Source organism: Carica papaya, chromosome 6 (assembly GCF_054855325.1).
Source record: "Carica papaya isolate Zhongbai chromosome 6, ASM5485532v1, whole genome shotgun sequence".
Classification (NCBI taxonomy): Eukaryota; Viridiplantae; Streptophyta; class Magnoliopsida; order Brassicales; family Caricaceae; genus Carica; species Carica papaya.
Genome location: NC_142314.1, coordinates 24001983 through 24074071, shown reverse-complemented (window position 1 = coordinate 24074071; position 72089 = coordinate 24001983). Strand labels below are relative to the sequence as shown.

Below are 72089 nucleotides of genomic sequence, written 5' to 3'. Positions count from 1 at the left end.
CCTATTAGTTTAAAATTTTAAGATAAATGTTTCATCTATAATTTAATGATTGTACTATTTTTAGTAGTAATTTCAATCCTCCTATGAATAAGGGCTTGTGTGGTCTCAAAATTTCTGCTTTGAGGAGGCTAATTCATAAATAGGTCTGAGTTGATGCATGCAACTGATTATAGCAGAATCTTTGGTGGTTTCTCCATGTTGATTTTCTTTCGTGCTCTTAATTTATTGTTGGGTTTTTCTAGCTTTGTGATTACCTGGACTACCAACTGTATATATGATGCACGTCAATTTTTTCGGCTCTTCATAGTGGTGAGGTGGCATTGTTATGTAGTTTTTTTTAATGTCTTTAATTTTACATGGCTTTAATTAATCCTTAGTGTTTTCACTTTTTTCTTGGCCTTGTTTTTCTATCTATATATGTGACCTTTAATGTATGATTTTTTTCTCAATAAACTTCTCTTTATCCTCTTTTTTGAAAAAAATATTTTTTCTTCTTGCACGAGATTGTTATTTTTTAGTTAATAAATGTAATATAAATATATTTTATCTTAGGCGAATAAAAAAATTTATTATATACACAAAAAAACAAAAAAAAGTGGTATTGGAAGTTCTAGGAAACATATTTTTAAATGTTAGATTGCTTGTAGGGTTGCTTTTCATGTGAAGCTCCCTCATGTGTACATATCGATCATAAAATTTGGGATGCAAAAATTAGCCTTAACTTCCTTAGCCAGAAGATTCAAGATGTTATATTTAGGAAATATAATTTCAAAGTATCTTCTTATAAATAGTTCGTGTTATAGGTTTTAGCTATTCATCACTATTTTACATAAATAATGAAGTATATATATATGTTTGTTATTATAGCACTTCATAATTTTTTAATTATCGTGAATCTTTTAGAAATGTAAGATAACCTTTATTTATCAAAGAAAATAGCCATACAACATCATCTTAATCTTTATTCATCTTATTATGTTACTCTATTAGTTCATTTTATACAGGACATTGTTAATTAATGCCAAATAATTAGCTTTTTGTTGGTAAAGTAACCTACAATTTCTTTGGGGGTTAATCTTTTTAAGGGTTTGGCTATAGGTTACATATTGCATATTTTTTATTAAGTAAAAGATACATTTATTAATAAAAAGGTAGTCATATGTCCTTTTCTCTTTGAAAAATAAAAAATAATTTTATCAATAAGGATAGTTCCATTTTTATTAAAGAGAGAATTACAAGAAAACACAAAACAACAGGTTTTAAAAAATGAAAAGCACAATTTAAGAATAAAATTATATGGTAATATAAGTGATTCAAAATAGAATTTAAATGCGAAAAGAACATATTCTTAAAATATCTGTTATATGATCCCCCTTCATAACCCGATACAGATACATCAGAAGGTAAGTTACAGTTCAACAAAGAATTCTTTCATGAGTTAGATATAGTTTTTTATGTTTTAGTTATATATATATATTTGCTTATATGTACTTATACTGAGATTTTTATGTTTTTATCTTGCGTATTTCTAAAATAATTTAATTTGGTTTATCTTGTAACAATGAACTATTTCGATATTTTAGAAATTATAAAAGAAAGTGAATGGAAGAATATTAGAGCTAATGTACATTTGAGATAGTCAATTGATGAAGATTGCAAAGGCTTAAAACACAACCCAATCTTTAATAGTTGTCGAATCCACCAAAAATAAAATCCTAATTAACCAATAAACCTGAATCGTAGAATGGTAAGCAGGGTTGAATCCATAGGGAATTGGAGCTTGACTTTCTTTATTAATTAGTGAATGAAAAGCAACAATTGGGGATGTTTGTAAGATCCAATTTTAATATGAATTTATGCAAAGATATAGAATAATAATATAATGGAATAATCAATAAAACTTTTAGCATTAAATTGGAAAGTGGATGGATTATAAAAAAGATTCCTAATTGACGAAATAGCTAAGCTCCAGTTATATAGTTGATCATAGATGAAAAGATTAGTTTCATTTAAAAATACAACAAACTAGTTATAGTTGTTAGAAATGTTCCGCCAATTAATCCTTCCTTATTCCTAAACCAACCAAGAAACATTTGTTAGCTAGCTCTTCGCTGAACAAACAGTCTTAGGAACATCTGCAAGATTTAATATGCCAACAACCTTGAGAGATAGAAGAACTTGATTCAAGTTGTCAGATTCATCGCGTGAACCAGTCAACAAGATTACTTACCCCCTTAGTGCAACACTAATCGCACTAGGTACCAAAACTGCTGAAATAATTACGTATTTGAGTGGTATGACTAGCTACTTGTTATTTCTCCATGCGTTTGATGGCCCTATTCAAATTGATTCAAAGACAACAAATATATGTAGGTGTAGAAAGTAAATAAGTACCAAGATTCAAATAAAACTTAGATTTACTCAATTCGATCTCATAATACATCATTGGAGTTTGCTAAATTTGTCAACTAGGAAAAGAAAGCAAATCAGCCACTCATGGTGGACTTTTAATACAAAACAATTTTTTGAAGATTAAAGAGTAGGAGACAGATGAAGAGAAAATGCAAAAGCTGTAGATGCTACTGTAAGTGGCATAAGGAGGAAGAAAGATGCCCCTTCTGCTTGGCAGGCCTGATTTTTATAACCCAAAGAGACTAGAGTTTCTTCTTTCTTTGATTGGGTTCTTTCCCAATGATTTCAGCTCACTCTTAGCTTTTTAAAATAATCTTGCCTTATTTTTTTTCCTTAAATCTCGGTTGGAATGAAATCCTTTTTAGATTAAAAAAATGTGCCCTTTTTCAAGTCAATATTTATACATGACCTAAGTCTTGGCCAAGGCTTGGTCAAGTGTGAATTGGGCCTGCCTCCTAATGCCTTGGTGTCAGCTATGCCCAAGGGTAAGTTATGCTTCCTTCTTTTATTAAGACGTAAGCCTTGGTCGAGGCTTTTATGAAGGGGTTCGTAAATTATAATTCCACTTATGCCTTAGCCTTGCCCAAGACTTGAGTGTATAAAGACTAAAATATGCTATCATTACAGGATCTTAGCATTGCCCAATCCTCAAACCATGACAGATAGTTATTCTACTATATTTGCTCCTTTTTTGCTATTTTCCCACACCTTAGGCTCCATTTTCTATCCTGCGTTAAAACAGATAAAATAGTTCAAATTAGATAATAAGATATTCAATTAAGCACTCAAAAATGGATAATGGAAATGGTTTTATGAACTATCAAATTCTCCCACAGTTATCTTGTGGTACATACCACCAGCCCTCATTTCTTCACCTTCAACTCAACTATTCCCAGTCATTCCATCATAACTCGTTTATTACATCAAAACCCTCAAGTTGCAAAAATAACCATCAACTAGTAGTTTGTAGGTTTGAGTTTCATGGAACCACACTAACGAATAACTATTTTGACTAATATCCAAGCACAATCATGATAGAGTTTTGCAAAAAAATTTCTTTTCTAGCACACATAAATTTCATTAAGAGCAATTACCAATATATAGTATAACAACTACCAAACATGTCCAGATATAGAAATTTCATGTGATTGGTAACAAAAAACCCATTTATAGCTAACTTGAGAACCTTTATTGCTTGTTTGAAATTCATTAACCTTTTGATGTGAGGGCAAACATTTATGATTAATGCACCCAATTACTCAGCTAGTCACAGTTTCAAGTGGCTTTTAGCATTACTCGTAGTGGTTTAAAATGCCACTAACCTTTTGACACGAGGACAAATATTTGTAATGAATGCACTTAGTTACTTGGTTAGTATCAATTTTAAGTTATTAGGAGAGTAATTTACTATTTATGCTCCTTTTTTTGTTTCTTCTCTTTTTTTTAATGGAGTCCTAGACATAAACCATAGAATTCTAAACATGCAAATCCAGATAAGTTGCAATAGAGTTCTTTTTAAATATTGGTATTCACTCAATATTACATCAAGAGAACCCAAGTCTAGGGGTGCTTGTAGATAGAAAATATGTAGATCATTATTTGTGGTGTCAAAATCAGTGAGGCCAACAATAAGCCTGGTGATGACAGATCCTAGGATCAGTAGTCATTGGATGTGATGACATTTGAGAACTGTGTGGCACTCCAAAAGTCTAAGTTTACCCGTCTCTTGGATAAGATGCTCGGTGCGTCTTTATGGCCAGAAAAGGAGTAGGCCAAGAAGTGGTGGATGTAAGTAGAGCTCTTTGGATTTGTCGGGTTCGTAGCTGTCTAGTGCGTTATCACAAAACTCCTCATAAATAGAGGCTAGGTTAAAATCCTCACTGAAATCGCATAATGGGTGCCCGAGGAAAAGGTTGGAGAATCCTAAGGCATCTTCGAACTGCATGAGGAAAAGGTTAAAGTGCTAGCCCATCAACCAAAAGGAAATCATATTAGGCATCTTCAGAGTGAAATTGGTCTGTTTGTAAAATTCAAAAGTGGAGTAAAATTCTCATAATAATTCCACATATGTCAGCAAGATGTTTTCAAAGTAAGGAGATAAACCAATGTTGTTAATTAGTTGTAAAACCTCCTTTTTGATGTTAAAGATTTTTAGGGGTAGGGGTGTGACGACACTTGCCGGCCACGATGGAAAGTTTAGAGATTTCTCCATACCTCTTTTTCTCTTATTCTTCATAAGAGGTGAGGTAGCCACTCAGTCCAGACTCATTGGGTGGAAGCACGCATTTGGCTTTTTAGATTTGTGCCCTTTTTTAGTCTTGTGTGGCCTCAACATCTTTGGTGGTGGGTTTCGGTGAGTGGGGTTATCGCGAGTCAAGTTGTTTGGCAGCACGACTGGGTCCGACTTAATGGGCATCTGAGTCTCTTATTGGGGAGTCAACGATGTTGATATGGAATTGCCTGGTGGGTGGTTGCTCAATGTGGGGCTGCTCGCTGGATGTGGTGGTTCTAGCTAAGTAGGCTGAACTAGCAAATCTAGTGCACTCTGTGCTGCTCTTTGTGCTACCATTCGTGCAACTCATTCTGTATCCTTTTTGGCTTAGTAAGCAACAAAACTGGGTCGAGGATCACAGGTCTTGCGGTTGAAGCGCTTTTGCCTCATGATTTTAGTGTCCGTGGTAATTGGTTGTTAAGGATTCAGGAGTTAGGGTTGAAGATCAGGGAAGATTCATAAGGGTTATGATAATGGTTGGGGATTTTTTAAAATTTAAAAGGGCATCTGGTATCGAGCATTGAGGCCGAGTGTAAATGGGATGTTTTTATTTGTGTCATATATAGCCTTGAGCATGACTTGTGTAGATCTTGTTATTGAAGGGTAAGCCTAGAACAAGGTTTATGGATAGCATAGGCTTACATGGTCAACTGAAAGTGATCCCCTACTAGCTTCTTGTTTTAGCCTTGGGCAAGGCTCACTCAATAATTATCATATCACTGTTTTGACCTCGGGGCCCCTCCCAACCTTTGGGCAAGGGTTGTGTGAGTAGAGTGTTGTGGGCTCGGCACAAGCCTTAGGCAAGACTTGTTCGATTGTTCCAGTATTCATCTGTTCTGACTCTACCACTTGAATTCCTTATTCCTGCTCAATAATCATCAAAGAGACTCTAGTTAACTCAATAAAAATGTTGTAAATTTATTGAAAGTACTAGTGCAAATGATGAAAATTGAAAAAGAAGGAAGAAAAATTGATGGATTGCCTCCCATCAAATGCCTTTGTTTATTTTCCAAGGTTGGGTTGTCTTGTTTGCTTTCAGATTTTTTCCTTAGGTGGGTCCTAGGTGATTTCTTCAATTTTTTGTGTGGAAAATCCCTCATAGAAAGGTTTAAGTTGGTGTTCGTTCACTTTAAAGATTTAATGGGTGTTGACACTTTCAATTTCAACAGCACCATAAAGTAAGATGTTGGTGATGATGAATGAGTCTATCCATCTCAACTGAAGCTTCCCAAGGAACAGCTTAAGCCGAGAATCATATAAAAGGACTTTTTGCCCAATAAAGAATTGCTTCTTAGAAAACATGTGGTTATGGAAGGCTTTTGTCTTCTCTTTGTAGACTTTAGAATTTTCATAGGCCTCCTAGCTCAACGGGTAAGTGACACGTTTTTTTAAAAACTAGTCGCCATGGAGATATCCCAATAGGTGTCCTGAATGTTGTCTGATATGCCAATAGAGCATCGTCTAATCTTACACTTTGGTATTTTCTATTCGAGTTAACCATTTTCTCTAGGATGGATTTGATTTCCTGGTTAGAAACTTCTGCCTTTTTGCTAGTTTGCAGGTGGTAGGCGGTGGGCGTATGGTGGGTAACGTGATACTTTTTAAAAAGAGCTTTTACTACCTTATTGTAGAAATGTGTTCCTCTGTCACTTATCACAACCCTAGGGACTCCAAACCTCACAAAGATTCGTGTTTTTTGGAAGTTTATGATGGTTTTAGCATCATCAGCTCTTATAGCCTTCACTTTAATCCATTTGAAGACATAATCAATTGGTAGTAATATGTATGGATTGCCAAAAGAAGATGGGAATGGCCCCATGAAATCGATGCACCACATGTCAAAGATTTTGCATACTAGGATGGGTGTTAGTGGCATCTGATCTTTACGACTGATATTTTTTAGTGCATTGGTAATTTTCATATGTCTTCCAGTAAGTGTACACATCTTAAAATAAGGACACTTCAACACTTTTCAGGCTATTCACTTGGATCCAAAGTGTCCCCCAGAGGACACTCCGATTTCTAGAATGCATTGCCTAATTATTTAGTCTGCATAGTGTTTCTATAAGTACGAGTCATCTCTTACGTATTGTCTTGCTTCTTTCTTGATTTTTTTTCTTTTTGGCCCTTGGTAACTCAAGTGGTAGTACATGGGTAACTAGATAATTGACGATGTTTGCATATCAGGGGGCTGCTTGTTGAACAGAGAACAGATGCTTATCTAAAAACTCGTCATTCAATGAGGAAGGCTCCCCACACAATGGCAGTCGACTAAGGTGATCTGCTACTAATTTCTCCATTTTCTTTTTATCTCTTATTTCGATATCAAACTCTTGCAAGAGAAATATCCATCTTATCAACTTTAGTTTTGCTTTTTTTTTCTTGAGCAAATACTTCAATGTTGCGTGATCTGAGAACACAATCACCTTTCTTCCCAACAAGTACAAATGGAACTTTTCTAAAGCAAACACAATAGCTAACAGTTCTTTATCATTGGTCGAGTAATTCATTTGGGCATTATCAAGGGTTCGGGAAGTGTAGTCATGTAGGTCACTTTTCATTCTCTGTCCAAGGACTGCTCCCACTGCTTGGTTACTTGCATCACATATAATTTCAAATGTTAGCTCCCAATTCGGTGGCTATATGACGGGTGTTGTTACCAATTTTTCTTTAATCGCTTCAAGTGTTTCTCTACAGGAGTCATCAAATGTGAACTCCATTTTTTTTTGCAACTGCCGACATAATGTTTGGGTGACTTCAGAGAAATCCTTAATGAACCTCTTATAAAAACTAATGTGCCCAAGGAATGAGAGTATCTCCCGTATGCTTTTAGGATAAAGCAGTAATTTGATGACATCCTCTTTTGCCTTATCAACCTCTATTCCTTTTGAGAGCACCACACATCCCAAGATTAGCCCTTGATCCATAATGAAGTGAGACTTTTCATAGTTTAAAAAAGATAGGATTCAAGGCATCATTTCAACACCTTTATGAGGTTGTCAAGACACTCATCAAAAGAATCCCTATAAACCATGAAGTCATCCATGAGGACTTCTATACTTCGCTCTATAAAGTTAGAAAAGATGTTCACCATGCATCTCTAGAAGGTGGTCAGGGCATTGCAAAGCCTAAATGGCATCCGTCTGTAGGCAAAAGTCCTAAAGGAGTAGGTGAATGTGGTCTTTTCATAGTCTTTAGGTGTGATTGAAATTTAGTAGAATCTAGAATAACCATCTATACAAAAATAATGTGTTCTCTTAGCCACTTTTCCAGTATTTGATCAATGAAGGGCAAAGGGAAATGATCGTTTCTTTTGGAAGCATTCAACTTGCAATAGTCCATGCAAACTCTCCACCCATTCTACACTATGGTTGAAACTTTTTCCCCTTCCTGATTTTTTATCACTGTGACTCTAATTTTCTTTGGCATGACCTGAACGAGACTCACCCATTTGCTATTTGAAATTAGGTAAATGACCCCAACGTCCAACAACTTCAAAACCTCTTTCTTTACCACTTCCATTATCGGCGAATTTAAGTACCCCTGTGCTCATTTGTTGGGCTTGTTGTCTTTTTCCAACAGAATTCTATACATGTTAGTGGAGGGTGAATCCTTTTTATGTCTGCTGTCATCCAACCTACTGCCTCCTTATGTTCACAGAGTACCTTGACCAATTTTTCCTCTTTTGTTTAGTGGAGTTTATTGGAGGTTATCACTAGAAGGGTCTCTCTCCTTCACCCAAAAAGATGTTCATGAGGTGTTCAGGCAATGCTTTAGTTCTAGTTTGAGTGCCTGCAAAACAGATGGTGGAATTTTTGTGTGAGAAATGGGAAGATCAAGATGTGGTGTCGTACCTTTTATCTGTTTAAATGACTCCAACTCAAACACGACCTCTTACAATTTTTGGTCAGCAACATGGTCTTTTTCTAGGATCCCTAACCTGTTAGCATTTAAAGCGTTATAAAGTGCAATGTTTATCTCATCACCATGGCGCAGGTCGAAGTATTTTTGGTTCAAAACATCTACAACGTACATGTTGTATATATAAGATAAGTCGGAAGGGTATTTCATTACATCATATACACTAAACTTTACCACTTCACTGTCAAACTCCATGCTAAGAGTGCCGACTTGGATGTTTATTTTTATTTTAGCAGTGCTGAGAAATTGTTTACCTAGTAAGAGATCAGAGGAGTTTAGAGATTTATCATCCTCCATATCTACTAACATAGAAGTCAACAAGAAAAATAAGGTTGTTCACTTGAAATAACACATCCTCCAAGATACCTTTGGGGTAGACAACAAATCTATATGTCAGTTGGATGATGATTCCAGTCTCCTTCAGCCATTTGGCACTTAACTTGGAGTAAATAGACGTGGGCATCGCGTTTATGGAGGCCCCAAGCTCAAACATGTCTTTTCTTATGCCCAAAGTACCTATTTTGCATAAAATGGTGAATAAACCTTGGTCCTTGCATTTAAGAGGTAATTTTCTTTGTATGATGGTTGAAACATTCTCCTCCACACTTACTCTTTTGTTGTTGCTCAATTTTCTTCTTTTAATACATAGCTCTTTCGAGAACTTGGCTTACCTAGGTATTCATTTGATGGCCTGAAGTAGGAGAAGGTTTATCTCAACCTTGCAAAATGTTTCAAAAATCTCCTTGTCTTCTTTTTATTTCTTCATCTTGGTAAACCTTTCTAGGAAGGGTAGTTTAATTTCCAATGAAGTGGGCTGATCAGTACTCATTTTTTATGGATAGGTGTTGCCATCTACTGTTGCGTTGGGAACCTTGCCTAAGGCTTCTGATTCTATTTCCTTTTTGTGAGCCTCAACCAAGGCTTATGCAACCAGGGGCTTCTTATAGTTCTTTTTTGTTTTGTAGGGTGATTGTCCGGACATTTGGTTGTGGTTTTACTTCTATCTACGAGGGTAATTTACCTTGGGACTCCAACTTACTCATGGATGTTACTAGCTGACTAACTTGAGTTTCCAAATTCTGTGTGTTTGCTTTAGTCTCCTACTATAATTGGTGAGTTTCCTATTAGAATTTATAGGTGTTAATGGCTAAAGATTTAATTATGTCTTCAAGAGACATACTGGCTTAGAGTTTGTTATTTGTGACGGTGGTGGTGGTGGTGGTCTAATCGGGTATTATTGGTAGTTTTGTTGTCATTACCCATAGCTGAAATTTGAGTGGTCTCTCCAATCGGGATTGTACTTATTGGAAAAAGAGTCGTATCTCATTTTTGGTTGGTTTGGGAATCCACCCACAACATTGACTTATTATTGGTCATCTTCTAGGAATGTTAGGCACATATCCATGAGCTACCCTAAATGCACACAAATCCCAAAAACTCTTGCTCACTAGGTATTTCTTGCAACCATATTTTGCACCAAAGGGGTTAGTTCATAAATTTGGGATTCAAGAAAAAAGATACTTACCTCATTCATCCTACAAGGGTTATCATGTGTGGCACTAAACTATTGGGAAGTGGCTGTCATAATCGATATCAACTCTCTCGCTTATCGTGGTGTCTTGTTCGTGATGGCACCTCCGTTGGCTGCATATAGCATCCTTCTTTTTTAGAGGAGCAATCCTTAATAAAAGTAATATATCAGCGGCTGATATGATATGTCATGTTGTGGACAGCTTGCACAAAGGCGTGTGAACCTTTCCCAATAGTCGTGAAGGCTCTCAAAATCCCTTTATTGGATCCCACATATTTCTCTTCTTATACCGATTGCTCGAGAAGCGATTTAAGAAGAACTTTACCATCTCTGTCTAAGTCGTGATAAATCTGGGAGCAGATAAAACAACTATTCTTTAGCTGCTTCATATAAGGAAAACAGGAATACTTGCAGCTTGATTTGTTCTTTAGATATTCCTTGTGGTTTCATACTTGAGCAAACCACATAGAACTCTTTGAGAAGTTTGTGCGGCTTCTCATTTTTTAGACCTCTAAACTTAGGTAATAAATGGATTAATCGAGATTTCAACTCAAAAGAAACATATAAATTTAGGCAAGTGATGTAGAGGTGCTGTTGGTTTGTAGGTGGGGCTACTAGCTCCCTCATTATGCATTCTTGTTCCATCTATTCTGATTTGGTTGCTGCAAATGAGTTATCGTCTTGGTAGGTTTGTCTTCTTTGTCTAGTTTGTTTTCTTAAACTCTTGGCAGTCTTCTCAATCTCAGGATTGTAAATAAGTGGTTCTCCACGATTAGTCCTAGTCATAAAAAGGAAAGAATTAGTTACTTTAATTCCCCGACAATGATGCCAAAATTTAATGGTTATCAAATCCACTAACAATGAAATTCTAATTAACCAATAAAGCTGAATTGTAGTAATGGTAAGCAGGGTTGAATCCACAGAAACTTGGAGCTTGGCTTTTTTCTTTGACCAACAAATAAAAAGCAACAATGGGGGGCTTTTGTAATAACCAAAATCAAAATGAATTATGCAAAGATATAAAATAAAAATAGAACAGAACAATCAACAAAACCTTTAGCTACAAATTGAAAAGTGGATCGAGTATAAGAAAAATTATTAGTTAACGAAATAGTTAAACTATAGTTATATAGTTGATCATAGATGCAAAGATTAGTCTCATTCAAAAATATAGCAAACTAGTTATAGTTGTTGGAAATGTTCCACCAACAAAGAAAACTTCGTTAGTTGGCTCTTCTCTGAACAAACAATCTTAGAAATATCCACAGGATTTAATCTTCAGACAACCTTAAGAGCTAGAAGAACCTGATTTAGGTTGCTGGATTCATTCGCATGAATTGGTCAACCAGATTACTTATCTCTTCAATGAAATACTAATGGCCACTAGGTACCAGAACCACTCAAATAATTATGGATTTGAGTAGTACAAACAATTTGTGCTACTTATCCGCGCGTCCGATGAGTCTTGTTCAAACCGATTCAAAAACAACAAATATATATAGGTGCAAAAAGTAAATAAATATCAAGATTCAAATAAAACTTAGATTTACTCAATTCGACCTCACAATACATCACTGGAGTTTGCTAAATCTTTCAACAAGGAAAAGAAAGCAAATCAGCCACTCATGGTGAACATTTAATAAAAAATGAGTTTCTTAAAGATTAAAGAAAACGAAAAAGATGAAGGAAAAATACGGAAGCTATAGATGCTGGTGTGAGCGATGTCAAGAGGAAGAGAGATGCCTCTTCTGCTTGGCATTCCCAATATTTATAACTTAAGGAGGCTAGGATTTTTTCTTTCTTTGATTGGGATCTTTCCCAATGATTTCGGTTCACTCTCAACTTTCCAAAATAATCTTCCCTTGATTTTTGATCCTCATATCTCTGCTAAAATGGGATCTTTTTCAGATTCAAAAAGTGCACCTCTTTTTTCAAGTCAGCAGCTATACATGACTTAAGCCTTAGCCAAGGCTTGTCGAGTGTGAATTGGGCATACCTCCTAATGCTTTGAGGTCAATTGTTCCTAAGGGTAAGTTATGTTTCCTCCTTTTGTTGGACGTAAGCCTTGGTCGAGGCTAATCTAATTGGGTCTGTAAATTATAATTCCACTGATGCCTTAGCCTTACCCAAGACTTTAGTGTATAATAACCAAAGTATGTTGTCACTGCAAAGTCTAAGCCTTGCCCAAGGCTCGAACCGTGACAGATAGTTATTCTTCAATCGCTACTCCTTTTTTCACTATTTTTCCATATCTTAGGCTCCATGTCTATCCTGTGTTAAAATGGACAAAATAGTTCAAATTAGATAATAAGCTATTCAATTAAACACTCACAAATAGATAATGAAAATCTTGTTTTCATGCACTATCAATCTTCTAAATATCTAATTAAGCACGTAGTCACTTGCTGCAAACTAAACTAATCGTCTTCCCTATTTCATCATCAACTTGAGTAAAGAGATGTATTTGTTATTTGAACAAATAGAAGCTTCTATTTCTCATATTTGTTGGACGACATCTTAAAAAGATCAATTTTTCACATAATATTATAAAATAAAACAAAATTAGAATAAAAATACATGCCTCCTTACACAATTTTGTCTTTAACATGGTGAATTGATAAGCTAAGTAAGATACAAATCTAAAAAATATCAACAGTCTTGACATCAAAACTACTAAAAATGATTTCACTTATAGCTAAACTCAACTTCAAGATTAAAGACTTTAATAACTTGGTGAATTAATAAGCCTAAGTAGGTAAAGAATCTCGAAAACATTCATAATTAATTGGTAAGGATAAAGCTTTTATGATAGCTTTACCTAGGATATTCAGATTAGTGGTGAATCAAGACATGATAGTTACCAAGGAGTGATTTAAGATGAATTGTATTAGTCTTGGAGTATCACATTAAATAGGAGGGTTTTTTATTAGTTCTGACCATTTCTTTAGCTCTTTGGCTAGCATTATTATGCTGTAACATTTAGTTCTAATTAGGCAATGAAAGATGCTATTTAGTGGATGTATATAAGTTCTCGTATAACAATGTTTTACACGATTCTTCTACTTTGTTTGTCTAGCTATTGTTTCACCTTTAAAAGTTACACATGTTGTTCTTACTTTTCCACTTATGTTATTGTATGATGCTTACTTTGACAAATTTCAAGTTTTTAATTTTTCTTATAAGTGATAATCGAACCTAATGTAGGGGATAAATTATTGAGCATGTTGAATATGGTCATTTTCTTTATTTTCTACACTTATACCTAAGAGAATAGGTAGATATTCTCAATTGTTTATGGTCAGAACAGGTTCACTAAGCTGGTGACTTAACGTGGCATCAAGCTTGCGACAAAGATCTAATACATGGAGTTTTTTCTTTCAAGAAAAGAAAATGAAAGGGATTGGTGGTAGTTAAGGCTATAGAAGAATTACGAAAGTTATTAAAGTATATATATAACTTTTTTTGTCTACTTGTATAAGATCTTAATATAGTGACTAATTGTAAAAAGATAAATTATATATATGATTTTATTTTGAAATTGACAAGATATATAAATTAAATATATAGATATAAAGAATGAAATGTAATCTATTTTTGTATTTATATACGTGTGTTATTAATTTTGATTTACGGGCCTTGTGAAGATCAAAGAAGATATTAGGCAGTTCTTTGATTGCTTTAAAACTTTGTTGTGACTTGGGAACAAATTATTAGTATGTCCAGATTAAAGGAGTATAATATCTATAAAGAATGAAATGAAATCTATTTTTGTATTTATATACGTGTGTTATTAATTTTGGTTTATGGGCCTTGTGAAGATCGAAGAAAATACTAGGCAGTTCTTTGATTACTTTAAAACTTTGTTATGACTTGGGAACAAACTATTAGTATGTCCAGATTAAAGGAGTATAAAAACAAAGACATATTTGATTTGAAATGTATGCAAATCATTATAATTAGCTAGAGAGAAGTTCTTATATATATTTATAAAGTGAGCCAAAAGAAAAGGTGCGTGTATATATTTGTGGTACGGTGACGGTAAATCAAGGAAGTATTTATGAATCTAGTTCCTTGCTTGTGACTAATTATTGTATATATAAAAATAAAAATTTCTATAACCTATTCAGCAGATTGTGGGCTTGACTTCCAAATGCACCTTGTGAATTCAAAAATAAATCTCCCTAAAAGTTGAGTTAGGTAGTAGTTAAAAAGGATAGCAATTATATATGCATATATATATATATTAAACTTTTTTTAACATTGAATACTGGATGCAGAATCTTTGATTTGAATCTCTAATCGTATATAGAAGAAAATATACACACACCTAATATTTTAGTGCATTAAACCATATGTATAATATACAATTTGAAATAATTTATTCCCATATCTATATTGAAGAAAACTATGTTAATATGCCAAAGGATTCGTTAAATAATTAGGGAGCTAATTAGTTTAATTATAATAATTTTTATTTGAATTGATCAATATGTAAATTAATCTATATATATGTTATACAATTCATTAAATTATAATTGCAATATATGCATCGATTTTTTTATTTTCTAACCTTTGAGTGAACAAGAACATGGACATCGATCCCGCAGCTTTTATAATCCCTATGGGTTCTAAGTTTTTGGATGTCTTTCCAAAAAAGCTGTTTGATCTACCTCCCCCGTAGGAGATAGAATTTTCCATCGATATACTTCCAAGAACTTAACCAATCCCAAAGCCTACCTATCGCATGAGCTGTACTGAACTTGAGCACTAGCTCTCCGAGCTTCTTAGGCAAAAGTTCATTTGCCCCAATTATTCTCCTTGGGGTGCCCCAGTGTTGTTTGTAAAGAAAAAAAACAATTCTCTCTGACTATGCATCGACTACTAAAAGCTCAACCGAGTGATGGTAAAAAGTAAGTACCCCTTGCCTCGTATTGATAACCTCTTTGATTAGTTAAAAGGTGCTACAGTATTCTCCAAGATTGACTTTAGATCGGGATACTATCAGTTGAGAGTGAAGGAAGAAGATATTCCCAAGACAGTCTTTGGATGCCGGTACGGTTAGCTCGAGTTCAAGGTAATGCTTTTTGGATTGACTATCGCCCCTGCTACTTTCATGGATCTTATAAACATAGTCTTCCAGCATACACTGGATCAATACGTCATCATGTTTATCAATGATATCGTGGTGTATTTGAAGAATCGCGAAGAACTTGCAGACCATTTATCTCATGTATTGGAGACCCTTCATCGGAATCACTTGTATGCAAAATTCAGCAAGTGTTCTTTTTAGTTGGACCTAGTCTCTTTCTTGGGCATGTGTTTTCTGGCAAAGGAGTGTCTATTGATCCTTCTAAAGCTAAAGTTGTAATAATTGGAGCCAACCAACTAATGTCGTTAAGGTACCAATTTTTTGGGTTCGGCCGGCTACTACTAGCGATTTATTGATAGATTTTCCAAGATCCCAACTCCTTTAACCCGCCTCAGCAAGAAGGGTGTAGCTTTTGTTTGAGATAAAGAATGTGAAGACAGTTTGTTAAATTGAAGTATTGCCTCACCTCTGCCCCAATGTTGATCCTTCCCGATAATACTGGGCAATTTTAAGTTTTCTATAAGGCATCTCACGTATATTTGCGATGTGTCTTAATGCAACATGGTTGGGTAGTCACTTATGGATCTAGATAGTTGAAATCCCATGAGCATAGTTATCCCACACACGACCTAGAGTTGGCTATCATAGTTTTTGACCTTAAGATATGGTGCCACTATTTGTATAGCCAAACATTTAACATTTATACTAACCATAAAAGTTAATAATACATATTTTCTCAAAGAGAACTGAACATAGGGTAAAGACATTGGATGGACCTCTTGAAAGATTATGACTGCAAAATCCTCTACCACCTTGATAAAGTTAATGTGATTGCTGACGCTTTGACTCGAAAGGAGTCCGCTTTGTTGGCCCAAATAATGGCCTCCAGCCGGAAGCTAGTTAATGCAATGCAGTCACTCCACCTTAATCTTTATGGCAATGGTGCCTACCTCACCCAAATTTGGGCCTTGCTTGATCTTTTTATGAAATTTTGAGAAGCTTAGTCCACTAATCCCATGATAAGTCAGAACCTAAGTAAGTTTACTTTTAACGAATTTCCTGATTTCAGGCTCAACGATGAGGCTTTGTGTAGATTCTAGGATCGTATTTCAATCCCTACTGCATTCAGGACAAATGTTCTTAAGCTTTCTCATGCCTCTAAGTTATCCATTGTAACACCCCGCCCATCGCTATGCTTAATTAATTTGAAAAACCCTATTTATTTGGGCCTTTAGGCCACATTGAAGTCATTTAATTTACTTTGCATTTATTTATCGTAATTCATGAATTTTGCTAATTTTTAATTATTTTGATTTTATTTAATTTTATTTAATTTTAATTATTTCTATTTAATTTTAATTTAAATGCATTAATTTTATTTATTTTATTTCAGTACAAAAAAGATGAAATTTCGAAAAAATGGCAAAATAAGAAAAATCCCATGGGGAAAAGGAGTTGCCCGCGCGGGATGCCTGCGGACTGTTCGTGTGCACACGCATACACAGCAGGCACAAATGAGCGCACAGTGCACACGTCCCATCTGCACGCACAATGCATGGTAAGAGCCTGCTCGTGTCCTGCCAAGCGCAAGCGGGCTGTCTGCGCATCACCTCACGCGCTGACAGGCGCCGCACACTATGTGCATGTCGTTCGCGCAGTAGGCCTGCACGGACAGGCCCTTGTGTGCTTGGGGTTTGCACGCGCAGGCTAGCCCCTGCATGCGCGGTAGGAGGCTTGTGCGCTTGCAGTGTGCTGGGCGGGACACTGTCCACTCGGGCAGTGCGTTGCCATCACCTCGGGCAACGCACCACCAGCGGAGGAGACTTTTCTCCCTCAATTTTCGTGTCAAGCATATTTTTCCTCCCTCTCTTCACTGGATTTCACCAATTGGAGCAAATTCGACGATTCTTAATTTCTATAAATAGTTCTTCCCCACACTTCAATTCTTCAATTTTTCAAGAATTAGAGAGATAGAAAGAGAGAGAGAGTGATCTTGAGAGAGGAGGGAAAGAAAAGAAGAACGGTGAAGGAGTAAATATCAAGGTTTCGATAAGAAATTTAGTATTTATTTCGACGTCTTAAGGAGTATTTTTAGATAAAAGAAAAATCATTAAATATGATAATTGTGATTTTGCCTGTTTTGCATGTTTTTGCGTTTGTAAGTCTAATAACTTAAACTGTTCTTGTTTTCAAGCATGCTATGTGATTTATAGATACTTGATTATTTGCGTGTAATAAAAATAATATGAAGTCGTTATTGTTACCTGTAAAAAAATAAAAGAAACAAAAAAAAAGTGGAATGAAGCATGAATGGTCCGAAGTATGTATCTGTATTGATATGCATAATGCATCAAGTGTCTTATTAGGCTTTTTATCTCTAAAAGGTATCTTCTCCCCTAACCCATCCGGGTATCTATTTTTCCCTCCCCCATCTGGTCTGAAAAGACGTAAGAGGACCGTTATATGTGGATGAGGTGTACCCTCTAACAAGAGTGGTAAGGCGAATATCTATTAGAGGTCACCTTTGACTAAGTACTGTCATGATTGTAGATATATAATAGAACATTATAGTTGGTACAGCCTTGGTCATAGGTCGTACCATGGTTTGCCCAGCGAAAATTGTGCCTGAGTAAATTACTGTTATCTGTATCTAATCTTGTCATTCATATGGGCAGTTAGAAATTCTTATCTGCCTTTAGAGATGGAAGTTGTAACGACTTTGCAAAAGCATGACATGAAAATCTAAGCATTTCATGATTTATTTGATTTTCTCTATCATCTGGCATGTTGTATGTTTGTTTGATTATACTAACGTACTATTTTCCTAATAAATAAATTATTTTCATAATGCAAGATAGGCCTACAAAGTAGGCAACTGGTAAGTATTTATATTAGAATAATTTACCTTTAAAACCTTACGATGTTATTTAAATACTATTTTCCATATTGAACATATGAAACTCACTCTTTCCATGCCCCCCTTAGATGAGGAAAAAAATGAGGAACTGCAAGTTGACCTACCCAGATCCACAAAACCTGAGTACATAATTGTTCCCACACTCTAATGAGTCCAATAGCATAGTGAAAGAAGTGGCATTCTTTTGTATTTTGACCTTATATTTTATAGCCACTTCTGGCCTCAGTTATGTGTATGTAATTGGAACTCATATATATTTGTAAGGGATTTGTATTGATTTGTTGTGTTGTATAAAATTTTATCATGCATTTGTTATTCTGTTTTTGTATCTGACACCATTTGCCTTAATTAGCATTTGGGATTTCACATCCATTCACTCTGGAAGTATTAAGATGTATCGAGACTTGAGGCACTAATATTGGTGGCCTAAAATGAAGAAAGATATTGTTGATTATGTCTCCCAATGTCTTACTTGTCAACGAGTTAAGGCTGGGCATCAAAGACCCGATAGTTTATTGTAAGGCCCCCATTCTAGAATAGAAGTGGGAGCATGTGATCATGAACTTTCTCATCGATTTGCCCAAGACCAATTCTGATCGCAACACAATATGGGTCATTGTTGATAAGTTGACCAAGATCGCCTACTTCCTACCTATTAGAATAATAGACTCTACTAGTAAGTTAGCTTGTCTCTACGTTGAGGAGATTGTTCGACTCCACGGTGTCCCCTCTTTTATTATTTCAAACAAAGACCCACGATTCACCTCCTATTTTTAGAACAGTATTTAGGAAGCCCTTGGTTTGGGATTATACTTCAGCATTTCCTATCACCCTTAAACTGATTGTCAATTTGAATATATTATCAAGACGCTTGAGGATATGTTACATGTTTGTGTTCTTGACTTTGGTGACAATTGGTATGAATACCTTCCTTTATATGAATTTACTTATAACAATAATTATCATTTCTGTATCCATATGAAGCCCTGTATGGTAGGCCCCGTTGTTCCCCAACTTACTGGGACAAAGTCAGAAACCAGCATCACTTGGGACCGGACTACATCTAGGAAACCATTGAGAAATTTGCCATCATTCACAATAACCTCACCACCACTCAGAGTTATTAGAAGAGCTATGCTGACAATTGCAAGAAACCACTAAAATTTGCTCTTGGCGACTATGTCTTTCTCAAGATCTTTCCTTACAAAGGTAAAATACAACTTGGTAAGAAGGAAAAACTGAGCCCTCGATATGTGGGACCTTTTTATGATCATGGAACGTATCAGACCCGTGGTGTACCGCATCGCTCTACCTCTAGAGTTGGTAGGTTTGTATGATGTTTTCCATGTCTCCATGCTTAAAAGGTACCACTCTAACCCTTCTCACATTATTCCTCACCAAGAAATACATGTCCAAGCGAACATGACTTATGAGAAGTTTCCCACTGAAATCCTTGATTGGATCGATAAATTTCTGCGCAACAAAAGGATCCCGATGGTGAAGGTGTAGTGGCAACATCACACTCCAGAAAGGCGATGCGGGAGAAGTTTCCTCATCTATTTGTAACAAATTTAGAGGACTAAAATTTTTTAAGGTGGAGAGAATATAATACCTGGAAATCTTTGTGCTTAATACTTGTGTAAAATCTCTATTTATTCAGGCCCTAAGGCCATTAACTCTATAAATTTATGTTTTTGTTTTCGAATGAATTCGAGTTTAAAATTTAATTTTTATATTTTTGTGAACTAATGTATTTGTTTATTTATTTTACTAATTTTTAAAATTTTAGGAAAAATGAAGAAGGAAAATAGCGAAAAATCTCGTGGAAAAGGCCATACGAAAATTTTCCCGTTTGTGCGAGCCCCGCGAGCCGTGCACATGTGCGCACACGAGGCAAGCGCGAGACATGCACCTACACGCACATCCCATCTGTGCAAGGCACGAGGCGTGCAGTCTGTGAGTAGCTTCGCACGTCTATATGCACTCTTGGGCGCACGCAGTAGGCTTGGGTGGCGCGCACAGGAGGCTTGGGTAGCACACCTTGGATTTTCATGCCTCTGCCATGTCGCTGTCTTCTCGTCGACTGTTTCTCAATCACGTCCATCAGTCGTCATGTCGCATCGATCACTTTTTTCCCTCTCTCTCTCCTCAAGGATTTTCACCACTTGATGAAAATCCAATAGTCCCCTTTTTCTATAAATAGGGACCTTTTCCACCACTCCTTCATCATTTCATCTTCATTGTTCCATTCACCAAAGAAAATTTTAGAGAGAGAGAGATAGAGAGAGAAGGAGAGGATAGAAGGAAGAAGAGCTAGGAAAGACTTCAAGCTTTTGGTAAGGGAACTTGGATTTTTTTTTTACACATTCTAAGGAGTATTTTTTTATTAATAAAACAAAATATCTTAAAATTATGAGATGGCTTGTTATATGTTTAATTATCGCTATGTTTTAAATATGTTTATGTAAATATCCTATGATATTGCATGATTTGCATCGTTCTAACAAGTGAATAAATAAACATGATGAATATGATGGCATGATGTTTTTTGATGAACATGTGAAAGGATTATAGATATTTGTATGCATGGTTTATAAATTAACATGATCCATTAGGTTTTTTATCTCTGAGGGGTTCTGTTTCTCCCTTATCTAGTCTGAAAAGACGTGAGAGAGTCGCTCTCTATTGATGATGACATATCATCTGACGAGAGTGGTGACGCGATATGATTTTAGGGGTCAACTTTGGCAACGTACAACTGTGACCATAGTTTACATGTAGGACCATTATGGTTGGCACAGTCGTGGTTATAGAACGTGTCATGGTTTGGCAAGTCGTAAATGTGTTGTGGTTTAGCAAGCCACAAAAATGCTAAAAATGATATGAAATGAATTTTTCATTCTACAGTGGTAGTCAGGAATCTGTATTTCTCTCAGTAGATAGAGTTCGGAACGGCTTCATGCGAAGAATAATAAAAGATGAAATAAAAGCATTAATGATATGATTTGTTTGATTTTCTCTATTTACATGACATGATTATATGATTGATATGATCAATTTGATGTTGACATTTTTCTAAATAAAATATAATGTTTTCTTTATTATTGAAATGGTCCCACATGCACATTCCTCGATGGTAAACAGATAAGGTATTATTTCTAAGTTAACTCTTTTTAAAATCTTAGTAATGTCATTTAGATATTATTTTTCTTGCTGAGTATATGGAACTCACCCCCTTCTATGACCCCCCTTCAGATGAGGACAATAGTGAAGAACCACTAGTTAACCTACCCATTGAAGCCTTTGAAGATCCCATGGATCCATGAATCGTTACAAATGCATATTTTGTTTCACATTCTGATGTGTCCAACTTTTGATGAGGCTTAAATTTATTTTATTTCGCCTTAGTATTGTAAGATTTAGAACTCAAAATTATTTTGTTGCATATAATTATTTTAAATGCACTCGCAACCTATTTCTATATCTGACACTCTTATACTTCAATTAGTATTTGGGATGTCATAATATGAATTTCAAATTAAACTTTCTTATGATTCAAAATTTGAAATTGAATTAAATCTATTTAGTAACTTACCTAATTTTTAATCCTAACTAAAATAACTAATCATACTATTCAATATAACACTTAGAAACTAAACTAAGGATTTTACCCTGAACTGGATTCGAAATCCCAAAGGAAATGCATCACAGTTTACCGTAGGGGATGTTTAGGGTCAGATCTAAAGCCTGCACGTAAAACAAAATCGATTTGAGTTAAAACTAGTCTAACACAACTGAAAAGGTTCAACAGAACTAGTTTGGGCCTAGTTCAGACCAGTCAACCTAATTGGACGGTCAACCTGAAAAGAAAGACATAAAACTTACAAATAGACACAGGAGATGGCACGAATGCAACCTCGGTCGGTACCTGCAGCCGCACACAGCAGCCCTTGGAAAGTTTGCATAACTCAACTCGAAGGCCACCAAAAACTGCTGCCCCCACGCAATGGCAGAACACCACATGCGATTAGAGCCCCGGACAGGGGCTCCCGCAAATATTGTACCCAGCCTGTAGCACAACTACCCATGTATGTAGGAAAGGCCATCTGTATGCGAACCCGAGCCAAGAACTGCCCTTGCTCACGACCCAGCCGCACATAGGGATCCTCCTCATAGGTCTCCCTTTCCCTTATGGGCAAACCAACCTACTAGCTCCTTCGCTCACAGGCAATATGCCTGATCGCAGATCTCACTCCTTCGGCTTGTTCACGGCCCATTCTTCCTCTCCTCTTCTCAGCTCGCGGTGCCATGCTGCTCGCGGCTACTCCCTCTCCTTCTGCTTTTCTTTTCTCTTCTTCATCTAATTCTCTTCTCGCTCTCAGCCATCCACCGTGAGTAGTGCCCCCTCTCTCTCCTCTCGACCCCTTTTTTTCCCTTCTTCTTCCCCATGCAAGATAGCCACTAGGCGATATCTCTTCTTCTCCTCTCAAGCTCGCGATTGCTGCTACAAACCACCTTCTTTACGTAGAGATCACGGCCATGAGATCTCCTCTCTTCTCTCATCTTGTGACATCCCAAGTGCCAATTAAGGCAAATGGGTGTCAAATACGGATTTAGAATAACAAGTGCATAATAATATTTATGCAGTGGAATTAAATCTTAACAAATCCCTTACAAATATATATATATATAATGTTCCAAATACATACATAACTGAGGCCAGAAGTGACTACAAAGTACAAAATATAAGGGCCACTTCTTTCACTATGCTACTAGAATTAATTAGAGTGCAGAAACAGACATGCACTTAGACTTGTGGATCCACAGGATCCTCATAAACTTCCAAGGGTAGGTCTGCTTACGGTTCCTCATTTTCTTCCTCATCTGGGGGGATGAAAAGAGTGAGTTCCATATGCTTAGTAAGGAAAATAGTATTAAATTAACATTGTAAGATTTCAAAATTTTATTATTTTTCTTACCGTTCAGCTTTCTCGTTTACCTAACTCATCATTAGGAAAAATCATTTATTTGAATATCAAAATAGTACGCTAACATAGAAAATCAAATATACATATATCGTCGAATAATAGAGAAAATCAAATAAATCATGAAATGTACAGATTTTTCGTGTCATGCTTCACGAACTCAATATAAACTTCCATCTCTGAAGGTATATATAGATAAAGATTTCCAACTACCCAAGTGGAATGATCATATCAGATACAGATATAACAATTCGCTCAAACCCACTTCCAGCTAGCCAAACCATGGTATGATCTATGACCATGATCGTGCCAACCATAGTGGTCCTAACATATAGTCTATAGTCACGACATTACTTAGCCATGGGTGACCCCTAACGATACCACTCTCGTCAGAGGGCACGCCGTCATCCACTAGGAGTGGTCCTCTTACGTCTTTCTAGATCAGATAGGAGAGGAAAAATATATACCCCAAAGGGCAAAGGGAATAGATACCCCTCAGAGAAAAAAAGCCTAACGAGACACTTGATGCAATTTGCATGTCAATACAGATATACTTCAGATCACACAAGTTTCATTCCAATTTTCTCTTTTTCTTTTTCTTTTATTTTACTTTTATTATCACGGGCTACATATTAAATTTATTACATGTAAATTCATCAAGTGTCAGTAAATCACACAACATGCTTGAAAATCAGAATAATTCGACTCATTTGAATATAGAGGCATGCAAAACAGGCAAAATAACTATCATATTAAATTTGTTTATCTAAAATACCCCTTAAGACATTGAAAGTAATACTATATTCTTTACTGAAACCTCGATATTTTTTTCTTCATCATTTTTCCTTTTTTTTCTTCTTCTTTCATTAATTTACTATATCTCTCTTTCTAAACCTTTGAAAAAAGGAAGAAATAGAAGTGTGGACAGGAAGGGAAAGGGGAGGGTAATTTTTTAGAATTTTAGTACGTTGGATTCACCCCAAGTGGAAAAATTCAATGAAGAGAGAGGAGAAAAAGATTCTTGGCATGCTAAATGAGGGAGAAATTTTTCCTCCACCGACAGCAATGAAGCATTGCCCGAGGTGGCAGAGCCCGACCGGCATGCTGCAGGCTAAATGGATGGATAACTTGGAAGCATGGGCGGTCTTAAGTACATTTGTGCGTACTACATCAGGGACTCAAATTTGGTTTCAGAATCTAAATAATCTGTCATCAGAGGTCCTAAAATCAAGAGATTCGTCCAAAGTAAACTTACCCAAGCTCTTGATGAGTTCTGGGTCTATGGCCTATGCTTCCCAGATCTTCATAAAGAGATCCGGTAGGGCTTGTATTTGGGTGAGGTAGGTGCCTTTGCCATAATAGCTAAGGCAGAGTGATGGCACGGTGTCCATCATCTTCCAACTGGAGGCCATGATTTGGGCTAGCATCGTAGGCTCTCATCGACTTAGGGCATCGACGACTATATTCCCTCTCTTGGGGTAATAAATGATTTAAAAATTATAATCCTTCAGAAGATCCATCCAACATCTTTGCCTCATGTTTAAATCCTGTTATGAAAAGACATATTTGAGACTCTTATAGTTAGTGTAGAGTTTGAAAGTCTGGCCATACAGGTAATACTACTATAACTTCAGGGCAAAGATAATTGTTGTTGGCTCCAACTTGTAGGTAAGGTAGTTTTGCTCATGGACTTTGAGCTGTCAAGATCCAAAGATGACTACTCTACCATGTTACATCAAGACACACCTCAAACCAATATGAGATGCATCACAGTAAACTTGGAATCTCCCCTCATTATCCGAGAGGATCAACATAGGGGTAGAGGTGAGATGGCACTTCAGCTCTATAAAGCTTTCACTGCATGCATAATTTCAAATGAATGGTACACCCTTTCTTGTGAGTCGAGTCATGGGGTAAGAAATCTTGGTGAATTCGTCAATGAATCGTCGGTAGTAGCCTACCAAGCTAAGGAAACTACGTACTTCAGCCACATTAGTGGGCAAACTCCAGCTGGTCACTGATTCCACCTTAGATGGGTCCACAGAAATTCCTTCACTTAAGATTACATGACCGAGAAAAGAAACTTGAGAAAAAGGAGATCAATGGATTTGTGACAACTAGCAAAATTCAGTGAGAAGAGAGACAGATGAGTGAAAATGAGTGATTTGACACAACGCGACGGTAGTGTGAAAAAGAGAGGAAGAATCCTCAACCAGCAGCAGCTCTCCACCCAAGGTAGTGACAACACACCGCCCAAGGCAGCGCATGATGCCCAAGGGGAAATAATGCCCTGCTCGAGGCGGTAGTGCACCTCCCCATGCCAACCGCGTGTTGCAAGCCTAGCCTGGCCCTATCAGTGTGCAATAAGATATGCACATAGATCGGCCTTGCACCCCGTGCAGACGGGACGTGCGCACAGTGTGCACGTTCTGCGTTGTCCACACGCACACGCACGTGCACCACGTGTCATTCCTACGCGGGCAAGAAATGCTGCAGGATTTTGTCCTTTTTTTTCCATTTTTATCATGAAAATCATTTTTTAATAAGTAAAAAAATAATAATAATAAATAAAATTAAATAAGAATAAAAATAAACAAAATAACAAAATCAGAATAAATTATGAATTTAAATAAGAAAATACTATATAAAACTACAAGATAAATTTAAATGCAAGTGGCCTTAAGGCCTGAATAAATAGGGGTTTTCAGGTACAAATTTAGTGCGATGATGAGTGAGGTATTATATCCCCCCACCTTATAAAATTTGGTCCCCCAAATTTATTTTGAATAGGTCTGGGAACTTCTCTCTCATCTCGCTCTCCAACTCCTATGTCGCCTCTTTTGGAGTGTAGTGCTGCCACTGCACCCTCACCATGGGGATCATCATGTTGCATAAAACTTTATCAGTCCAACCAAGAATTTTTCCAGGGAGTTTCTCGTAAGTTATATCAGCTTGTACCTACATCTCATCAGGAGGAATGATATGAAAAGGGTTAGAGTTGTACCTTTTGAGCACAGAGACATAACAAACATCAAGTAGACCCACAAACTCTCAAGGCAAAGTGAAGCAGTATGCTACGTGTTTAATATACTCCACGATTTGAAAAAGTCCCACATAACGGGGGCTCAACTTTCCTCTTTTCCCAAACCATATTTTTTCCTTGTAGGGGAAAATTTTGAGGAAGACTTGGTCTCAACCGGTAAATTCTAAAGGTCTTCTACTATTATCAGTATAACTCTTATAGTGACTTTGGGTAGTAGACAAGTTCTTACAAATGATCGCAAACTTCTCAATAATCTCATTGATGAAGTCTAGTCCCAAATGATGTTTGTATCCAACTTAGCTCCAGTAAGTGTGAGAACAGCAGGGCCTACTGTACAGGGCTTCATACGGAGCCATGCTGATGCTGGAGTGATAATTGTTATTATAAGCAAATTCACACAGGAGAAGATACTCATACCAGTTATCACCAAAGTCAAGGACGCAAGCACGCAACATGTCTTCCAATATCTAGATAGTGTGTTCAGACTGACCATTAGTTTAGGAATGATAAGCAATGCTGAAGTACAATCCAGACCTAAGTGCTTCTTAAAAGTTGTCCCAAAAATGGGAGGTGAATCAAGGATCTTGATCGAATACAATGGATGAGGGAACATTATGGACTCAAACAATTTCATCGACATAAAGGCGAGCTAATCTATTGGTTGAGTCAGTGGTCTTAATGGGAAAGAAATGAGTAGTCTTAGTTAGTTTGTCAACGATGACCCAAATAGCATTACGACTAGAACAGGTCCTGGATAGGTCAGTGACAAAATCCATGGTTATATGCTCTTATTTCCATTCCTGAATCAGGAGGCCCTGTAACAATCCGCTGAATCTTTAGTGTTCTGCGTTCATTCGCTGGCAAGTAAGGTATCGGGAGACGTAGTTAATAATGTCCTTCTTCATTCTCGGCCACCAGTATTGGCACTTCAGGTCCCAATACATCTTGGTACTCCCAAGGTGGATAGACAGTTCGGAGGCATGGGCAGCTTTGAGAACATCTGCCCTGACAACGACAAGGACCCAAATTTGGTCCTGAAATCTACACAATCCATCATCTAAGAGCCTAAAATCAGAAAACTTTTCATAAGAGAACTTACTTAAATTTTTGATGATTTCTTAGTCAGTGGACTGAGCTTCCCAAATCTTCATGAAAAGATTAAGCAAAACTCGGATCTAAGCGAGATAGGCACCATTGCCATAGTGGTTGAGGCGGAGCTCCTGCATAGCATCTACAAACTTCCAACTAGAGGCCATGGTTTAGGCCAAAACTGCAGACTCCTTCTGGCTCAGCGCATCAGTGACTACATTTCCTTTACCGAGATGGTAGATAATCTTGTAGTCGTAGTCCTTTAGGAGGTCCATCCCACATTTTTGTCTCATATTCAACTCCCTCTGCGAAAAAATGTATTTTAAACTTTTATGGTTAGTATAAATTTCAAAGGTTTGAACAAACAGGTAATGACACCATATCTTCAAGGCAAAGATAATGGCTGCCAACTCCAGATCATGAGTATGGTAGTTTTGCTCATGGAATTTCAACTGTCTGGATCCATAAGTGACCACTCTATAATGCTGCATTAAAACGCATCCCAAACCAACATGAGATACATTATAGTAAACCTGAAATCTTCCACTGTTGTCGGGGAGGATCAACATTAGAGTAGAGGTAAGATAATGCTTCAATTCCATAAAGCTTCATCACACTCATAATCCTAAATAAAAGGTACGCATTTTCAAGTGAGTTGAGTCAACGAAGCAGCAATCTTAGAAAACTTATCGATGAATCGTCGGTAGTAACCTCCCAAGCCAAGGAAACTATGTACCTCAACTACATTGGTGGGCAGGTTCAAGTTGATCACCGTTTTAACCTTGGTCGAATCCACAAAAATTCCTTCACTTGAAAGCACATGACCAAGAAAGGAAACTCGATCTAAGCAAAATGAGCATTTGTTAATTTTATCAGGGTGGCTACTTACTAGGTCAGGCAATCTTCTTCTGGGTTATTGGTGTTGTTATTGTTGGGTATGGACTCGGGCAATGCATTGGTGCTTCGCTGAGATGAGGTCTTCGGTCAATTGAGCATGTTCTAGCACCTCGGCATATGAATTAAGTCTCATCATTGCAACTCGATCATAGATATCGACACAAAGGCCTTTCAAAAATTTCCTAGTTTTACAACTTTCAGGGTGACCATTAGAGGAGCAAACCTTGACAGTTGGACAAATCAGGCTGCATGTTGGGCAACCGCAGATTTTCTTAGTGGAGGTCCTGAAATTCCTCCTCCTTCTTTTCTTAGACATAGGCTGAGAAAAAGTTATCAAAGGACACATCCATAAAAACTTCCCAAGTGGTAGGGGTAGGAAGGACTTCTTTCTTAAGTCGCCACCAGTGTTCTGCTTCACCAGTCAGCATAAAGACTGCTAAGGGGACTTTATGTTCCTCAGTTAGGTCTAGAACAAAGAAAAGGTTCTCTATCTATAGGAATTCTTTTACTACTAAGGGTTCAGGGCCACCTTCAAAGTGTGGTGGATTAAGCTTCCTAAACAGCTATGTTGTGAGAGATAGACCTTTTTATTGTTCGGTATTCCAAGGTAGGGTGTTAACAAGGGTTGGCTTTGTTTTATCCTACGGCTACGATCAATTCTTGGATAGCTCAAATAGTTCGGTAAACTCGACCCTAGTTAGATGGCCCTGGGCCTCGAGTCTTTCGGTACATTCTACAAAAGGTCTCCCTCGCATCATTCCTACAAAAGAAAATGAAGACACGAGTTAGTGGTCTACTTTTTAGAAAAGATTACTCATCTTTTTAGATGTCCTAAGGGTCTTTCTACCTACAGCCTCAATTTTAAGGGATGTCATCCGCATAGCTGCTCTGATACCATCTGTGATATCCCCAATGCAAATTAAGGTATAAGGTTGCCAGATACAGAAATAGATGATGAGTGTAAGCTAAAAATTGTATACAGCAGAGTAAATTATTACAAATCTCTCACTAAAATATATGAGTTCTAATTACACATATATATATAACTTAGGTCAAAAGTGGCAACAATATATATAACATCAAAATATAAAAAAGCCACTTCTTTCACCATATGATTGGACACATTAGAACGGGACAAGTCATGCACTCAAGGTTCGTGGATCCATGTAATCCTCATAGACTTCAAGGAGTACGTCAACGATTAGTTCCTTACTATCTTCTTCATTTGAGGAGGGTATAGAATGAGTTCCATATACTCAGTAAGGAAAATAGTATTTAAATAACATTATAAGATTTTAAAAGTGAATAATTATGTCATTAATACTTACCATCAGGTCACGTCAGGGTCTTTTCTTACTTTATAAAAATAATTTATTTATTAAAAAAAATATCATATCCATCAAATCATAGTCACAACAATCAAATCAAAATCATACTTAACAATAGAGAAAATCAAACAAATCATAAATGCTTATATTTTCATGTCATGCTTTGTGAAGTCTTTCTAACTTCCATCTTTGAGGGCAGATACGGATTTCTGACTATCCATATGGAATGACCATATCAGATATATAACGATAATTTGCTCAAGCACATTTCAGCTTATTAAACCATGGTACAATTTATGACCACAGTCGTACCAAGCATAGTGGTCCTATCATATATTCCATAGCAATGACAGTACTTAGTCAAAGCTGACCCCTAACAGATATTCGCGTCATCGCTTTGTCAGAGGATACGCCATCATCCACAAGGAACAGTCCTCTCACGTCTTTCCAGACCAGATGGTGGAGAGAGAAATAGAAATCCTTCAGAGATAAAAAGCCTAATGAGACACTTGATATATTATGCATGTCAATATAGATATATTTATTTTCCGTACCATTTTAGGCTTATTCCGTTTCTCTTTTCTTTTTTTTTTCTTTATATTTTTTAGACAATTATCATCATATCCATGTTATTTAATTTACATACAAATCAAGTGCCTATAAGATCACATAGCATGCTTGAAATCAAGAACAAATTACTTTATTGGAATTATTAAACATAAATCATGCAAAACATAAAACACAAACTTCATAATTTTTTATTTTTTAGAAATGCTCCTTAAGATGTTTAAGGAAATACTAAATTCCTTATCAAAACTTTAAAGTTTTCCTACACCTTTCTTCTTCTTCTCCTCTCATTCTCTCTCTAGATCACTCCTTCTTTCTCTAAGCTCTTAGAGGATGGAAGAATGAAATGGAAGTGATGAGAAAAATAGAGATCATTGGATTTGCACTAAATGGTGAAATCTAGTAAAGAGAGAGAAAATTGAGTGGAAGATGAGTGATTTGATGCAACATGATGATGGTACAAAAAATAGAGAAAGAATCCTCAATCGACGATGGCTCTCCACTCAAGGTGGCAGTGGCACACCACCCAACGCAGCGCACGACACCCAAGGGGCAGCAGCACATTTCTTGAGGTAACAGTGCACCTCCTCAGGCCGGTCGGGTGCTGCAGGCCTAACTTGGAGGCACCGGCCTATCCTGTCGTGCACAGGGCTAGCCTACGCGCACGTAGAGCCTATAGCGCGCAAACCTACTGTGCGGACGAGACTTGCGCATAGCGCGCACGTCCTGCACTGGCTGCGCGCTGGGCCTTTCCCGCAGGTATTTTCCTGTGGAATTTTGCCATTTTTTCTCTTTTTTATCCTGAAAATCATTTTTTAATAAATAAAATTAAATAAAAATAAAAATAAATAAAATAATGAGATCAGAATAAATTACGAATTTAAATTACGAAACACGATATAAAACTACAAAATAAATTTAAATGAATTCAAGTAGCCTTGAGGCCTGAATAAATAGGGATTTTCATGTACAAATTTAGCACAATGGCGAGGTGGGGTGTTACAGTAGATGTTCGAAATATTTAATCCTTCTTAACTTGTCAGGCTAACTGAACTTCAACTCTGGACATTCCAACTGTTTGCATTATAACTATTCATAGTTCCTATAATCGAGGGTTGATCAAACAGTTAAAATTCTATAAATCTACATATATTCTGTAATTAAAAATTATGGATATTCAAAAAGGTTCAAGCTTAATGAAACTTGTTCCAAATTCATATACATTCATTTACACCCACTATTAGCACTAAAATATCAAATAATTATCTAGCTTTAAATTCAAACACTAATAACATAAACACTAAGATCTCCAAAGTAACTTTTCAATATAAGAAACTTAAAAGATTACCTTTCAATCCAATAACCTTGCTTTCAAATCCTTTAATCTAAAAACAGTTCAATTATTACTTCCTATTTTATTCTTAAAAATAAAGATCATGTGGCCAAACTTCCATTCAAAGTTAAATTTATGTAAACTCTTATTAAGTACTTAAAAATTTGTGAGAAGACTTCTTCTAGTAGTATTTACTAACTACAAGATGAAAAGGAAAAGAAATGTAATTGATTCAATAAAGAGATCAGTCGAGACATATGAGCAAGGCTTTTGACTTATTTATGATCCTAATATGTTAAGTAATCAAGTTTTTATGTCGTATTCCTCAAAATTAATACTTATATGGAGAAGATGAGCTATTCTACTTACACTATAATTATATTAGTTTTCTACTAGTAAAACTTTTTATAATGCAGTGTTAATCCAACCATACACCTCCCACATATCTCTTTGATGATCATATTTAGTGCTTTGAGTGAGTGAAATAAAGCATATTTATGGGTGTTGAATCCACTAAAAATGAATTCCCATTTTTCAATAATACTGAATTATAGTAGTGGCAAACAAGGTTAATTTCATAGGGAACTAAGGATTGTTTTTCTCTTTTGTGACCGATTTAAACAGAATTAAAACAAGTGGTTTTTCTTTTTTTGAATGGAATATGTGACAAGAAATATTTAATCTAAATACATCTAGACTTACAGAAATAAAATCATTGGAAACAATTATAGACTAATCAGTTATGCAATCATTCTCAGTCAATGAAATAACTATGCTCTAATTATGAAATTGATCACTGATGCAAAACTCAAGTTCATTAAAATGCAGCCAGTTAGTTCTAGTTGTCAGAAATGTTCCAACAACTAATCTTTCCTTAATTTTAAACCAGTCAAGAAATGTTAACTAACTGGTTCTCATTGATCAAACAATCTTGGGAAGATACCTAAAATTCAATATGTCCATGGTGTTAAAAACCAGAAGTGTAACAGCCCCGGAAATGTTAAAAGAAATGAGTATTTAAATATATCGAATGCGGAAGCGAGATCAAAATTTCAGTTAACATCCCTTACACGAAAAACCAAAAACGTACTTAAAATATAAAAGATTAAACTAACTAAGAAAGAAACTCGAAAATAAACTATGCGTATGACTACAGAGTCTCTAGGCATCCCCTTCGTCGTCCTCCTGCGGAACGGGCTCGGGAACCATGTCTTCCTGATCTGAAATGGTTAATTAAGGAGTGAGCTACACTAGCCCAGTAAGAACATCACGATATCTCACCGTCACGGAGATAAAGGTGGGTAGAAAAACACAAAAAGACCACTGGAGCATAATTTACAACAAACTCGTTTATCAGTAATAAAACCCTTTACCATCCACTTACCTCGGTGGAATTTATGAAAACAATATAAGAAAAACAATAACATTATCATAATCATTGAATAATATAAGCTGTAAAACATAACACTTATCACGCCTCTTGTAATTCAATCATTGTACAACATATCTTTTTCTCATTTACCAGCCTACTAGTATCCGTGGGGGTCCATAGGGGTTCCGCTACCCGTTAACCTTTAACATTCATAATCAGTTTCCAGGGCCGTCCCCATACCCCGTCCGGTATGGGCGCCAAAACCATGAACCTCAATACCCCGTCCGGTATGAGGGTGAAACGGGTCGTCCCCATACCCCGTCCGGTATGGGCGCCAAAACCATAAACCTCAATACCCCGTCCGGTATGAGGGTGAAACGGGCCGTCCCCATACCCCGTCCGGTATGGGCGCCAAAACCATAAGATCTCCATACCCCGTCCGGCATGTGAGACCACAATCCCGGTAGGGTTCCCTACGGACCCGGTCCGTCCACCATCTCCCAGGATATCTAATCAGGCTGACCCCCATAATACAATTATCAGTCTACACAATCTTTCATTTTCCTTTTCCTCAGTCAGCATCATCAATTCACATACAAACAAGCAAACAGTAATTCATGCCAAACAGACAACATACAGTATCAGTTTTTCAGTCATTCAACCCATGATTAATAAAAACGTAGTAAATGCACACAAATCTGTAAAATAAACACATCAAACCTCATTTTGCATTTAAAGCTGTAAACAGGCCAAATAACAGTAAACCACCAATCACACTAGACTCGGGCTCCATTAGCTACCTTAAGCAATTTCACACATTCGTTAATTCAAGAAATACCGTTTTATCATTTTGAACTTTAATACCGTGATAGGAAATAGGGTGAGGGGTCCTTACTTGTTTTCGAGATCCGAATACGATTCACAGTGCGCCTGCAGGCCGTCCCTAATTTTCCCTGAATTTTTCCCGGGAAACTGAAACACACTAACCGTACCTGCACGTGTTCCAAAAAAAAATCCAAATTAGGCCCAGGGCCTCTTTCGGCCCAAATCGCAACTCCGGCAAGGCGGCTCCGCCGTGCTCCGGCGACGGCGCCGCCGCTGGCGGCGGCGAGTCGCCTCGGGTTGGCTGTTTTCGGCCGTTTTCGGCCGAATTCGGCCACACTCGCATTGGTCCTTGTCAGAAAACAACCTTAGGGCCCTCGGGGGGCCAAAAAATCACGGAAAAACGGAGCTTACCGGCGGCGGCGCTCTCGGGTGCGGCGGCTCTCCGGCGAGGTTCGTGTTTTGGTAATTCGGCTCCGGTCAACCTGTAGAGAAAAGAATGGTGATCACGGTGATATAAAAATTACATCGAACGGAGGCCGGGAAAGGCCTCGTCGGAGGCAAAAACCGAGAGGGGGCGCGGCGGCGCCGCTGGGCTTCGGCCGCGTATTCCGGCCGTTTGGCCGGGATTTCGGCTTCGATTTGGCCATAGGAGGAATCAGTGGGGAAAAACGAGTCGGGGGTATGAAATTTACCTCGATCGGCGGTCGGAAATTTCCCCGGTGCGGCGGCGAGTGGCGGCGGGTGGCGGCGGTCGGCCTCTGGTTCGTCTTCTCCGGCGAGCGGCTGGCGGCTAGGGTTTGTGGTCTGGTGTGGGGGTTCTATTTATAACCCCTTGCCTTTTGATCACAGCCGTTCATTTTGTTTTAATCTGGGCCGTTCGTTTTTGATTGAATCTGGGCCGTCCGTGCGATTGAATCTGGGCCGTCCGATCGCGTGATTGATCTGGGCCGTCGGATCGCACCCACGCGGATCGCCAACGTGGCTCCTTTTGGAGTGACGCGGTCTTGCCACGTGGCAGGCCCTGGTTGGCCGGGACTGCTGACCGGGCCTGCTGACGTGGCTGCTGACGTGGCTGCTGACGTGGCCCCTCTTTTTTTTTTTTTTTTTTTTTTCCTCCTTTCCGGGTGCTACAAGAAGGACCTTATTCAAGTTACCAGATTCATCTGCCTGAACTGGTCAACCAAATTGTCTATTCCCTTAGTTTAGAACTAATGACCACAGGATACTGTTTCGAATCAAACAATTACGGATTTGAGCTGCTTTGAATGGTTGTATGCAACTATGTTTGCATATAACAGGCCTTGTTCAAATGGTTAGCAATAGAAAATATATATATACATAGAGAAATAAACAAATACTTACATTCAAAGAAAAACAGAATTAACTCAATTCGATCTCACAATACATATTAGAGTTTCACTAAATCAGTCAATTGGGAAAATAAGAAGTGTCTAGACACTTATGATGAGTTTAATAAACACAAAGTTTCTTTGAATGATGGAAAGTGTAGAAAATTTACAGATGTTAGAGTGTGCAACGTGAGGAAGAAGATGATGTCTTTTTTTCCGGTGACCTCTTTTATAGCTAAAAAGGATTAGTGTTTCCCTTTGGGATTCCTCCAAATGGCACTTTGTTTGCTTTCTAAAATTATCTTCCCCTTGATTTTTGGTTTCCAATACTGGTTGCAATGGGATTCTTTCTTTTGAATCTCAATAGCGCACCTTTTCTAAGTCGGTTGTCACACGCAACCTAAGCCTTGACTAAGGCTTAGTTGCCTGTGAATTGGATCTCCCTCTTATGCCTTAGTGTTAGCTGTGCCCAAGGGTTAATTGTGCATATTTCTTTTTGCTAAGATGTAAGCCTTGATAGATGCTTATTTGAATGAATCTACGAGTTATAATCCCGCTGATACCTTAACCTTACTCGAGGCTTGAGTGAACGGGAACTAGAGTCTACTACTGCTTGTTGGGCTTAAGCCTTGGCCGAGTCTTATTCTTAGTTTAATAGCTTCTTCACGAAATCTACCTTCTTTCTGGGTTATTTTTTTCATTTCAATCTTATCTTCTATCCTGCATCAAAATGAATGGACTAGCTTAAATCATGAAGCAAATATTCCAATCAATTACTCAAAAATGGACAATGAAGATGATGTGTTTATGCACTATCAAAATCCCCCACACTTATCTTATGTTTATCCTCAAGCACTTCATAATACAAATCACCAATTCCCAACCCTTCACTTCCAACCCAACCATTCCCATCAATTCCATCATAATTTGATCTATTATATCTCGACTTTTCAATTTGGAAGGACAACCATCAACTAGGGGATTCATATAATAGAATTTCATACAACCACACAAATGAACAACCATTTTAACCAATATCCAGACACAACATGAGAGTCTTGCAAATTTTTTACACAAATATTTTTTTTTCATTAAGAGAAACAGGCAATACCAACTTGAACAGCCATGAAACCTATCTAAATATAAAGATTTCATGTAATTAGTTCATGTTAAAAACAAGAAATTTATTTGTAGCTAACTTGAGCACTTTTACTTGCTTGAATTGTCACCAACCTTTAACGTGATAACAAACATTTTTTATGAATGCACCCGGTTACTCAATTGCTCACAGTTTCAAGTGGCTACTAGTATTACTCATAACCGTTTGACTTAAATTGTCACCAATCTTTTGACGTACTGGTAAACATTTATGATGAATGCACTCGGTTACTCAGTTGGTCACACTTTTAGGTAATTAGAGGAGTAGATTATTTGTGCTCTCTTTTCTCTCTTTCTTTTCTTCTTTTTTTCAAAGTCTCATACATGAATCATATAATTCTAGACATGCAAATCTAAAATGTTGTAGTGGATTTCTTCCTAAGCATTGGCATTCACTCGAAAGTAAGAGAAAAGTAAATTTTGTTGATGACAATCTTCAAACAAGTCATGTTTAGGATACGCAATTAAAGATAACTGTTTATATTATGAAAAGGATGAAAGACGAGCTATAATTCCTAGAAGATGGTTGTAATTTACAATTCCATTTTTAAAATATCACATTTGCATTGTTTCAAAATAATTGAAATAGTTGTGAAGAAAATTGGGGTAAGGATTGCCGAAAGTGTATGTGTGTGTGATTTGGGCATGGCTAAGAATGTGGAGTAGTGAGTGCTCAAAACATGGCTATCCTAAAAACCTAAAGCTGCAGCATGTACCTAACTCCCCTACACTTAAATAAAACATTGTCCCTAATGTGATACAAGACATGCAATAACCAATCGAGAAAATAAGCAAAAGGAAAGAGCAACACAAAATAAATAAAAATAAAAATAAAGAAATATGACATAATAATCCCCTAGAGGCTCATATGGTGTGGGTTCACGTTGGCGGTCGCCTGTTTTAGTGAGTAACTAGGTCAGTGCATTAATTTTTTCCTTCAAATCTCATGTCAATATCTAGAAGGGGTTCATACAGCCATCCAACCAGCAGAATTGCATGAGGACAAAGTCCATGAATTTTTTTAGTTTAGGTTTGTGGAGAATAGGGGATTTTAGGATCTCATTGCTCTTTTTTTTGCTCGATATGCACTGCTCTCTTGGGACGGGAGCTAGGGAGGTGCAAAACAGAGGATCATGTCTTTGTTCAGTAGCAAACCCATCGCATCTAGAGATCCTAAGTCCACGGGTGCTTGTAGACATGCAATATACAGGTCATTATCTGTAGGGTCAAAACTAGTGAGGCTAACAGCAAGCCAGGTGATGAAAGATCCTAGGATCAGTGGTCGCAGGAATAGATGACATTAGAAATTTTGTGGCCATTTAGAAGCCTAGGTCCACCCTTTATTCGTGCATCATGAACCATAATAAATATAGCTCCGTTTAGGATAGGATACTTGGTGCATCCTTGCAGCCGACAAAGGAGTAGACCAGACAATAATGGATGTACTTCATGCTTGGTGCCCATAAGTAGAGGTCTTTGGATTTGGTGGGGTCGTAGGTGTCAAGTGGGTTATCACAGAGCTCTTCATAAAGAGTAGTTGGGTTGAAATCCTCACCAAACTCGCAGAATGGGTGCTCGAGGAAAGGGTCAAAGAATCCCAAGGCATTTTCAAACTAAGTGAGTAAAAAGTTAAACCAATGACCCATCAACTAGAGGAAGACCACGTTGGATGTCATCAGAGTGAAATTGGTCTATTTTTAAAATTCAAAAGTTGAGTAGAATTCACAAACCAATTTGACATATACTAGTAGGGTGCTCTCAAAGTAGAAAGACCAGCCGATGTTGTTGATCAGTTGCAAAACTTCCTTTTTGATGTTAAGGGTTTCTAGGGTAGGGAGGTGACAACATTTGCCCGATTAGAATTCACAAACCAATTCGACATATGCTAGTAGTGTGCTCTCAAAGTAGGAAGACCAGCCAATGTTGTTGATCAATTGCAAAACTTCCTTTTTGATGTTAAGGGTTTCTAGGGTAGGGAGGTGACAGCACTTGTCCGACACTATGGTGAGTTTAGAGATTTTCCCATACCTCTTTTTCTCTGAGTATACCTCTCTTTCTCTGAGTCTTCGTGGAAAGCGAGGTGACCACTTAGTTTGGACTCGTTGGGAGAAGCACGTGTTTATCCTTTTGGATTTAGGCCATTTTTCGTACTTGGATAACCTCGGTATCATTGGTGGTGGGTTCCTACGAGTGGAGTTGTTGTGATTATGGCTATTTGGTGGTGCAATAGGGTCTAGCTTGTTGGGCACTGACCCCTTTAGTGAGGAGTCAAGGATGTTAATGACAAGATTGCTTTGTGGGTGGTCACTTTCTATGGAGTTACTCACAGCGTGAGGTTAATTGGTTACACAGGCTAGATTAGCAGATCTGGTACACTCTGTGCTGCTCTCTATACTGCTTTATGTGCTTCTCGCACAGCATCCGTCGTGATGTGGCGAGTGGCGAAGTAAGGCCTGGGGTCACAGGTCTTGCGGGCTAATCTCTTTTACCTCATGGTTCTGGTGTTTGCTATTGCTGGTGGTTAAGAGTTAGAATTTGAGGGTTGAAGATCGGGGAAGATTCAGAGAGGCTAGGGCAAGGTTTCAGAGTGATTGTGGGGAGGGTGGTTGTGGGAAAGATTTTAGAGTTTTTGAATTTTAAAATGGGTGCCAGGTGTCATGTGCCTAAAGACCAAGGCATAAACAAAAATTTTTTTCCCACCTTGGGCGAGGCTTAGGTGATTGAGAACAGGCAACAGGTGTGGCTTACCCTATGGTAAGCCTCGGGTAGGACCCTCTTCTAGAAAGTAAGCCTTGGGTAAGGTTAATGCAATTGACTGACTTTTATAACCCCTTGGATAAAGCTTATATAAAATTTTGACTAGGATTCAATGTTCATTACCCTAGGGCAAGGCTTATGCAGCTTGCTTAGGCGAAAGCACATGGGTGACCGAAGTGTAAGCCTTGGGCAAGGCTTAGTTGGTTACTGCCAAATTGCTGCCAAGGCATCACTGTTTGAATAACCCTTGGGCAAGGGTATTCTCCTTTTTGTGATTTCAATATGGGTTCACATGATCCTTGTTCAAGAACTTAGCAGTCTTGTGTAGGTCTTTTAATGGCCTATGACGAGGAAGAAAAACATAAGTCAAAGTGGCATTAACAGTCGATAAAAAATAAATAATAAAAGAAAGAAGAAGAAAGGAAATAAAAAAAAGGAAGAAACCAAATGGGTTGCCTCCCATTAAACGCCCTTATTTATTATCTTAGGTTGGACGTAGTCTGTGGGTTGTCAGTCATTATTTACAATATTCTCTAGGATAATTTCTTCAACTTGTTGCTCAGTGAATCCCTCATAAAATAGTTTAAGTTGGTGCCCGTTTACTTTGAATATCTTGTGCATGTCTAATCTCTTAATTTTAACAGCTCCGTAGAGGTAGATGGTTGTGAGAATAAAGGTCCTAGTCACCTGGAATGCAATTTACTTGGGAATAGTTTCAGATGGGAGTCATACATCAAAAACTTCTGACTTACAGAAAATTGCTTCCTTGAAACCATTTGATTGTGAAAAGTTTTTGTTTTCCCCTTGTAGATGCACGTATTTTTATAGGCTTCCTTTCTTACCTCCTCTAGTTCCTATAACTATAGCTTCCTCTATTCTCCAGCTTCTTCTATCTTCGTATTGTAGCTTTTGATTGCCCAGTATGCTGTGTGTTCTAACTCCACAAGAAGGTGGCAAGTTTTGCCAAAGACTAGTCCACACGGTGACATTCCAACAAGGGTCTTGTAGGTTGTTCTGTAAGCCCAGAGAACATCCTTCAACTGTAAATTACAGTCCTTTCGGTTTGGATTGACTATCTGCTTGTATAAATTTCACATCTCTGTTAGAAATTTCTGCTTGACCATTGGTATGCAGATGATAAGTAGTGGAAGTACAGTGAGTAACATGATATCTTTTGAGGAATGTTGCAACAACTCAGTTACAGAAATATGTGCCCCTATAACTAATCATGCACGAGGTAGCCTAAATCATACAAAACCATAAGATTTGATGAATATGACAATGATTTTTGCATCATCTGTTCGGACTGCCTTAGCTTCTACCCACTTTGAGACGTAGTCTACAACCAATAAAATGTATGAGTTTCCAAGAGAAGAGGGAAATGGTCCCATGAAGATGATTCCCCATACATAAAAAATTTCATATACAAGAATGGGTGTCAAAGGCATTTGGTCCTAACGGTTTATAGTTCCTGTCCTCTGGTAATTTTTATCAGCTTTACTTCAAATGTATGCATCTCGAAACATAGAAAGCGAAAACAGACCGCATTCTAACACCTTTTGGGTTTGTGCTTGGGACCAAAATGTCCTCTGCAAGCGTGTGAATGGTAAAAGCTCAAAATGGAAGGGACCTCCACTTTAGGGACACATCGGTGGATGATCTGATCTGTCTGATGCTTTCATAAATATAAATCATCCCACACATACTACCTAGCTTCTCTTTTTATTTTGTCTTTCTGTGACCTAGAAAATTAGCCTGGAAGTGTACCTGTGACCAAGAAGTTGACAATATCTACATACCACGATGTTATTTGTTGTGTTGAGAAAAGGTGTTCATCTGGGAATTAATCTTCTAATGGCATAGGCTCTTTATTTAGAGGTAGACTATTGAGATGATTTTTGTCCCTTATTTCCATGTCAAACTCTTGCAGTAGCAGAATCTACTGGATCAATCTTGGCTTGGTATCTTTCTTCCTCAATAAGTACTTTAATGTCGCGTAATTAGAGAACACAATAACCTTATTTCTCAACAAATAGGAATGAAATTTTTCCAGTGCAAACATAATAACTAGTAGCTCTTTTTTAGTGGTAGAGTAATTCACCAAATCATTATTTAAAGTCCTATAAGCATAATAGATGACATGAGGATCCTTCCCCATCCGCTGTTCGAGAGCTGCACCTACAGCCTGATTACTGGCATTGCACATGATTTCAAACGGTAGGTTCCAATTTGGTGGCTGCATGATAGGTGTTGTGATCAACTCTCCTTAACATGTCAAATGCGTTTCTGCAGGATTCATCAAACTCAAAATTGGCTCCTTTCTGCAGCAGTTTACATAGATTAGGTGACTTTTAAAAAGTCCTTGATGAATCTCCTATAGAAGCCAACATACCCAAGGAAGGAATGAATCTCCCACATGCTTTTGGGATAAGACAGGGACTTGATCACACCTAACTTAGCTTTGTCCATTTCTATACTTTTCAAAGACACTATATGACCCAAGTTCAACTTTTGATTGACCTTGAAGTAGCACTTCTCGTAATTCAGGACAAAGTTGGTTTTAAGGCACTTTTTTAGCACTTTAGTGAGGTTGTCCAGGCATTCATCAAATTAGCCTATAAAATCATCCATGAAGATCTCAATAATCTGTTCCACAAATCAAAAAAATATTGATCATACACCTATAGAAAGTGGTTGGGCGTTACAAAGTCTGAATGGCATCCTTTTACAAGCAAAGGTGACAAAGGGGTAAGTGAATGTGGTCTTCTCTTGGTCTTCTATAGCAACTGAAATTTTATAAAACTTTGAATACCCATCCAGGCAGTAATAGTATGTCCTTTTGATAAGTCTTTATAACATTTAATCGATAAACAAGAGAGAAAAATCGTCTTTTCTTGTGGAAGCATTCAGCTTTTGGTAGTCAATGCAAACCCTCCATCCATTTTGTATTTTGGTTGGCACTTTTTCACCATCCTGGTTTTCAACCATTGTTATTCCAGTCTTTTTTAGCACTACTTGCTCCAGACTCACCCATTTGTTATCTAAGATTGGGTAAATCACTCCAGCATCCAGTAACTTTAGGATTTCCTTCTTCACCCTATCCATCACAAGCGGGTTCAGACACCTCTGTGCTTGTTTGCTAGGTTTGTTGTCTTCCTCCAATAGTATCTGATACATATATGTGGAGGGTGATATTCCTTTTATATCGACAATGGTCCATTTAACTGCCTCTTTGTACTCACTGAATATCCTAATTAGCATCTCTTCCTTTATCTTACTTAGTTTGTTGGAGCTTATGATCAGAAGTGTATCCTCTTCTCCTAAGAAGACATACTTTAAGTGTCCATGCAACAGCTTCAATTCCAACTTAAGGGCCTACAAAATGAAAAGAAAAATCTTGATGTAAGAAATAGAAAGATTAAATTGTAGAGTGTTACCTTTAAGTCGTTTCAATGAATTCAATTTAAACACAGTTTCCTACAACTTCCCATCAGCCATGTAGTCTTCTTCCAAGTCCTCCAAATCATCAGTGTGTAATGCATTATTGACCTCTATATACATCTCATCACCAAAACACAAGTCAAAATGTCTCTACTATAAGGAATCTAGGATGTCAGCACTGTATACACAGGATAATTTTGTTGGATACTTCATAACATCATAGACGTTAAACTCCATGGTGAGGTTATTGTCCTACGCATCAATTTTAGTCTCTCTAATAGAAGGTTAAATGAGTTTAGGGACTTATCATCCTCTATGTCTAGCACATAGAAATAAGCCAGAAAGATGAGATTGTCTACTTGCATCAATACATCTTCCAGCACTCCTTTGGGATAGACAATGGATCTGTCAGCTAACTAGATAATAACTCCTATTTTCTTCAACTGTCAAGCTTTTAGTTAGGAGTAAAGGAATAATGACATAATGTTGATTGAGACTCCCAAAGTGCACATAGCCTTCTTTATGCCTAAAGCATCAATTTTACATTAAATGGCAAACACGACTTGGTCCTCACATTTATGAGGCAGTTTCCTCTATATGATAACTAACACATTTTTCCCCACACTAACTCTCTCATTACAACTCAATTTCTTCTTGTGCGTGCACAAATCCTTCAAAAATTTGACGTAACAAGATATTTTCTTGATTGAATCAAGAAAGGGAAGATTCACTTCTACTTTATGGAGAATTTCCAAAATCTCTCGATCTTTATTTTCTTCCTTTGCCTTGTTAAACCTTTCTGGAATGGTGGCTTTACTGCGAATGGCTTAGGTTGACCAAAATCCCATACTACTTCATGGCTATTTTCTTTGCAAGCTGGGTCGGGAGCCTTTTCCAAGACTTCTTATTCAGCCTCCCTATGTGAGCTTTGCTCAAGACTTGGCTGAGAAAGGATCCCTTATAGCTCTTTGTCGCTCCTTAAAGTGATCACGCTCATGTTAGGCCTCAGGTTCACTTTGGTCTAAGAAGACAATTTATCTTACGAATTTAGTCTGCTTACAGATGTTGTGATTTGGCTCATCTGGGTTTACAAGTTTTTATACTGGCCCTCATTTTCGGTTGGAATTGTTATGTTAGCTGTAAATGATTTTACTATTTCTTCGAGGGATACACCTTGCTTAGGGGTAGTCACTTGCAGCTAGAGAGGTGCCCAGGCCTGGTTGGGTTTAAAATTCTATTGTCTTGCCCTATAGTCAAAATTTGGGTGGTCTCTCCATCCAGGTTTGTACGTGTCTAAGTAAGGATTGTATCTCCTTTATTGCTGATTCTAGAATCCTACCACGGCATTGACATGTTACATGTCATCTTCTTAAAGTGTGGGACAGATATCCGTCAAGTATCTTGTATGTGCGCATATCCCACATACTCTTGCTCGTGGTTGGCTTTCTGCAACTATATTTTGTACTAGATGTGTTAGCTCAGAAATTCGAGACTCACGGGAAGAAATACTTACCTCATTCATTCTCCTTGGAGTGTCTCGTGAGGCTCCAAAGTGCTGTGAGGTTGCTGCCATGATAGATATTAATTCTCTCATTTTTTGGGGAGTCTTGTTCACTATTGTGCCTCTGCTCGCTACATCCAGCATTCTTCTTTCTATAAGGATCAATCCTTCATAGAAATAATTGATCACTGATTTCTCAGATATGTCATACTGCAGGCAACTAGCACACAATCTTTTAAACCTTTTTCAACAGTCATGGAAGCTCTCGGTGTCCTTCAGTTTGATTCCGCATATTTCTCTTCTTATCCTGGTAACTGGGGAAGCAGTGAAGAATATGTTTAGGAACGACGTGACTATTGCTCCCAAGTTGTAATGGAATCGGGAGCTAGGTAAAACAGCCAATCTTTAGTCGAGTCATCCAAAGAGAATTGGAATATCCTTAGCTTTATTTGCTCTTTAGAAACTCCCTATGGTTTCAAACTAGAACAAACCATATGAAATTCTTTAAGGTGTTTGTGTGGATTTTCATTATCAAGTCCTCTAAATTTAGGCATTAAATGAATCAAATCTAACTTCAACTCGAATATTACATCTAAGTGGAGACAAGTAATGCAGAGGGGCTACTGGTTCATAGGCGGAGCAGTCAGATCCCTTAAAATACATTCATATGCCATCAATTCTAATGCTATTTTAGTTTTTGTAGTCCCATTGTCTTATCCAGTTCTTGTATCTTGTGGATGTGTCTTTTTTCTCTATTTAATTTATTTTCTCAAGATTTTATTTGTCTAATCTATCTTTGTGTCGTAGAGGTGGGGTTCATCACAATCAGACCTGGTCATAAAAGAAAGAAAAATAATTAGTTATTCAGTTTCTCAGCAACGGTGCCAAATCTACCAAAAATGAATTCCTATTTTCTAATAACAATGAATTGTAGTAGTGGCAAATAGAGTCGACTCCATAAGGAACTGATGATTGCTTTTCCCTTTTTGGAGTGGTTTAAACAGAATTAAACTAGGGGGTTTTTGTTCTTTGAATGGAATAAGTAACAAGAAGTATTTAATATAAATATATGTAGACTTAAAAAAATAAAATTGTTGGAAACAATTATAGATTAATCAGTTATGCAAGCATTCGTAGTCAATGAAATAATTATGCTCCAATTATGCAATTGATCACTAATGTAAAAATCAACTTTATTAAAATACAGCAAATCAGTTCTAGTTATCGGAAATGTTCTGAAAACCAATCATTTCTTAATTTTAAACCAGTCAATAAACATTTTACTTAAAAAGGAAGTTATAGATTATAGAGATATTGTAACACCCCGAGAACCTTCGTGCTTAATTTATAACATGAACCCATATTTATTCGGGTCTTAAGGCCATTTAAACTCTTTAATATTTTGTATTTTAAATTTTTGGGTAAATTTCATATTTTTTATTTTAATTTCATATTTTATTTGGATAAATAATTATTAAAATTATTTATTTGATTTTTCTCATAGGTAATTTATATTTAAAAAATTAATTAAAAAGATTTTGGCAAAAAAACGAATGTTAAACAGTAAAAAATCCCATGGTAGGCCTTCGTGCGGTAGGCCAAGGGCAATGCCCCTTGCCCTAGGCAATGCGCGTCGCCCCCATGTGCGAAGTGCACCACCAGTTGGGCAGCGAGCCGCCACCCTAATGAGTCCATCTTTTATAGAGACTTGCAATTAATTTTGTTTCAACCTCAATATTGTATGGAACTTTATTACTATGTTGTAAGGGATTATAATTATTTGTTCCGCTGCATATGTTTATCTATTATGCACTCGTAATCTGTTTTTGTATCTGGCACATTTATACTTTAATTTGCATTTGAGATGTCACATATATCTTATCTCTAATTTCTAAAAATAGTTTCCTTAAAATCGTTATTGTATTTGTAGTATATTTTGATTTAGAGTGATATCAAATAGATGTAAAAATTACTTTCTTGAATGAGAATTTAGATGAAAATATCCATATGAAGCAACCTAAAGGGTTCACAAAGAAAGGAAAAGAACACCTATTTGCAAATTAAACAAAAAATTCATTTATGATCTTAAATAAGTTTCCAGACAATGGTATATAAAGTTTAATAATACCATTACATCTTTCAGATTTAAAGAAAATACTATTGATCAGTACGTTATTTAAAAATCAATGAAAGTAAGTTTATATTTTTGATACTATATGTTGATGATATTTTGCTTTGTTATACAAAACCGAAAAGTATCTCTCTGAAAACTTTCATATGGTTGATATGGGTGAGACAACCTATGTTATTTGAATAAAAATCTTCAAAGATCGATCTTGATGATTGTTAAATTTTTCTTAGAAATGATATAATTATCGAGTTTTAGAGAGATTTAATATGTAATTATGTTCAGTAAGTGTTGCACGCATTATGAAGGGTGACAAATTAAGTAAAAATCAATGACGATGAATGACTTAGAAAGGGAATGGATGAAAAAAAATACTTATACATCTGTTGTGGGAAGCTTGATACACGCTCAAACCTATACTAAACGAAATATCAGTTATGTTGTTATTCTGTTAGGAATATACCAAAGTGATCTAAGAATTAAACACTAGAAAGTTGTAAAGACGGTTATGAGGCACTCTAAGGGACAAAGGATTATATGCTTATATATTATAATATTTTAATTTTTTTTCTAAGTGTTATTTAATTTATCTCTTCATTTTTAATTAAGAGATAAATTTAGAAAGTCGTAATATCCATTTTTTATTAAATATAAATTTAAAAGATTGTAAATAATTAAATAAATATGAAGAAATTTAAAATCTAGAAATTAAATAAATTAAATTAAGGGTTTGGGGCTTAACTGAATAAATTTTTAAAATTAGAGGTCTTTTAAATTTATGAGACCTAAAAGAATAATTTTCATGGAAAATGGGGTTAAAACCATAATTAACAAAGAATAGAAGGGGTAGATACAAAGATAAAAAATGGACGGCCAAGATCTCAACGTTTGGAGCCGATCCAACAGCTCTCAATTCAGATATGCTTGAACAGCTCAGATTGGATCTAGGACGATCAGACGGTTAAGATGAAAGGTATAAAAAAGGAAACCCTAACCACTTTCCCTCTCATTCGGAAGAGGAGAGCCAAAATAGAGAGAGAGAGAGAAGAGAGGGAGAAGAGGGAGGAACGAGCAGCCGAAGGAGGAGGGAGGCTGAAAGGGAAAAGATCCTTGTGCCTGGTGTGCGCAGCATGTGAGGTCGAGGAGTGTTGAGCCGGCAGCCAAAGAGAGGTGGGTTGCATGGCCGCGAGGTGCTGCGCGACCCGTTGGTCGCAAAGGAGAAGAATGAGAATGAGGAACGATGACCTGGTGCACGACGCGATGCCCTCTGATCTGAGCGAGCTTCTTTTCTATTTGAAATTCTGGTAAGAGTAGCTTATACTCTAAATTCCTAGATCTAAGCTAATATATTTGATTTAGATTCTTTGTTTGCTGTTGATTTGTAATAACTATTGACTGTTGTGAATATTGTTGATGTATTATGCTATAAATAAGCAAAACTTGAAAGAGTTGACTGTTCTGTTATGTAGATGGCGGTTGGGATTAAAACTAAAGTACCATTGGGATTTTCAAAGGTTGAAGATGATGGAAGGAGTTTTGATGTTGGGTTGGTTCAGGTCGGTGTAACCATTGGGTTTTAGATCCAATTCCATGGTGGTCTTATATCAAACCCGAGCCCAATAAACCCTCTGATGGGTCTGCTATTAAGAAAAAAATATAATATAATAATAATAATAATAACAATAATAATAATAATAATAAGGAAAATAGAATTTGGGCTATTAGAGTTGGGCTTCGGGTCCAATTAAAAATTAAAAATTAATAAAATAAATATTATAATAAGTAAATAAAGCAGAATTAAAATAAAAAAAAGGAGCACCAAAGTTTCTATGGACAGGTTGCAGGGGAAAGAAATAATTCGGGTTAGATAAAAATATATAAATTTATACATACAAATAAGTAAAATGAAATATGTTTTATTGGGCCTCTGATCCAAGACCCATTTAGAATAGAATATTCACCTACCTAAGAAAGGAAAAATTTATGGGTTAAGGAAACAAAGGCTAGGATTGGGCTAATAGTCCAGAAAATTAATTTTTAATCAAAGAAAAATTATAATAAACAGTGAAGGGAAGTAGGATGATAATATTAGCAATAAATGCAAATCTAATATCTCAAAAATATAAAAAAATAGGAATACATTAAAGAATAATGATTAAGAAGTTAGAATAAAGTATTTGCGAGGGAGTTTAACCAGGGTTAATGGGTTAAATTAAGAACAATACCATGGGCTTTAACCCAAAAGGCTTACAACAAAACCCAAATTATGAAGGTAAGCATTTTAGTTTTCCTAAGATTTGATTCCGATAAAAGATACTAACGATTAGTTCTAAATTTGTATAAGTAGAATAGAATCAGGTAATATGGTTGGGGCGAGATCTTCGAATTTAGTACGATGTCGCGCTATGGTTGAGGTAAGAATTGCAATACTCTTTTGATCACTTTTAATGAGTTTGATTTTGAATAAACATAGGTATTTGTTTTATGAGATTTTAGATAAAATAAATTGATATTTTCTTCTGTGTTTGCTTTTATTAGATGCTCATTGTTGTGTCTAGATGTTAGAGATAAGTTAGATCATTATAAAAGAAAGTTAGAAAATAAAAAAGTAATAATATGAGGGTTTGGGAATAAAATGAGGAAAATTATAAACAATAAATTAGGAACAAATTCATCATTTATAACAATAAATTATAAATAATTAATTAAATAAATAATTTAGTAAATATGTAACGGCCCCGGAAATTAAAAGGAAATGTATATATTTATTCTAAGTGCGGAAGCGAAATAAAATAGATTATGATTAACATCCCTTACACAATAATCAAAACGTATTAAAGATATGAAAGAATAAACTAACTGAAGAAAATACTATGAATGAATACTATAAGAAAAACTAATAAGTTTTTAGGCTTCTATTCGCCGTCTTCCTACGAAATGGACTCGGAAACCAAGTCCTCCTGATTTGAAATTATTAAGTAAGGAATGAGTTACACTACCTCAGTAAAGATATCACACTATCTCACTGTCACAGTAGTAAAGATTGATAGAAAACAAAAACGACCAATGGAGCATAACTCATAACAAATTCATTTATCAATAATAAAACTCTTTACGGTCCACTTACCTCGGTGAGATTTATGAAAACAACTTATGAAAACGATAACATTATAAACATCATAAGATCATGCACACTCTGTAACATAACACATATCATACTTTTGTATTTTAATCATCAGGCAACAAATTTCCTCTTTTATCAGCCTACTAGTATCCATGGGGATCCATAGGGGTCCCCGTTACACGTGAACCATTCACCTTGATTCCAAGGTCGTCCCCATACCTCGTCCGGTATGAGCGCCACAACATTTAAAGTCTTCATACCCCGTCCAGTATAAGGGTGAAGCGGGTCGTCCCCATACCTCGTCCGGTATGAGCACCAAAATATTTAAAGTCTCAATACCTTGTCCGATATGAAAGACCACGTTCCCGGTAGGGTTCCCTATGGACCCGGTCCGTCCACCATCTCACAAGATATCTAGTGAGGTTGTCGACTTAACGTTCATAAATTCACATACCATCCTTATTTTTCTTAGTCTCAATTACTCAATCAACATGAATACGTAAATCAGTAACGCACACTAAATAAAGCAACACAACATCGGGTTCATAATAATTCAAACCATAATAGATTAAATAGTTATTCATGCATACGAAACCACAGAATAAACAATCAAATACTATACTACATTTAGACTGTAAAATACATCAAATAGGAACATATCGACAAATACATCAGGTTCGGGCCCTATTAGCAATCTTAATTAATTATACATATCTATTAATTCATAAAATACCGTTTAATCATTTATTAAGCCTTAATGCCGTGATAGGAAATAGAGTGAGGGATACTTACTTGTTTCAGAGTCTGAAATCGGGTTCTCACTGCGCCTCCAGGCAGTCCCTAGATTCCCTGAATATTTCTCTAGAAACTAAAACACACTTCCGGTACCTGGACATGTCCCCAATAAACTCCAAATCAGACCCAGGGCCTATTCGGCCAATTTCAGAATTCCGGCGACGGCGCCGCCGCTCGCGTCGGTGATCCGCTTTGGGTTGGCCGTTTCCAACCGTTTTCGGTCGGATTTGGCGAAATTTGCATTGGTTCCTGTGATAAAACACCCATAGGATTTGGTGTTTTGCTCAGGTCAACCTGTAGAGAAAAGGATGATGATCACAGTGGTGTAAAAATTATATCGAACGGGAACCGGGAAGGGCCTCATCGAAGACAAAAATCGAGGAAATCCGCGGCGGCGCCGCTGGACTTCGGCGGTGTTTTTCGGCCAATTGACCGGTGGTTTGGTTCCGATTTGGCCACAGAGAGGTTCAGCATCGAAAAACGAGACAGTGAGAGAAATTTTACCTCGTTTGGCAGCCGGAAGGTGCTCCGGTGCGGCGGTCGGTTCCTCTGGTGGTTGGGTTGTCTTCTCCGGCGAGGGTTCTGGCAGCTAGGGTTTGGGGTTGGGTGTGGATGAGATTATTTATAATCTTTTCCTTTTAATCTGAGCCGTCCATCACGATTTAATTTAGGCCATCTGATCGCGATTAAATTAGAAATAAATTTGGACCATCCATCGCGATGCGATCTGAGCCATCCGTGCGTGATCAAATCTGGGCCGTCCGCATGCGTGCAATCTGGGCCGTCCATGCATGCGTTGGCTGGGCCGTCCGTGTGCGCGGGAATGGATCTCAGTCGTCCGATCGCGCGCACGTGGATCGCCCACGTGGCTCCATCCTGTGTGGCTTCCCGCGTCAGCGTCCCTGCCACGCGGTGTGTCCTGGTTGGTCGGGGCTGCTGACGTGGCGCAATTTTTCTAAATTACGTTTTGACCTCCGGTTTTCGATTTTTTTTTCAAAAACACCCCCAGAATCTAAATTTTCACCCCTTTTTCTCAAAATCATTTTCAATTAAATCTCAAAAATAATTTTACCTCATTTTATTATTATTATTATTTTTATTTCTATTAAATTAAATTAAATTAAATTAAAACCTTATAAATTAATTATTAAAATCAAATAAAATCAAATAAAATTTCAATAATAATAAAATAAAAAATTTTGGGTGTTACAAAATAATTCTAAAAATAAGAAGTAAATAGAAACCAATAAAATTAGAAAAATAAATAATAAGAGAAAATAAGAAGGTAATTAAATAGATAGAAAGATAAAATTAGGAAACCAAAATAAGAATTTAAATAGCAAATGGATAAGTTAAAAATATAATAATATGAAAATAAAATAAATAGATTAAGGTCAGTTAAAAGAATTTAGACTTAATTAAAAAAGTATTTTTGTTAATTTTATTTATTTTACGTATATGAAATTGTATTGTTTAATTTATTTAATTAAAAGGGTTATATTGGTAAAGGGTAAAATGAATTGTAATGGAATGCATGAATTGAAATGGAAAATGGAAAAGACTTAGCTTATGACTCGAGGAAAGATAAGTAAGGGTGGAAAGAACAAGAGAAGGGAAATGGGGGGAAATAAACTAGAGTTAGGTTGATTACGTATAGGATATCTTAGGGGTTGTGTCTAAAAAGAAGATGAGTCAAGTGTCTAATAAAACTTAAATCTACCAAGTAGTTTGGTAAAATCTGATTTGCCTAATTTTTTTGAAGGGCATGATTGTATTGTTTTGGGACTCAATCAGAGTACAGGTGCTGGTATTTGGGTTTCATGTTAGAACCAGTATTCAGTGTTTTTGGGATGGAGAACTGAACTATTAGATTCATGTATGGCAACCGGAAAGATTGAGTGATTGCATTCATTATTATTTGATTAATGTCTCACTTGTGGCTTTGGCGAGTACGGATTGTCTCCTTAGACATAGGTATGAACGAACATACACATGGGTTTGACAATATGAACTTAATTAAAGATATAAATGAACATAAAAGACTTAATAAATAAGAAGAGTCAGAGTAAGTCCTAAGTTAGAGTCATTATGTCAGAGTCAGTCTAGGTGCATGTGTAGAGCTTGCATGTATTTGATTGTGATTGTAATTGAATGGGGTTTTGGGGATTGGAAAATGGGAACAAGTAGGGTATCAAAGATTGCATGTTATCGAATGTAGAGTAAGGATTGTAGGATAGGGATTGATTGACGAATGGATGGATGGATTGATTGATTGTTATTGCTTATTAAATAAAATGATTTCATAAAAGATCATATTTTGTAAAGAGTTTTCACTAAAATGCATTAAAAAGATTTTAAAATATTACTGTGATCTACTAGTCCTGCGTTTTTTACTAAGTTGCTTGGAACTCACCCCAGTCCAGATTGTCTTCTCACGTTAGGGAACCCTAATAGGGTTAGCAGGCAATAACGGTGTGAGAAGGGTCATCTAGTGTTGGGCGTAAATTATTCAGTAAGAGCTATTATAAATTTATGTATTTAAATTTATATGGCTCAACTGTCTCATATAATACCAATTGTATTTGAAATTTTTCCAATTAAGGAATGTTTATTTTTATATAGTCTGTTACATATGAATGAAATTTTTTGCCTGTATGTTTTGGATCGATTGGTAGGCAACTATTCTCAGGAAGCTGGAAAGGGGACGTCACACATATAAAATATCAGAATAATTAGATGTGTTGGATACTCAGACTTGAATTATGATGGTTGGTATGATAGCTTAAAGTCTACTTCAGGTTTAGTCTTTATGCTAGTAAATGGGGCAATCTCGTGAAAGAGTAAAAAATAGTCCATTACTGCCTCATCCACAATGGAGGCAGAGTTTATAACATGTTTTGAAGTTTCAAGTCATGTTTTGTGATTGTGGAATTTCATCTCAGGGCTTGTTGTTGTCGACTATATTGTTAAACCGTTAAGAATATCTTGTGATAACACCACAATTGTTTTCTTCTCTAAGAGTGGCAAATATTTCAATAGATCCGAGCACATAGATTTAAAGTACTTAACTATTAGAGAAAGAGTTCAGAAACAATAAGGTTCAATTAAAAATATTAGTACAACATTTATGATTGTTGATTCAATGACTAAAGGACTACCTCTAAAGACATGCGTATCATGTTGTAAGGATGAGTCATTTGAGTAATTCATAATATATATGATGACAGATAATTTAGTGGTTGCATAATTGACATTTTGTGCATTAAAATTTACTTTTGTTTTTTAATATTTTTCAATTATGGGTGCACAATTTTAGTATTTAATCAACAGGAAATATCTTGACAAGATAAATTTTAGGATTATTTTCTATTATACACTGAATTAGTAAGAGTTATTGATGTATGGTGCATAAAAGAAAATATGATATTGACATCATGTGACCGTTGTGATTTACATTTATAAGTTATTTCAGTATTATGGTATATTAATTTTGGGCTGCTTGACTGATTTTATCGTGATCACATATCGAATTCATTTATCAACAAATATATTTAGTATAAAATTTATATATATTATTATAGTTTTTATAATTGATTTTGTAGAGCAAATGAGAGAATGTTAATTCTAGTAGTTAAGTGAATGATCCACTAACATAGTATTTTATTTTTCTCATCTACTTATAACTGTTGAAACTAACTGAAAGTACACCAAAATGACATATAACTATTATAAAAGAATATGCGCTTTGATGGAGCGAGTAATATTAAATAAAATATAATTATTATAATATTTTATAAGAATTAAAATAATATAATTACATTTTAATTATAGAGTTATTATAATTTATGATAATTAAAATGCAATAATTATATTTTAATTATATAATTATTATATTTTATGAAAATTAAAATATAATAATTATTATAAAAATACGGTTATCAACATATTTAATTATCATAAATATGTTTTGTCTTCTTATTTTATTTATAAAATGAATACAAATTTCTCTTTTACATATATTTCCATCAATTAAAGTTCTAAATGTATCTGCATAATAGTTAGATATAAGTTAAATTGTTCCTAATTAACTCCATAACACCCATTTTCTTCGAGAAGTCTCCATTGTTCCTAATTAACACAAAGAGTTATAAGCTAAATTGTTCAGGATAACAAGACTAATTCATTTTTGTTATTCTGATTTCTTTTATTCCATTTTTCTTTCCATTATTTGTAGCATATCATGCCCCTTTCTTCTATGATTAACCAAATTCAAAGTTAGTATTAAATAACAACGAATTTCCTTAATTTGGCTTAAATAAAAGAAAATAGATTTGTACACCTACAATAAACACTCACAGAGAAGTAAAGCATATTTTTTAAAAATAATCAATAGTGACCAAAAGATCCATATTAGATACATGTTTCATAAGTTAATCAAGAAGAAAGGACTTGGGTTGTGATGGGTTTGGGCTAAATCTAAAGAAGAAAGGACTTGGGTTAAGAGTAAAAATGAGTCTGGTAAATTAAGAATGATTTGTTGTTTTTGAATTGATTGGGTTTTATTTATCTTGTCTTTTAGTCTTCTTTTCTTGTCCTCTATGTTTTGAGCTTTTCTTTCTCTTTCTTTTTTGTTTTGATTAATACAATAATAATACTACTAATAATGATTATTCAAAATAATAATAATAAAATTTTTAATTTTTAATTTTAAAAAATAAGAAGATTAGTCTCGATAAAATTAGAGTATTATATTTCTTTAAATTTTTAGTTCATATATCTAAATAAACAATCTTAATCAATAAGTTGTCATATCCTTTATGTAATAATCTATTTTATGGATCATCACTTAATTTGCTAGTCTTTAGAAGGTTCTGTTTATTCCAAGTATTATAAAGGTTAAGGATGGTTGATAAATAAATGCATAGTATTCTTATGCTAGATATTGCACCTTTCTTTTGTTGGTTTTTTTTTTTTTTCCCTTCTCTCAACTCTCGTTCTCTACTTGTCATATCTTGTTGACGTGAATTGTAAATTACTAAATTAGTGTTGTAAATTATTATATTAATTGTTAAATTAGTGTTGTAAATTATTATATTAATTGCTAAATTAGTGTTGTAAATTATTATATTAGTATCACAATTTTAGGAAAAAGATTAACTGATTTTAATGTAATAATTTATATTTCTTTTTCTGTGACGTAATTGTACCTTTATACTATCTCTGACTAGAGAAGAATAGACATCCCTAAATTATTTACAAATTATATTGTATTACATGGTATCAGAACATTCTTCCTAAATGACCTCTTGAATCAAATCTTATATTCCTGTCTATAAAATCAAATTGTTGAACTAACTCCCTTCCAATTGACAAATTATATTGTTTTACATGGTATTAGAGCATTCGTATTTGACAACCAAACACCACCGACTGTCATCCACTAAGATAACTCTACATTTCCTATAATACCATATTAGATGAGATGAACTACTCATTATGGTCTCAGCTCATAGAGATGCAAATTGGTGCTCAAAATAAAGTTGGTTATCTTATTAGAGAAATGAGAAAGCCTGCACCCAAAGACCCTAAATACAACACATGGGTCACTGAAAATCATAAAGTAAAGAGCTGGCTTGTTGACTCAATGAGTCCATCCCTTATGCAGTGATTTATTCGCCTTCCCACAGCCAAGGAATATGGGAAGCTGTATTAAGAACTTTTTATGATGGATCAGATGAAACCCATCTATTTGAATTAAACAAGAAGACTTTTCTATCACGTAAAATGATAGACTATTATCGATTTACTATAATGAACTTATTCCTATTTTTAGAAAATTGATCATAGGATTGCCTCTCAAGCAGAAACAATTGAAAGAGTTCTCCAGTTGTATTCTGCAATTGCTAGACTTTGAGTTCATATTTTTTTTAAGTGGACTTGATTATGAGTTTGATTAGTTTCATGGAGAAATCTTGCAAAAAGATTCAAAACTAGATTTAAAGAGTGCATATGCATACATAAAAAAATACTACCAGCAACGACAGATAATGGGAGGTTCTTGAGTGATCTCAGAAAGCTCAACCATGCTTGCTAACTGAAAACTGCATGGATCATCCTCGACATCAACAAAAATTTGAAATAATCAATCCATTAAAAAGTACAACAATTTTATGTGTAGTCATTGTGGTGAAACAAGCCATTCTAAACAATGATACTATGAAATCATTGGTTATCTTGAATGGTGGGATTTCTCAAAGAAACCACAGAAAAAGATTGTAGGGAAAGTTATGATGACATCGTCTAAAGAAGTTGAATCTAATACGGAGGATAATTTGCAGCCTATAGCAAATGTTGCTCACCTAGGTTTTATCAATCAAACAAATGTGTTTTCTACAATTTCTAAGAATACAACTTGGATTATTGATACAGGTGCATATGATCATATGACTAGAGACCCTAGCAAGTTACAATCCATTCACTCATCTTTTCAATCTGTTATGTCTACAACTAATAGGAGTATAGCTCCTATTACTGGATAAGGATCTGTCATTTTGACCAATACACTCACTTTGGATACAATTCTTATTGTCTCATCTCTTGAATATAACCTTTTATCTGTGAGCCAAATTACTTTATTCCTTGATTGCACAGTAACTTTTTCTGCCTTTTTTTTGTATACTTCAGGATATTTTGATACGAAAGATTCTTAGTTATGGTGTTAAACGAGGCAAACTCTACTACTTGGAATTGATAGAAAATGGAGAATAAAAAGTTAGTCGTATATGTCAAAGTTAGCAGTAAAGAGAAAGCTCGAACAACTATATGGTTATGGCATAGAAAATTGGGCAATATTTCTTTTAAATATCTTCAAAAATAGTAACTACATTTGTTTTTGAACTTGGATGTTTCTGATTTTCATTGTGATACTTGTGAACTGACTAAAAACCATCGTATTCCTTACTTACCTAGTATGAAAAAATGTTATGAACCTTTGTTATCATACACTTCCTTTTCTCTCTAAATCTTTATAGTTTGTTACATTCATTGATAAATGCACTAGAATGACTTGGGTGTCCTTGCCTTAGAGAAAAAGTAATGTTTTCATAGCTTTTCAAAGATTTCATAGTTTGGTAGTAACTAAATATCAACGCCAAACTGGTGTTTGGCAATCTAACAATGCAAAAGAGCTTGTTGATGCAAAGTTTAAAAATTTTCTAAACCAAAATGGTATTTGACATCATACCTTTTGCACATATACTCTGCAACATAATGGGTTGGTAGAAAGGAAGAATAGGCAGATAATGGAGGTGGTTCGTGCATCACTTTTCAGTATGAACATACCTCAGTTCTATTGGGGTGAGGTTGTAAAATCTTATGTTTATTTAATCAATCGGACACCTTCTAGAGTATTAATTTTCCAAACACAATAGCAAAAGATGCAATCTTTTTTCTCCATTCCACATGTTCCAAATTTTGAATCAAGAGTTTTTAGATGTACTGTCTATATTCATATTCCTCATAATCTCTGAAATAAACTTGATCCGTATGAAAAAGATGTGTTTTTGTTTGTTATTCTGATTTTCAGAAAGGATATCAATGTTATGACCCTTAAACCAAGAAATTACATGTGAACTTGGATGCATCTTTTTATAAGTCAGAACCTTATTACTCAGGGGGAGTTCATGTAGCTTTTCTTCAGGGGGAGAAGTCTAAGGTAGAGAATGTGTTACAACAAAAAAGCAATAAAGAAGATGAAGATTTTTTTTTAGGTGGAAAAAATACATGAAAATGTTTGGAGTAGTAGTCAAGAAAATTATACAAAGAATGATAATGAATTGATGGTTCTTTTTAAAAATATGTCAGAATTACCAGTAGCTCCAGATTTGCCTTTGACACCACCATTAACTAAAGAATTAACTCAGAATGTCCAAAATACTTCACCTCAAATAATTCTAAATCCTATATCTAATGAAACAAATATGTCTTCTAAATTTATAATTCCTAGATATCCACAAAGATCTAACAAAGGTGTTCTAAAGAAGCAGTATGAACCTAATCTTAAAGCTACAATTATATCTCTATTCATAAGTTGTCTGAGTCATATGTACTTACTATTAGTCAATTATCCAAAGTTTCTATTCTTAGTAGTGTGCAAGATGCATTGCAGGATCCAAAATAGAAAAAGGTAATGAACGAGGAGATGGAGGCTTTGCAAAAAAATTCCACATGGGAACTAGTTCCATTACGCAATAGAGAAAAGACTATCGGGTGTATATAGGTGTACAAGGTGAAACTTAAAGCAGAAGGAAGTATTGATCGATATAAAGTGAGGCTAGTTACAAAAGGGTATACAATAAGTATGGGGTGGATTACCAAGAGACGTTTGCACCAGTAACTAACCTAAATACAATTCGCATTCTTTTGTCTATAACAGTAAATCGAGACTGACCCTTGCGACAAATTTGATGTTAAGAATGCATTCTTTAATAGAAACTTAAAAGAAGAAGTTTATATAGAGCTGCCACCAGGATTTATATGAAATTCTTCAAGCAAATATAAAGTCTGTAAATTAAAAAAGTCATTGTATGGACTTAAGTAGTCACTAAGAGTATGGTTTGGAAGATTTTCTGTAGCAATGAAAGCTTTGAGTTATAAGTAAAGTAATTCAAATCATACTTTTGTTTATAAGCAATAAAGAAGGGAAAGTAACGGCTTTAATTGTGTACATTGATGACATGGTCTTAATAGGAGATGATTCTTGTGAAATGAAGTTATTATAAGAATATTTGGCTGTTGAATTTGAAATGAAGGACCTATGACAACTTAAAAACTTCTTAGGTATTGAAATAGCCAGACCGAAAAATAGGATTTTCCTTTTACAATGAATTTATGTGTTGGATCGTTTGACTGAAATTGGAATGCTTGCTTGTAAGCCAGTAGACACCTTATGGAAATGAATCACAAGCTTGGAATTTTTTCAAACCAGGCTTTAACAGACATTAGTTGGTATGAATGGCTAGTTGAGAGATTAATTTATTTGACACACACAAGCCCAGATATAGCCTATGATGTAAGTGTCGTGAGCTAATTCATACATGCACCAAGCGAAGATCATTTCAATGCAGTATACCAAATCTTGAGATACTTAAGGAGTGCTCCCAATAGAGGTTTATTATTTTCAAAAAATGACTCTTCAATGATTGAAGGATACACATATGTTGATTAGGCAGGTGATCAAACGACTAAATGATCCATTTTTGGCTTTTTCGCTTTCGTCAAAGGTAACCTGGTCACATAGAAAAGTAAAAAACAAAAGGTTGTGGTAAGATCAAGTGCAGAAGTTGAGTTTCGAGGAATGACTCATGGAATATACGAATTATTATGGATTAAGAGTATTTTAAAAGATTTGGGAATTAAATATGAGAAATCTATGAGTCTTTATTATGACAATACAACTACTATTGTGATTATACAAAATCCTATATAGTATGATCGCACTAAACATGGTGAGGTTGATAAACACTTCATCAAGGAAAAGTTAGATAAAAAGATTATACATTTTTCCTTTATCAAATCTGAAAATTAGTTAGCTAAGATTCTCACAAAAGCAGTTACTAGAAGGAGATTCTCTGAAATGACCACCAAGTTGGGCATGATAGACATCTATGTTCCAATGTGAAGGGAAGTGTTGAAATGAGTTGTAAATTACTAAATTAGTGTTTTAAATTATTATATTAATTACAAAATTAGTGTTGTAAATTATTATATTAATTGTAAAATTAGTGTTGTAAATTATTAGACTAATATTACAATTATAGGAATTTGATTAGCTGATTTTTTGTGTAATAATTTCTGTTTCTTTTTCTATGATGTAATTACACCTTTATGTTGCCTTTTAATAGAGAAGAATAGATATCCCTGAATTATTTACAAATTATATTATTTTATATATCTCAAATTTTTAATTTGGTACGAGTGCTTTCTTTTTAAGGGATTTATATCATGAAGCATAAAACTAGTTTCCCATAAATTGCCTTTCATGTCTTTGATGGAGAGAACTATCAACTTTGGGCAGTAAGAATTTAGACCTACCTAGAGGCTTTAGATGTTGGGAAAGCAGTAGAAGAAGATTATAAAGTTCCTCCACTACCCAATAATCCCACCATGAACTAGATCATTGTCATAAGGTAATAAAAAATAAGAACTTAACAAGTGAAAATATGTCTATTTGTCACGGTTTCAACAACCATTTTTACAAGAATCAATATCTCAGAATAGCAAAAAAAAAGTTTGGAATTATTTGAATGGAGAATATATAGGAGATGAAAAGATGCGATGCATGTAGATGCTAGATTTGAGGAGAGAATTTGAATTGCAAAACATGAAAGAGTTTAAAAGAACAAAAAATACTTAGATAGATTGTTTCGCATTATTAGCTAAATAAGTTTACTTGGCACTAGACATACTAACTCCACAATTGTAAAAAATATTCTTATAAAAGTGCCTGAAAGATATGAAGCATTTATAGCCACCTTGGAGAACACAAGGGATTTTTCTAAGATCAACTTGGTGTGAGCAGTTAAATGCTTGGTAAACTCAAGAGTAATGGAGGCTTACAAGGTAAGATCATATTGTTAAAGGAGCCTTGCAGGCTAAACACCAGGAAAATAGAAAGAACAAGAAAAAAAATAACGAAAAGCATGTGTTAAATAGTAAAAACTTTGTAACCAACCAAACGAAAAATGAGGGTAGAAACTCAAAGAGAAACTACTTGCCTTGTTAACACTGCGACAAAGCAGGTGATCGACCATTCAAATGCTGGAAGAGACCATATGTATAGTGTAGTAAGTGTAATCAACTTCAACATGAAGTCATGATTTGTTAAAAAAACTTCAAAAACTTGATAAAGATGCTACAATGTTGGCTGAGTGACAGTGTTTATATAAACTAAATAAGTGATGTAGAACTGTCTTCAAGAATTTGAAGCCCATATCAATTACAAAGGCCATAATAGGGAATAGTGACTATATTCCTACGAAAAAAAGAAGAATAGTTATAATTGTTGGAAATAAACTTAAGAAAAGAGATTGTTGTTGATGCAAAAATGTGTAACTGAAGATAACTATAAAGATATATTGAGAAGAAAAAATATAAAACTTTTATTCACTCAGAATGGGATACTCTTATACAACAATACATAGCCTATATATAGGCAGCGAAAATCACCTATTGATTTCCCTCCTAATAACTGCCCATTTATTTTATTTAATCACTATTTAAATTTTTCTATTTATTTTTTCATTATTTTGTTTTAATTTTTTTGTAACCACTAACTTATTTTAATCTTAACTAAAAATTTATGATTTTTATAATTTTAATTCAAAATTGCTTTTGGTATGAAAGTGCTGGTTTTGTGAGTATATCTGCTACTTATTCAACCTTTTCCTTTAACTTGAATGTTTTTATTATCTTCAAGCTTGACTATCATTTTTGTTATCTCATTAACCTCTTTAAATATTGTTTTCATGTCTGACATATGGTTACAACAGCTAATATCTACAACTTCATTAGTATCATAATAAGTCATAAACAACTTATTTTTTTTCGTTTGTTATCTTCGCATACTTAACTTGTTTCTCCTTATATCAATAATATATTTTAACATATCCATCATTCTTACACTGGTAACATTAGACTCCATTTCTGCTACCTCTTTGTTCATTGGTAGAGTGCTTATACTCAAAACTTCTGCTTCTTCCTCTATCACAGTTCTTTGCACCTCTTTCTGCTGTTATCTTGTCAAATTCTCTTGAATTGTATGTCTCCCCCTTTGCTTGAAATACTTTCTCTATTAGTACTGCCTTTTCTAAAGCATACTTTATTTGTAGAGGAAATTTTTTGGACCTCTCTATGTCAATTTTGGTTAGTAAATGATTGTAATTTCTTTAATAAAAAATGTTGCGACCTCTATCTTCAAAATAAACTACATAGCCATTTTGTAAAGGTTGTCCGATACTCAATAACTTATGCTTCAAATCTAGCACTAATAGATATCTTGAATAAATTTAGGTTCCATCTTAGTTCGCACAGCAATATTGCCTTTTCCTTTAGCTTGAACCAAATGACCATTTCCTGTGCGTACTTTGGTTTCGTATAATGCATCTATATCTTCGAACAATTTTTGGTTAGTTGTCATGTGGTTTATTGCAGCCACTACTCAGATACCAAATATCATCATTTTCTTTTGTTGCAGGATGACATGTAAAAAAGATGTTTTTTGAATTCTCATTTTCTTCTATGAAATTTGCATGATTACGAACCTGACTTCTACAGTATTTTGCAATATGGCCATGCTGCTTACATTTGTTGCAATGTTTCTTCTTCCAACATCCCGACGTACTATGATTTTGATTTGTTACATATATCACACCACATATTTGAACTTGAACCTACTTCTCTTTCAGTTTAGTTTTGTTGTTTCTGCATATCATGTTCACCTTTTTTTTTAGACTTTCTTTGATTTGTCAAAGAAGTCTGAATTCTAAAACTTATGTTAAAATCACTTTTAATAGAGTTGCTCCTGCTCTGCAATTTTCTTGCCTCTTACGACTCTAATAAATTCATCAATTATTGAATTATAAGAATAGCCAAGTCTTTCGACTCTTTAATTGTTGCAACAATATACTCATACTTGTTAGATAAACTAATCAAAACTTTTTCCATAACCTTTTGATCAATAATATCTTCACCATCGTTCCACATTTGGTTTATGATCTTGATCACTTTCGTGAAATACTCCTTTATTTTTTCTGACTCCATTTGTAAATTCTAAAATTGTCTGCGCAAGGTCTGCAACTTTAAGACAATCACTTTTGCAAATCCCTAAAACTCTTTTTGTAATATATCTCACACTTTTTTTGATCTAGTTGCACTAATTATCTGAGAACAAACTCTTTGTAACACCTTATTATATGAGAAACAAGGGTATGTCATCCTTCATATGATTTTCCTCTAACTTCTTTGTTTTTGCTGGTGTTAGTTGATGTCTAGCAACAAATTAAGAATAATCATTCTCAAATATATCCCATAATCCTTGTGATAGTAGCAACATTCATATTTTGATACATCATAATTTTTTGTCAAAAATATGGGAACCACTAGTAGTGCCATATTTGTGCTAACATCTAAAGCCATCAAATCAGAATACTTTTTTCACTAACGTAAATTCACTACTTCACTAATGCCAGTAGTCGAACCAGGTTTTGATAACAGTTATTAGAAATAAATTGAAGATAAGAGTTTATTGCTGATGCAAAAATATAAAAACTGAATATAACTCTAAAGATATATTGAGAAGAAAAAATATAAAATTTATATTCAATAAGAATAGAATACTCTTAAACAACAATACATAGCTTATATAGGCAACGAATATCACCTATTAATTTTCCTCTTAATAACCAACCATTTATTTTATTTAATCACTATTTAAATTTTGTTATTTATTTTTTTGTTACTTTGTTTTAATTTTTTATAACCACTAATTTGTTTTAATTATAGTTAAGAATTTATAATTTTCACAATTTTGAATCATTTATTCCACAACAATTACAACAAACTCTAGTATAAAGAAAAGTTCATATGTCTTTTATATGGTTGATATTGACCAAACTTGCTGAGTGTGACTTAGGCGCTAAAAAAAGGATTCAAAGTATCTTTTTAAGATAGACACTGCCTTATCTATGATACTATCGATGCAGATATTTTAAGGTTAATTTGAGGGTTAAAAGCTTCTCATTTTATCCAACAAAAATCTTACACAAGAGACTTAGTCATTATCATCTTCAAAATGTTTTTAAAAATGAAGAAAAATGACATAATGAGAGGTTTAATAAGCTTTTTGTCATTTGCCAAATTGTAATGCTTTTAATTTGGTTAACAAAATAGGATGCATTTCCTATATCAACTTAGGGAGCCTCCAAAAAGCTACAATTAATTCACATAAATTTAGTAAGACCTCGAAAACACCATCATTACATGGTAGCCTATACTATATTCTTTTCATTAGAAGAATTAGTTGGATTGTTTTTTATTCAAGTCATTAGTGGCTAGAGTATTTGAGAAGTGATAGAAGATCGTAAAAAAATTAAAATTGTTACATGATTCAATTTGTAAGATCTGATAATGGAAAAGAATATACCTCAGTAAAATTTAATTTATTCTTTGAAGAAACTAATATTAAACATCAACTCACACTTCTTTAAACTCAGGAACAAAATATAGTTAGCAAAATAAAGAATAGAATAATAATCAAGATGAGTAGATGTATGTTGCATGAGCACAAGTTGCCAAAAAAACTTTTGGGTAGAGACAACTAACATAGAGTTTTTATGCAAAAATCAACTTCCAACCAAGGCTTGGAATATGAAACCCTATTTGAGTCTTAGTATGGGTATAAACCTTCACTAAGCTTTCTTAAAGAACTTAACTGTTTGTGTTTGACTCATGTTCCACTGGTTAAGTCTGAAAGACTGTGGCAAGAAAGTAATTACAACCATCATCGTGGGTCTCTTTCAAAAACCTACAAAATAGATCATCCACAAAAAAGAAAAAATGACCATTAATAAAGATGTATATTCCAATGAGGATGAGTAATGGGACTGGAATAATCAACACCAAAATTAGTGGATCCTAATAAGATCTAAAAGAAAACATTCTTAAAAAAAAAGAACATATCCAGGGCAGAATAAGCTACAAGATAAATCTCCAATTAGAGGGACAAGGCTACTTTTAGTCAGCTATAAAAGATATAATGTGGTAATATGTCAACCTTTTAGCCATGATGAAGCACTTAAGGACCTAAAATGGAAGCAAAAAATGGAGGAAGAGTTGTCAATAATTCAGAAAAATAAAATCTAGGAGTTGGTTGATAGGCTAGAAACAAAAATGTTATTGGAGTAAAATTGTTATTCAAGAAAAAACTTGATACAAATAGCTCCATTAACAAATACAAGTCCAAACTTATAGTTAAAGAGTATGCATAAAAATTTGGTGTTGATTATTTCGACACGTTTGCTCGTGTTGCTAGATTAGATTTAGTAGAAATATAGTTTAAGTTCTATATTTTTATGACTGTTGATAGTTGATTATAGTCCAATCAAAGATTCATATTCATATCCTTCATCGACAAACTCAAATCTATATAGTACAATCATGAAACAAGCGCTTCATGAATTCATAATCATATCACTGGTCAAATGTCAGTGAATGGCAACAATTGAAGTATGATGCAAACTCTATAGGATGTGATTTGCACAAAACCTCAATAGGAGTCCATAACTTTTTCTCACAAATTTTGTCATATTTTTGCTTCTTTTTGGCTACTTTAAGACCTTGCCATGGAAGGCTTCCTCTAAGAAAATAAACAAGTACATATCCAAGTGATTCTAGATCATCACAAGGAGTTTGCTCAATTCCAGTTAAGTTTTTGTTTTCGCTGCATGGGATATGGTTATTAGTTACAGCATTTCGGTATCTTTTGGTGAGCTCTAATTCAATTATGTATACCTTATTTGCTTTTCATCCAAGACTGATAACTAACATTAGCACTGTCTTCTGTGAGAATTTCCTCCTAGAATACATAAACAAATCCTTAAGTCTTGGCCCAATAACATCAAAGACAATGACATTATCCTCCTAGTCCATGTCAAACAATTTTACTCTGGGAATTTCATTTCCTTCTTGAAGAATATTGTACAACTTAGCTTCCTACAGAAGAAGTTGATGCTTCATTTTATTGTTTCAATCTTAACAACGATTTTAAACATATTGAAATGTATAATAAGGAAGATTTTTCCCCAAGATCCACTGTTGTTCTTGTAGTCGACCTTGTATTTATCATCGATGATGCATTCCATGTCCGAGATTATCAAAAGAAATCATGCAAGAGGATCTTGGGTTTTCACTATTCATTTACAACATATTTTTATTGAATTTAATTTTTTTTAAAAAAAAAGATTTGATAGATTGAAGAAGAAAAATGACTTTTGGCTATGGCTCTATTTTTTAATATACAACTAAGGAGACATATAGACTGGAACTAGAGAAAGAGAGAGAGATAGATAGATAGATAGATAGATAGAGAAAGAGAGATAGAACAAGTGAAAAGGAAAAAGTTTAAAAGAAAAAGATCCAAAGGGTATAAGAGAATGTGAATGTTGTGAGTGAGATCCTTTTTTTTTTCTTTTTCTGTTTCTCTAGCATACTAAAATATGATTAATGAATATAAAGTAAGTCTGATTTTTACCGGCTTTATCATTAGACATTAGACTTGTTGCAATAGGATACAATAACATCTAATCAAGCTTCTATAATAGCCTTCACCAACTAGCCATTTTGAGCTTGCTACATATAATACTTCTCCTAAAAATAACCCCAAAACTCCTTTTGCCTTGATACTCCTACCACATGCTCTCTTATTCTTGTGAAATGGTAGTAAGGGTTAAAGTGTGCTTAGTAGTACTCTAGGTTCTAATATTTCGAGGATCAACAATTCTATATGTGAAACATAATCTTTTTTAAGAAACTAAATTTTATTTCTTATCTGAGTTATTGCTTAAAATTTTAACTTTTATTTATTTCTATTACTTAGCACATATATAATCTAAGGTATTAATCATGTCAAAATCCATATAATTTGTATATATTAGATAAATCTTATTTTTCAAACACTCGTTTTTCAACATTACAATTGTCATTGATTTTCACAAATGACAAAAATGAATTGTTATTGAATAACCATTTTTTTTCCTATGAGTAATAAATTTCTCACTACCATTCAAGTAAATGATAACACAACTATTAATCTAATGAAAGCAAAGGAAAATGATTTATATCTATTAGTATTGAAGCATAACTGTGTTTGCATAAATCATCAATGTTGGAGCTAATACGATAAAATAATTATTCATAATTATTATATGTAGATTATTGTTTGATATGTGGTAAAAACTTAATGCAATAATTTAATTATAATGTCATTCTAGTAAACTTGTTCATGTAATAATCACCTATATAAATGTTTATGGTGTCATCCACATTGATGTTTACTAATAACAAATGCATTCTAGATAAATAGACTATGATGTACTTGTAACACTCCGCTCACCACCATGCTAAAATGTATTTGAAAAACTTATTTATTTGGGCCTTAAGACCACACTAAACTTATTTTATTTTATTTCATAGCTTTAAATCGTAATTTGTAAATTATGTTGATTTTATTATTTTATTTTATTTAATTTTACTGAATTTTGTTTTGATTTATTAATTTTATTATTATTTTTTAAATAAACAATTCTCAGGAGAAAACGAGAAAAAGGAGGAAAAATCTCGTACGAAAACACCCGTGGCAGAGGGATTGCTCGCACAAGCACCACGCGCGCGCGCGCGACAAGTGCTGGATGAGCACACAGTGTGCACGTCCCATCCGTGCAAGGCGCGGGGCCAGACTTGCGCACGCATCTTGGAGCGCACAGGCAGGCCCGTCTGCGCATGGACAAGGCTGGCACCGCACACTGTGCGTGCACAGTTCTTGCAGCAAGCCTGCACGCTGGGGCCTGCGCACAGCACCCCAGCGCGCCGTAGGCCTTGCAGGTGGTAGGGTAGCCCAACGCCAACAGGTGAGGCACACTGTCGCCTCGGGTAGTGTGCCACCTCCCACCTTGGGTGGTGTGTTACAGCTTGGGGTGTGTCCCCACCGATGGAGGAGGATTTTGCTCTATTTTTTGTGCCGTGTCAAATCAAACATCTCTCTCATTTTTAGACTCTCTTTTTTCATCAGATTTTGTCACTTAGCGTAAATTCGATGGCCTCCATTTTCTATAAATAGGGGCCCTTCCTCTCATTTTCTCATCACTTCCATTCTTTTACCTTCCAAGAGTTAGAGAAAGAGAGAGAAAAAGTGATTTAGAGAGAGAAGGGGAGGAGGAGAAGAAGAACGACGTAGAAAAAACTATCAAGGTTTCGGTTAGGAATCTGATAGTTCTTTAAACGTCTTAAGGAGTATTTCTAGAAATTAAAATAATGAATTTGTGATTTTGTGTTATTTACATGTTTTATATTTAGTTGTTTTAATAAAATAAATTGTTCATAATTTCAAGCATGCTATGTGATTTGTAGGCACTTGATGATTTGCATATAAATAAAATAATATGAAACCAGTAAGATTTTATGGAAAATAAATATAAAAAAAGAAAAAAAAGGTGGAATGAAGCCTAAATAGTCCGAATTACGTATGTGACTATATTAACATGCATAATGCATCAATTGTCTCGTTAGGCTTTTTATCTTTGAGCGGTATCTATTTTTTCCTGCTCCATGTGGTCTGGAAAGATGTGAGATGATTGTTTCTTGTGGATGACGGTGCACCCTCTGATAAGAGCGGTGATGCAAATATCTCTTAGGCGTCACCTTTGACCAAATATTATCATGACTATAGAATATTTGATAGGACTACTATAGTCGGCATAAATCGTACCATAGTTTTACAAGCCGAAAATGTGCTTGAGCAAATTGTTGTTATCTATATCTGATCTGGTCATTTCATATGGGTAATCGAAAAACCGTATCTGCCCTCAAAGATAGAAGTCGAAACGATTTCGCGAAACATGACATGAATATCTGAGCATTCATGATTTATTTAATTTTCTCTATTGTCAAGTATGATGTTTGTTTTTTATTGTTGTGACTATGATATGATATTTTCTTAATAAATAAATTATTTTCATAAAATAGGAGAGGACTCTGATGTGACTTAATGATAAGTGTTTATGATATAATTATTCACCTTTTAAACCCTATGATGTCATTTAAATATTATTTTCCTTACTGAGCATATGGAACTCACTCTTTCCATGCCCCTCCCCCTATATGAGAAGATAACTAGGGACTGTCAGCTGGCCTACCCATTGAAATCTATAAAAATACCGTGGATCCGTGAACCTTGAGTGAATAATTGTTTCCACACTCTGATAAGACCAATAACATAATGATAGAAGTGACTTTTTTGTATTTTAACATTTATATTTTGTAACCACTTATGTTCTCAGTTATATGTGTATTTGATACTCATATATTTTATGAGGGATTTGTATTAATTTGCTCCACTGCATATAATTTTTATCATGCACTCGTAATTTGTTTCTATATCTAACACTCACATGCCTTAATTAGCATATGTGATGTCATAGATAGTATCGGAGAAGTTAAGTAGACCAAATCCCTTACAACTGAGGTCGTAAGTTGAAAGACCCTTAGGATATCTAAAAAAATAAGTCATTATTTTCAAATTAGATCTCCAACTCGTGTCTTCCTTTCTTTTATAGGAATGACACAAGGAAGACCTTTCATAAAACGTACTGAAAAACCTGAGGCCGAGGACCATCCAACCAAGATCGAGTTTATCGAACTCTTCCGAGCTATCCAAGGATTGACCACAGCTGTTGGACAGAATCAAGCCAACCCCTGTCAACACCCTACCCTAGAGCACCGAACAACTGAGAGGTCCATCTCTCATGACATGGCGGAGTTTAGGGAGCTTAACTTGTCACACTTCGAAGGTGGTCCTGACCCCTTAGTAGCTGAAGCATGGATCCTGCAGATAGAGAAACTTTTCTCTATCTTAGACCTAACCGAGGAACAGAAAGTCCCCTTAGTAGCCTTTATGCTGAATGGTGAAGCAGAACACTAGTGGTAACTTAAGAAGGAAGTCCTACCTACCCCTACCACGTGAGAAGTTTTCATGGATGCATTCTTTGATAATATTTTCCCAGCCTATGTTTGAGAAAAGAAGGAGGAGGAATTTCAGGATCTCCGCCAAGGAAGTCTGACAGTTGCCCAATATGTAGCCTAATTTGTCCAACTGTCTAGGTTTGCCCCTCTAATGGTCACCCCCGAAAATCATAAAGTTAGGAAATTTTTGAAAGGCCTTCGTGCCGACATCTATGATCGGGTTATGATGCTGAGACCCACCTTGTATATAGAGATACTAGAACATGCCCAGTTGGCCGAAGACCTCATCTTGGCATTCACCAATGCATTGCCCGAGTTCGCAACCAACAACCACAACCCTAATAACTCAGAAGTAGATTACCTGATCCAATAAGTAGCCACCCCGATAAACGAACCCAAGTTGCCCTTTCCCCTGCCCTACCTCCTACCTACTGAATAGTTTACCCGACCTTCCCAGCCATGTCAGCATTGTGGTTGCTCGCATGGTGACTTATCCTGTCAGCATATCAATCACGCCTGCTATCAGTGCATAAGCACCCAACACTTTATAAAGGGCTGTCCTTAGCGGCAAAAGTACGGGGTCAGACCTGTGGTCCAGGGTCATGTGTACCACCTAGATGAACTCGATGCTCTCCCCACTCCCGTCCTTATCCAGGGTATGCTTTTTATTCATGATGCTTCTACCAAAACTTTGATCGATATAGGTACTACTCATTCTTTTATCTCCTATGCACTTGTTTGTAAACTAGATATTAAACTGAAACCTTTAGAGAAAATATTAACGGTAGAGACTCCTTCTAGAGGATTACTAGAAGCTCATTGTGTATATAAAAATTGCAAGATAAAAGCTTCAGAAATAAAAGTATTTATAGACTTAATACTATTAGACTTCTCAGGATTTGACGTGATTCTAGAAATGGACTGGTTGAAAAAAAGATTGTGAAAGTAAAGTTTTAACCCTACAATCTCCAAAAAAGAATTAAAAATATTTATTTTTTATCTTTCTTAACTATTGAATAAATAGTAATATGGATGTTGATCCTGTTGTGTATTCTATACCGTTATTTGTAACTTTTCAGAAGTTTTTTTCGTCGAACTACTCGGTTTACCTCCCCTATGAGAGGTAGAATTTTTAATCGAACTACTACCCAAAACCCAACAAATCCTGAAACCTGCCTATCTCTTGAGTCATATTGAGTTCGCAGAACTAGAAAACCAACTTTTCGAGTTGTTTTGCCAGAAATTTATTCGCCCTAATCATTCCCCTTGGGGCGCTCCATCAGACTATATATGGACTACTGGGAACTCAAGCGAGTAATAGTAAAGAGAAAGTACCCCTTACCTCGAATCGATGACATTTTCGACCAATTGCAAGGAGTCACGGTCTTCTCTAAGATCGACCTCGGATTAGGATATTACTAGCTAAGAGTGAAAAAAGAAGGTATTTTGAAGATCGCTTTTCGGTGTAGATATGGTCTATACGAGTTCAGGGTGATACCGTTTGGGTTAATTAATGCCCCTGCTACCTTCATAAATCTCATGAACAAGGTTTTTCGACATGCACTGGATCAGTACTTCAAGAGCCCAGAGGAACATGCAGTCCACTTATTTGAAGTGCCAGGGGCACTTCACCAGAACTAACTATATGCTAAACTTAGCAAATACTCCTTCTGGTTGGATCGAGTTTCCTTCCTCGATCATGTAATTTTGAGTGAAGGAGTTTCTGTAGATCCAGCCAAGTTTGAAATAGTTATCAATTGGAATCCACCCACCAATGTGGTCGAGGTACGTAGTTTCCTTGTTTTGACAGGTTACTATTAGCGATTCATCGACGAATTCTCTAAGATTATTGCTCCTTTGACCCGACTCACTCGAAATGGCATACTGTTTATTTGGAATTACGAATGTGGTGAAAGTTTTATTGAATTAAAACGTCATCTTACCTCTGCTCCGGTGTTGATTTACCCTAACAACACTGAAAGATTTCAGGTCTACTAGGATGCATCTCATAGTGGCTTGGGATGCGTTTTGATGCAGGATGGTAGAGTGGTTACTTATGGATCTTGACAGTTAAAACCCGATAAAGGAAACTACCCTACTCATGACCTGGACTTGGCGGCCATCATCTTTGCTTTGGAGATATGACATTATTACCTGTTTGGTCAGACCTTCGAGATTTACACTGACCATAAAAGTTTGAAGTACATCTTCTCGTAAAGGGAGTTGAACATAAGATAGAGACGCTCGATGGATCTCCTGAAAGACTATGACTGCAAGATCGTCTACCACCCTAGTAGAGGGAATGTAGTTGCTGATGCACTGAACCAAAAGGAGTCTGTAGTATTAGCCCAAACCATGGCCTCAAGTTAGAAGTTAGTAGATGTCCTGCAGTCACTCCGCCTGAGCTACTATGGTAAAAGTACCTATCTCGCTCATTTCCGAGCCTTGTCTGATCTTTTCATGA

General features: G+C 35.5%; 1 long non-coding RNA gene and 1 pseudogene across 1 annotated transcript; one reads left to right on the top strand and one right to left on the bottom strand.

Annotated features, from left to right (window-relative positions):
• The first annotated feature begins 46929 nt into the window (after positions 1-46929).
• LOC148253438 (uncharacterized) lies at positions 46930-52848 on the top strand. Its single transcript, XR_015821812.1, has 2 exons — positions 46930-47219; positions 52510-52848. It is a non-coding gene; the product is annotated as an uncharacterized LOC148253438 (long non-coding RNA).
• Positions 52849-64960: 12112 nt separating this feature from the next.
• LOC110824957 (casein kinase 1-like protein 3 pseudogene) lies at positions 64961-65751 on the bottom strand (annotated as a pseudogene).
• Between the last annotated feature and the right edge of the window lie 6338 nt (positions 65752-72089).